Below are 71,307 nucleotides of genomic sequence, written 5' to 3'. Positions count from 1 at the left end.
TTTACTTTTAGTGTAAATTATTATATTGTCTGAATGTTAGACTATTTTAACTGTACATCTAAATGTCTTTAATACCTTGTTCGATTTTGTGCTGCACTCTGATTGAGTAAAGAGGAGGCGGTATAGTTTATCATGATGGATGCGAGGTCTGACAGCAATGAGGAACAGATTGGTGTGTGGAAGAAAACGAGAAGGAAGAGAAAGGTGTAAAAAACAGGGGAGTGAGACATGGAGGGTGGCAAAGGATGGGTGGTTCAGATGAATGAGAGTCATAGTGTGAGAGGACGAAGAGGAGAGAGCAGATTGACCTGGGCTAGGACGTGATACGTGTAAAGCAAGAGGGCTGTAGTTGAGGCTACAGGCACAGCCATAGAGAGGGTTCTAGGTGATTCTCACCCTTTCGGAAGCATCCTGTAGCATCCCCATAGCCTGCTCCAGCCTGTTTCTGAGCTTCAGCAGGCGGTGGTACAGGTGCAGGCTCAGACAGAGCAGGAGGCCTCGGAACCGCGTCCACAACCCAGGCTCATCCTCCCCATCTTCATCCTCATACTGCTGTGTCCTCCTCTCCCACTCTAGGCCTGGGGAGCACACAGAGGCAAATCAAAAGACAAATATAGTGTGGTCAACTCAACAGAAAGATGTAGATGTGTCTTTGTTGCCAAAACCTGCCCTCGTAACTGTAGCGTCCAATATTCGAAGAAGACTGGACATAGCCATATTGACAGAGCGAGGTGTTAGGGACATATACTTCCCACTGGGCACACACTGGTTGAATCAACGTTGTTGAATCAACGTTGTTGAACGAATGTGGAGTAGACGTTGAATTGACGTCTGTGCCCAGTGGGTTACTAGTAGTTGGTTGTATTTGCACGGTAGGCTATGTGTCATTTCTTCCACACAGGCATCACAACTCCTATCACCCCTTCCAAACACCTCTTCCCCCACACACAGAGCATCATCAGTGTGACACACTGTCTGATCAACACCGTCTATGCACTCTACAATTACACACCATCATCTAAAAACATGCTTGATTGTTTACATGTTGATGAACGATGAAAGGAAATAGAATTTACAAGCACACTTTATATTTCAAGTGAGGATATGAGTCACTATGACTTGATAATGTACTGCAATGTTACCAAGACAACAGTGCATCACATCAATCTGGTTGATTTGATCTGATTTCATGTTGATTTGATCTCCTTTACAGACAGCAGGATATCAATTATGCTCTATTTTAATTAGTTATTTATTATAAGTTTTCCTATGATTAAAATATTTACAAAACAACACAATAAAAACATTTGAAAATAAGTTTTTATTCTCAAATCTGATATTATGGATGTCATTGTGTATTAGAACAGCCTCAAAACAAATTAGTAGGGACATTATCAAACACTTGAAGAGCATTAACAACCCCTGTGGTAAAGCTCAGAAAGCAGCAATAGGATGACCATGCAGATTGTGGTGTACACTGTATACTGTTACCTGATTTTAGACCAAAGACCTCATAAAGCATTCATGAATACACTTCAGCGGAAAGACAGCCTCCCGATCCACCATTCGGCAAAGACTGTGTAAAGTGCACTAGCCCCTCCACTACCCTCCACCAAAACTCACGCAGTGTAGCCGTCAGGGGCATGTACTTGGCCATGGCCTCCTCTGAGCGTGTGAGGATGTCGTCCAGGCCCGAGGTGGCTATCTGACCCAGCTGTGACTCCTGCAGAGCCAGGAGGTAGTACCAGGTGGCATCGGTCAGCTTGTCCCAGCGCCCCTGTATCCCGTCCAGCTCATCATTCACACGCAGTTGCACGTCATCCAGGGTCAGAAAGAAGGCATCCTTCAGGTGACCCAATACCTGTGGGGAGGATCGGGGGTGGAGGAGAGGAGGGTTGTAGGGAATAGGGTGATAAAGAAGTAGCAGGGTGTTGAGATAATGAAAGAAGTGAAAGATGGCGCGTGAAGTAAAAGGGGGAGGTGGGAGTGGTAGAATAGTTGTAGATGATAAGGTAGAAAGAAAGGGAGAGAGGCAGTTTGGAATTTAGAAAAAGGGAAAAAATAATCAGTCAGAGCAATAGTAGGATGTTATAAATGAAATCCATCCAACATGACTAATGATCAATAGCAGTAACCTTCCACATAGTCTAACGCCATTAAACTTAATGTCAATGTCAACTATTGAAACTCTGGTAATGCATCTAATAGACTATAAAGTGGTGTGAAAGGTCAGTTAATGCTGGAACAATCAGAATGTGTCTCCGATAACAGACCAGTCAGTCAGCCTCACACACTGCATCATCACCCAGTGGGCCAGGCAGAACAGAAACAGAGAGAGAAGACACCCACCTCCTCTGTAGACTGGTGCAGGACGGGAAAGTTTTTTTCCAGCTGGTCCAAGCCCATACAAGCATAGTTATTGACGACCTCAACTGCAATGTGAGGGATGGAATCCAAAAGTTAGAGTTATTTAATGGTAGCAGTGGCATCCATGTTAAAGTTATTCACATTTTACATTTTCTATTTGATGGCAGATGAGAGTTATAAGGCAATAGGGTATAATCAATCAGTAGAGTATTCAGTATTCAGTGGACTCACTCTGGGGCTCCAGACTAAGTAGGAGGGGGGTGGCACGGAGAATGGCAGCCTGGGACGCATTACGCACCCCAATCTCAGCCACGCCCCCCACCACACCCAGGAGCGGGTAACGGCCCTTTACGTCCATGTAAACTGAAACAACAGTTTTCAGGGCGGAGTTGAAGAGCGGCAGACTAGCCACACGTTGCACGGCGTTGGCCTGGGGATAGAAGGACAATTTACTCCCTTGGAATCAAACGTTTAACCCCTGGTTATTGTTTTCATATATTTTCCAGCTCACCTCAATGTAATGATTATTTGTGTACGACATGTCCTCTTCACCAATCCTGTAAAACAGAATATGTAGAAAGAGTGAATTACCTTAGTGACTGTCAGGCAAACACCTCATAGGGACACAGGGGGCAAAGCAGAATGCCCCGAGCAGTCTTTCTCACATCTGTTTCATAATTACTTCCTTATCTTGAATCTAACACCCTGTTTACATGGTAATGTCAGCTGCTAGGGTGCCACAATGATATCAGTTGTTCTATGCTCCTAGCATGGAAATCTAGTTATCTCTTCAATGGGCGCTGACCATACCCAAGGAGGATGACAGTGAACAATGGGAGTCATGAAAGGGAATGAACTGTTCAGCAGTGCTGCAATGAAGAAACCATTTCAAACAATTCTGTAATTAATTTAAGTAACAGTAAGGAACTCAATAAATATTTACATAAACCAGAGGTCATCCATCCTTACATCCAGGTTTTAGTATGATCAAATATTAAGCCACAGCCTAGTGGTATTGACCAGAAACATAAACACAGAAAGCAATTCTGCTCAGACTATCAAATTTAAAGGAAAATACTGAAAGACAAGACAAATATATGCTTCGAATAAGATCAAGTAAGTAGAGCTTTGGATAGAATTACTGTCAATGATATATATAAAAACTATATGCCAACATAGGCTACCACTAACACATTGTTGTAGCCCAGGCTAATGACTCCATCTGCCTTAAGATTGACCAACTAGGTAGCCTTGCCTAGGAAAACAAGGAAACATTTCTTGAAGGCTGATAAAAACAATGGAATAACATTCTTACCTCAGATAATTGTAGTTTTAAAGATTTGAAATATAATATGAAATTGAACAAACTCTTCTCCAAGTGTTTATGCAGCTTTGGCTTGCACAACTTTCAATTCAGCCTATCAACTCCTGAGCTTCCAGAGCCGTTGAGCACTAAATAAGTATAGCTGCTGAAGAGGCGGGTTTATGACATCTTTGCAATTTGGAAAGGACACGCATGTGATCGAACTGCGAATCACATTTTTGCACTCATCAATTAAAGGAGTATAGCAAATTGACGGATACCTTGCTTCTGCATTGATATTTCATGCATATTATTAAAAGCAGCCTCTCTATGTATTTTTGTTGTTGCTTGTTTATAGCCTTGTACTGTTTGTAAAGTGCAAGCTTGTTATTTTTCTTGTTCTGTGGTGGAATGTCTACAACAGTCACGATAACAGCTGAAAACACCCTCCGGAGGTAGAAGGGTCAGCATTTGAACATCAGGTATTCCAAGTCTAAATTAAAGCCTAGGTCTACTACTTAGCCCTTCAAAAACTGTACTAGAACCTTAATGTTGAAGTAGGGGCTTTTAATGTCCTATCCCTTGCAACAGTCACTGAATAAATAAATGAAACATGCATAAGTGATTTGATTTCCAAAGATTCATGGAAACACCATACACCGATTCAATCAGAAAACATGAATAGGCCTACAGGCACAAGATTGAGTCAACTTTCTGTGACTACTGAAATTATTCAGAGATGAAGTTGCTCACGGTCTTAAGAGGGATTGACCCTGACATAGTAGATGATGTTACAACTTTTGAAAAGATGTTAAAAGTATCTGAAAGCTTACTACAACCCTATTAGTTGTCTAGGTAGACTAATACATTGATTAGTGTCTAGATAAACATGGCCAACTATAGCTTTGCCACTTAACTCCATTACTTAGGGGTCCTGGTTGGTAGACTAACATAACATGGGCTCCTGAGTGGTGTAGTGGTCTAAGGCGCTCCATCTCAGTGCTTGAGGCGTCACTACAGAAACCCTGGTTCGATTCCAACTGGCTGTGATTGGGAGTTGCATAGGGCAGTGCACAATTGTCCCAGCGTTGTCTGGGTTTGGCCGGTGTAGGCTGCTATTGTAAATAAGAATTTGTTCTTAACTGACTTGCCTAGTTAAATAAAAAACAGCACCATCAATGTACACGGAGCCCCACTTGAGGAGGCTATTCAAGTTTGTCAGCTCTAATGACTCAATTATGTGAACCAGTTTAGAAGTGACGTGTGATTATATGGGAAAAACAACCCAAAAAACTTTCAAGTTAACTCATCTGGGCATTTCCAAAATGGAACAGAAGATACATTGTTAAGCTAATTTCAATGAAATGCCACAGATATTGTTAAGCAGAGTTTCACTGACCTTAACAGCTCCTAGCCATAAGACTGCTGAACAGTTCATCAAAAGGGTACCTGGACTATTTGCATTGACACCCTTGTTTTATTCTTATCTATTATTATTTCTTGCAATGATGCAGGATTTTGTCCTCTTGCACAGGATCAATGTACACTCACTGGACACACACATATATATATATATATATACATTCACATTCCTTCACACTCTTCACTCACACTGCTGCTACTCTCTGTTTATTATCTATGCATAGTCATTTTACCCCTATCTACATGTACATATTACCTTAATTACCTTGACTACTCTGTAACCCTGCACATTGACTCGGTGCCGGTACCTCTTCTACATAGCCTTGTTATTGTTATTTTTATTGTGTTACTAATTTTCCTTTAGTTTATTTAACAAGTTTGACTTTTTAAATACTCTGCATTGTTGGTTATTAAGGGCTCGTTCGTAAGTTTCCATTTCAGGGGTAAAATAGAATTCGGGGGATGTGGGGGATGTGACAAATAAAATTGGATTTGATGAGGCCTAACTACTTGACCTGAACAAAGGCCAACTGTGGTAAAACGTTTTTTATTTTCTACACTATTACTTCCATTTTCCCAGTTCCAAACCTTTATAGAGCAAAGGAGACATCTTTATTCAACTTCATTCCCACATTCAAGAACATTTTCATGTTTTCTTTCTAAGAAAACAATCCTTCTATCACAGTTGACGGATGATTCTTAGTTTAGAGGGAAAGATACTAGCTTAAGGTAGAGGTTATTCACATAATACACTTTCTCTAATTTCAAGCCAAATCTGAAATTTAGATAATTTCAGTTTCCAAGGAGTGGAATGCACTTGACATGAATGGACTTCTGTATAGTGAAAGTTCTCAGAAGCCATGCTGAATTTCACAGATGACTCCATGTTAAATCTGACCATAATTCTATCCTCCTGACTCCTGCTTACAAGCAGGAAAGCAGAAAGCACCAGTGACTCGGTCTATAAAAAAGTGGTCAGATGAAGCAGATGCTAAGCTACAGGACTGTTTTGCTAACACAGACTGGAATATGTTCTGGGATTCTTCCAATGGCATTGAGGAGTACACCACATCAGTCACTGGCTTCATCAATAAGTGCATTGATGGCGTCGTCCCCACAGTGACTGTACGTACATACCCCAACCAGAAGCCATGGATTACAGGCAACATCACTGAGCTAAAGGGTAGAGCTGTCGCTTTCAAGGAGCGGGACACTAAACTGGAAGCTTATACGAAATCCCGCTATGCCCTCCGTTGAACCATCAAACAGGCAAAGCGTCAATACAGGACTAGGAAGGAATCGTACTACACCAGCTCTGACGCTCGTCGGACGTGGCAGGGCTTGCAAACTATTACAGACTACAAAGGGAAGCACAGCTAAGAGCTGGCCAGTGACACGAGCCTACCAGATGAGCTAAATTACTTCTATGCTCGGGTTGAGGCAAGTAACACTGAAACATGCCAACATTCACAAGGCCGCAGGGCCAGACGGATTACCAGGATGTGTACTCCAAGCATGCATTGACCACCTGGCAAGTGTCTTCACTGACATTTTCAACCTCTCCCTGTCTGAGTCTGTAATACCAACTTGTTTCAAGCAGACCACCATAGTCCCTGTGCCCAAGAACACTAAGGTAACCTGCCTAAATGACTACCGACCCGTAGCACTCGCGTCTGTAGCCATGACGTGCTTTGAAAGGCTGGTCATGGCTCACATGAACACCATTATCCCAGAAACCCTAGACCCACTTCAATTTGCATACCGCCCCAACAGATCCACAGATGATGCAATCTCTATTGCACTCCACACTGCCCTTTCATACATGGACAAAAGGAACACCTATGTGAGAATGCTATTCATTGACTACAGCTCACCGTTCAACACCATAGTGCCCTCAAAGCTCATCACTAAGCTAAGGACCCTGGGACTAAACACCTCCCTCTGCAACTGGATCCTGTACTTGCTGAAGGGGCCGCCCCCAAGTTGTAAGGGTAGGTAACAACACATCCGCCACGCTGATCCTCAACACGGGGGCTCCCCAGGGGTGCGTGCTCAGTCCTCTCCTGTACTTCCTGTTCACTCATGACTGCACGGCCAGGCACGACTCCAACGCCATCATTAAGTTTGCCGATGACACAACAGTGGTAGTGGCCTGATCACCGACAAAAACGAGACAGCCAATAGGGAGGAGGTCAGAGACCTGACAGTGTGGTGCAAGAACAACAACCTATCCCTCAATGTGATCAGACAAAGGAGATGATTGTGGACTACAGGAAAAGGAGGACCGAGCACACCCCCATTCTCATCGACTGGGGCCAAACTTCCTGCCATCCAGGACCTCTATACCAGAGGAAGGCCCTAAACATTGTTAAGGAGTCCAGCCACCCTAGTCATAGACTGTTCTCTTCGCTACCACACGGCAAGCAGTACCGGAGCACCAAGTCAAGATCCAAGATGCTTCTAAACAGCTTCTACCCCCAAGCCATAAGACTCCTGAAAGCTAATCAAAGGGCTACCCAGATCCTATTTTACACTGCTGCAACTCTGTTATTATCTATGTATAGTCACTTTAATAACTCTACCTACAGTACTGTTCAAAAGTTTGGGGCCACTTAGAAATGTTTCATAGAATATCTACATAGGCATACAGAGGCCCGTTATCAGCAACCATCACTCCTGTGTTCCAATGACACGTTGTGTTAGCTAATCCAAGTTTATAATTTTAAAAGTCTAATTGATCATTAGAAAACCCTTTCGCAATCATGTTAGCACAGCTGAAAACTGTTGTGCTGATTAAAGAAGCAATAAAACTGGCCTTCTTTGGTCTAGTTAAGTATCTGGAGCATCAGCATTTGTGGGTTCGATTACAGGCTCAAAATGGTCAGAAACAAATAACTTTCTTGTTCTGAGAAATGAAGGCTGTTCCATGCGAGAAATTACCAAGAAACTTAAGATCTTGTACAATGCTGTGTACTACTCCCTTCTTCACAGAACAGCACAAACTGGCCCTAACCAGAATAGAAAGAGGAGTGAGAGGCCCCGGTGCACAACTGAGCAAAAGTACATTAGAGTGTCTAGTTTGAGAATAGATAAATAGATAAATAGTACCCGCATAACACCAGTCTCAACTTCAACAGTGAAGAGGCGACTCTCCGTCCAGTGTCTGGGTTCTTTTGTCCATCTTAATCTTTTCTTTTTATTGGCCAGTCTGAGATATGACTTTTTCTTTGCAACTCTGCCTAGAAGTCCACCTGTGACAAATAAAATGTGATTTTATCCCCCCCAAAAGCATGGAAGATGTCCTTGTTGCAGCACATGGGTAACCTCAAGCATATCCACAGGCCACATAATAGCTTCTTCCTTAAAAGTAATGAAGATGAAATAAAGTCCATGTGACATGACTGTAAAAAGTGGTGTAAATGCATTAACACAGAAATTATTGATTTGTGTGCTTTTATGGGATAAATAGAGTCATAAGATCAATGGTCTTTATGAGCTCAAATGAAAAGAGGAACTGTACACTAAAGATTCATATTGGCAGGTGTCTTATCTTAATTTAATTTTCTTCAAACAATACAAAACATACACAGAGGCTACAAAAGACAACATACAGAAGCACACAAACTTCAACTACATCACTCCTGCCCAGACCCACCTGTTCCCACCTAGCTCCAGTGCCTGCACTACTCTCTGCCACATATCCTTGAATAGCACCATTTTGTTCCTCTACGTCGCCTACATTCATTCAATATTCAGATAATGACGCATATGATTTTTCCATTGTCTTAACGATGAAGGATTGGTTGATTTCCAGTTAAGTATATGTTTTTTCAAGACAATTGACGAGAAGAATATCGTCCAACCCATCAGCTATCTCACTGCTCCACTCATATGGCATGTCTTGAAATATGCAGACAGACGGATTAAAAGTAGGCCTACATTTATATTGTAATACTTCTGACAGCTAGCTTTCTAACCCTGACCCTAATTTTGGGATTTCACCATTCCCCAGAAGGCATGGATTATTGAGGCATTGTTAGTTTTACACTTAAGACACGACTGTCGTTGTGCTGTATCATTTGTGAATGTTGCCTCTTGTATAATACATTCTGTACATTATTTTTTTCTGGATTCAGCGTAAATTGTCGTAATTTCGTTTGTTATGTTGCAACAGTCGTGTGCCAATATTGGTTCTTTTTAGGTCTTGGTTACAATAGTTTATATTTTCTAAGAGGTTGACAGTTGGATAGGCTTTCTGCAATATTTTCTATATCTTACCTACCATATGAATATATTTGTTTGACTCAAATAGGATACCCTCAAGATTGTTCTGATGTACAAATGGACATTCCGTGATAATAAACTTTTAAGTTGTATGTATTCGAAAATATCTACATTGGTCAGTCCAAAATGGCTTCTTGTAAGGGGTACATAATCAGTGGCAGGGAAGTCAGACACAGGTGAGCAGAACTTGGTAATAGCCAGAGTAGTTTAATAGCAAAACCCACGGCATAAAGATAACAAGATAAGTTGGGTACAAAAAAACAGTCGCGCACCAAGCAACACGTGCACAAGCACTTACAATAAACAATCCCACACAAAGACATGCGGGGAACAGAGGGTTAAATGGACAACAAATGATTGAGGGAATTGAAACCAGGTGTGAGGAAAAACGAGACAAAACACATGGAAAATGAAAAGTGGATCGATGATGGCTAGAAGACCGGCGACGCTGACGGCCGAGCGCCGCCCGAACAAGGAGAGGACCCGACTTCGGCAGAAGTCGTGACAGGACTCGCACGTTGACGCGCGGATCCAGCAGCGCGCCGACGCTGGCCTCGGGGACGACCCGGAGGGCGAGGCGCAGGGCGATCCGGACAGAGACGGTGGAACTCCCGCAGCATTGAAGGGTCCAAGACGTCCTCCACCGGAACCCAGCACCTCTCCTCCGGACCGTACCCCTCCCACTCCACGAGGTACTGAAGGCCCCTCGCCCGACGTCTCGAATCCAGGATAGAGCGAACGGAGTATGCCTGGGCCACATCGATGTCCAGAGGGGGCGGAGGAATCTCCCGCACCTCAGACTCCTGGAGCGGGCCAACCACCACCGGCCTGAGGAGAGACACATGGAACGAGGGGTTAATACGGTAATCAGGGGGAAGTTGTAACCTATAACGAACCTCATTCATTCTCCTCAGGACTTTAAATGGCCCCACAAACCGCGGACCCAGCTTCCGGCAGGGCAGGCGGAGGGGCAGGTTCCGGGTCGAGAGCCAGACTCGGTCCCCCGTGGTGAACACCGGGGCCTCACTGCAGTGATGGTCTGCGCTGGTTTTCTGGCGCAGCACGGCCCGCTGGAGGTGAACATGGGCGGCGTTCCATGTCTCCTCAGCGCGCCTGAACCAGTCGTCCACCGCTGGAGCCTCGGTCTGACTCTGATGCCAAGGCGCCAGAACTGGCTGGTAACCCAGTACACACTGGAAGGGGGAGAGGTTACTGGAGGAGTGGCGAAGTGAGTGCTGAGCCATCTCGGCCCAGGGCACGAACGCTGCCTACTCCCCCGGCTGATCCTGGCAATACGACCGCAGAAACCTACCCATATCCTGGTTCACTCTCTCCACCTGCCCATTACTCTCGGGATGAAACCCTGAGGTAAGGCTGATCGAGACCCCCAGACCTTCCATGAATGCCCTCCAGACCCTCGAAGTGAACTGGGGACTTCGATCAGACACTATATCCTCAGGCACCCTGTAGTGCCAGAAGGCGTGCGTAAACAAGGCCTCCACAGTCTGTAGGGCCGTAGGGAGACCAGGCAGAGGGAGGAGACGGCAGGACTTAGAGAACTGATCCACAATGACCAGGATCGTTTCCCTGTGAGGGGGGTAGGTCGGTAAGAAAATCCACCGACAGGTGTGACCAAGGCCGCTGTGGACCGGGTAAGGGGTGTAGCTTCCCTCTGGGCAGGTGCCTAGGAGCCTTACACTGGGCACACACCGAGCAGGAGGAAACATAAACCCTCACGTCCTTGGCCAAGGTAGGCCACCAGTACTTCCCAACCAAACAGCGCACCGTCTGACCGATTCCAGGATGACCAGAGGAGGGTGACGTGTGGGCCCAATAGAACATAACTCCCTCCTTCTTCTTCACAAAAAAAGAAACTCGAGGAGGCGGGTGAAGTGGAGGACCGAATGTACCCCTGACGTAGGGATTCGGAGACATATGTTTCCATAGCCTCCGTCGCCGCCTGTGAGAGGGGATACACGTGACTCCTGGGAAGTGCAGAGTCTGCCAGGAGATTTATTGCACAATCGCCCAGTCGATAGGGTGGTAATTGAGTCGCCTTCTTTTTTGAGAAGGCGAGAGCCAAATCGGCACATTCAGGGGGAATGCGCACGGTGGAGACCTGGTCTGGACTTTCTACCGTAGTAGCACCAACGGAATCCCCTCAACACCTCCCCGAGCACTCTCGGGACCATCCTGTGAGAGCCCTCTGTTGCCAAGAAACAGTGGGGTCATGACAAGCTAACCAGGGTAGGCCTAGCACCACGTGGGGGCCACGTCCAGCACCAGAGCCGCCACCGCGGACAGATGCCCACCCAGACCCTCCCCTATAGGTTCAGGTTTTGCGGCCGGAGTCCGCACCTTGGGTACTGTCACACCCTGACCATAGTTTGCTTTGTACGTTTCTATGTTTTGGTTGGTCAGGGTGTGATCTGGTTGGGCATTCTATGTTAATTGTCTAGTTTGTCTAGTTCTATGTTTGGCCTGATATGGTTCTCAATCAGAGGCAGGTGTTCGTCATTGTCTCAGATTGGGAACCATATTTAGGTAGCCTGGGTTTCACTGTGTGTTTGTGGGTGATTGTTCCTGTCTTTGTGTTTGCACCAGATAGGGCTGTTTTGAGTTCTCACGTTTATTGTTTTCGTTAGTTTATTCATGTATAGTTTTTTCTTCATTAAACAAACATGAATCATCATCACGCCGCATATTGGTCCTCTGATCCTTTTCGCCTCTCCTCTTCGGAAGAAGAGGAGGAAATCCTTGACAGAATCACCCACCTACCAAGGACTGTTTAGGTTTTCCATGTTTATTGTTTTGTAGTGTTCATGTGTACATTTACGTATGAAAAGAACCATGGACACTTACCACGCCGCATTTTGGTCCGCCTCTCCTTCAACTAAAGAGAACAGTTACAGATGCACTCTGTTCATTCCCCATAATTTCTTTGTTTTTGTGTGTAATTAAGCATGATACAGGAGAATGATCTCATATGCCATGGCTTTTTGAACCAAGTAAATTGTTGAGTGCATTTTTTTATATTTTTTTGTTACTCAATTCTTGAATAGCTTTTCTTACTATCAGATAAATGGAGTAGTTTTGTAGTTGTGAATAACAATCTCCAGGTGTCCTGTAAATTATTTGAAGCTATGACATATTTTAGCCTCTTTGGAGGCTCCTTGAATTTGCCTTTTTTTATTGCTATGTTGGTTTAAGTGGCCAAATGAGTGATTTAGGTTTCCATATAAAATAATAGCTTCTGTCTGGATTCGATCGAATATAGCTTGAATTCCATCTAACAACACCAGATTTGCCCCGGGGGATGTACAATTAAATCAATGTGTATTATTCACTATGTAAGGTACAATTCAACATTAGAAAACAGCCTTCTTGGTCCGTGTGCTGGGATGTAAGGGAAAAAGGTGTATTCTTATTTCCTAATGGTAGGAAGCAGCATAGGCCTCCACAACACAGCTCCTCATTAAATCTTACATTTCTCCTTATTTTTAAATGTAACTCTTGCAGCAAAACCACATCTGCTGACAATCTCTTTAAATATTCAAGTACTTTGTGCTTTTTTTGCCATCATGGAGAAGGTGCACATTCCATGGAATGAGTTGACTTTTGTTGGTCTTTACTTGTATAGAATCGAAGTTAACCCTGTCTGTTCCATTTATCATTGAAGAATCAGATAACACATTTTAGCAGACATGTCATATAAGGGTGGTGGACATAGTATGAATGAATAGTTATTGTATACTTTACCAATATAGAACATGTGAACATGTATACTGGCCAGACATTAAACAGAGAACACACAAAACAAAAACAAAAAAACAGGAAACAAAGTACTTCTTTGTACTTTGAGCTGCTGTGCCTTTTTAGGGCATTTAAGCTCCAACTCCTCTCCTAATATATCAAAAATCTGTGAATTATGTCATTGGAAATACATTGGAGAATGACCTCCACTTAAATCCTTTGATCAGTTTGTAATACCTTGTGAATTCAATTAAAGTATAGTGGCTGGTGTGCTCTACTTGAGGAGAGTGGGTCCACCAAGAGACCAAATCAAATTTGTCACATACACATGGTTAGCAGATGTTAATGCGGGTGTAGCGAAATGCTTGTGCTTCTAGTTCCGACAATGCAGTAATATCCAACGAGTAATCTAACCTAACAATTTCACAACAATTACCTTATACACACAAGTGTAGAGGAATGAATAAGAATATGTACATAAAAAAATATATGAATGAGTGATGGTATAGAACGGCATAGGCAAGATGCAATGGATGGTATAGAGTACAGTATATACATATGAGATGAGTAATGTAGGGTATGTCAACATATAAATTGGCATTGTTTAAAGTGGCTAGTGATACATTACATCAAGATGCAGTAGATGGTATAGAGTACAGTATATACATATGAGATGAGTAATGTAGGGTATGTCAACATTATATAAAGTGGCATTGTTTAAAGTGGCTAGTGATACATTACATCAAGATGCAGTAGATGGTATAGAGTACAGTATATACATATGAGATGAGTAATGTAGGGTATGTCAACATATAAATTGGCATTGTTTAAAGTGGCTAGTGATACATTACATCAAGATGCAGTAGATGGTATAGAGTACAGTATATACATATGAGATGAGTAATGTAGGGTATGTCAACATATAAATTGGCATTGTTTAAAGTGGCTAGTGATACATTACATCAAGATGTAGTAGATGGTATAGAGAAGGACTTTGTGACCGAAGTGAGATGAGTGAAGGGCGGCAACACACATACTTCAAAGAAGTGTCTGAAGCCCTTCTAGCCACCCCGCCCCAATCTCCACTCAATAACCAATAACCACCATTGAATCTAAGCTATCAAGGCAAACAAGGACTAATAATAATTGGACCAGCATCGTCCGTGTTTGACGTGCCTAGTTAAATAAAGTTTAAATAAAAACTTTTTTTTATTTTTTATGACTTGACATCGTCACCTAATCTGTCCAGAACTATTATTCATTTTACAGCAGGTTTTAAAGTCACAAAAATAAATACAAATACATTGCAGTATAGATAAATCCTTCCTTCCCTCTCTCCCAACCCAAATGTATTCCTCTCCCCCTCTCCCTCCCAGTTTTCCTCCACCTTTACCCCACCCAAACCAAGCTTGTCCCAACCTCCCATATTTTCCCACTCTTGCCCACCCAACCTAAGCTTGTCCCTACCTGCCATCCTTACCCAACCAAGCCAAGCTTGTCCCAACCTCCCATCTTTTCCCACCCTCTCAGACACACCATCTATCCATCTACTAACTAATCCATTCTCATACATTCCCACACAACATATACTCTATGCATCCACACACCCATTCTCTACCACCCTCCTCCACATATTCATATTTACCATCCCTCACACACACACACACACACACACACACACACACACACACACACACACACACACACACACACACACACACACACACACACACACACACACACGCACGCACGCACACATGGAAGAGTTATTGAAATACATGCTATATTTCCAGCCAGGTCATCCATGATACAAGTCAGTATTCGACATCCATCCATGTCTGAGGGAATTAGGAGATGTGGAAACCTGCCACTAGGGTCAACAGTGAGCGTTGTTACCTTCAAGTAGGTTTACGTTTTGCTAGCGTGTTGTCGACGGGGAATTGTTTAGAATATCATTGAATGCTGTAGCGTTAAATTTCTCTACACTGGAACTAAGGGGCCTGGCCCGAACCATGAAAAACAGACCCAGACCATTTTTCCTCCTCCACCAAACTTTTACAGTTGGCACTATGCATTGGGACAGGTAGTATTCTCTTGGCATCCGTCAAACCCAGACTCTTCCGTCAGACTGTCAGATGGTGCTACATGATTCATTACTCCAGATGGTGCAGCGTGATTCATCACTCCAGATGGTGCAGCGTGATTCATCACTCCAGATGGTCCAACGTGATACTCTGGACAGCCCTGACTTTGGCCACCTCATTCTCTTTCACCCTTGTCAGGCAATTGTTGGTCAATTTAGTAATACAATTGTAGGCAGAAGTTGGTACAGAGTCCTGTATATAATACACATTTTGCAGAACCTGGGGAGAGCTAAGACATCCTATAACTCATATAGCCTCCCCAGTCTTCCTTGTGTGACTTTCCCTGGCAACAACATTTTAATAAATCTAACCTCCCCCTGACAGCAGCAACCATCTTGTCAGCAATTAAAAGCTCAGAAGTGGAAACTCAGAAACTTGACCTTTCATCACAAGTTTTGGGTCATAACAAGGTGAATGAGTTTAAGCATCTTCTGACAGGTGGCCGTTTTAAACAGGCCTGCGGGCAGCCTTGTGTTCTCAGAAAACCAGTCGTATTCTCAGAACCTCAGATAGCCAGGTGGGGCCCAGACAGGAGGAGGATGAACTATAAGGGCACAAGGTGAGACCCAGATGCAGACACAGGAGGCAGATGGTTTGAGTCTTTGATATTTATTATAACCAAAAGGGGTAGGCAAAAGAATGGTCGTGGAGAGGCAAAAAGTCAAAACCAGTTCAGAGTCCAGGAGGTACAGTGTGGCAGGCAGGCACGAGGTCAGGGCAGGCAGAATGGTCAGGCAGGTGGGTAAAGTCCAGAAAACAGGCTAGGGTCAAAACCGGGAGGACTAGTAAAAGAGAATAGAAAAGGCAGGACCACAGGAAAAACACTCTGGTTGACTTGGAACATACAAGACAAACTGGCACAGAGACAGGAAACACAGGGATAAAAACACCAGGGATAACAAGCAAAACCTGGAGCGGGTGGAGACAATAACAAGGACAGGTGAAACTGATCAAGGTTTGACAACGAACGTAGGCGGTTTCCACCTTCTGATAGTGTCTGAAGGGCACAACACTCAAAACAGGGGTTAACACACAGAGGTCTCCTGAAGAGGAGACCTTACAGTTTATCATAAAACAATTAACCCTTTAAAAGGTATAAGGCCTTGGTTTAACCCCTTCACATTCCAAAGACACAGCTCCATGATTCCCACCACAATTGCAACTTGTCACATTTTTATCACTTTTAAAACACAACATGATCTTCTCCACAACTTGGACATATTGGTTTCTCCCTTCTACAAATACTTGAAACACGTCCAAAAGCTTTACAGTGATCATTGGTCTTGGGATAAATGCTTTGACTCTGTAGTTTAATTACCCCAACTGCTCTTGAGGAGCGAGAGTCTCCATATCAAAAAACAAAAGAACCGATAGGCTCTTCACTTTTTCATAATTCACCACACAATTTATCCGACGTGCATCAATCACTCCGGGAATATTTTGAATCTGTTCAACATCGACTTCCCTCGAGACGCCAGATATTACCCCCTTGAGGGATGCCCTTTTCCGAAGAGACACACACGACACATCAAACTTCTCAAATCGGGTGAGACGCAACACATATTCCTTCTGATCCTCAGAAGTACAAAAAAATCAAAACAAGCCTGCCTCTCGTGATCCTCACAGACTTTGTAACGACTGTTGTCCGGAGAAGGAGAAGACCAAGGTGCAGCGTGGTAAGTATTCATAATACCTTTTAATCAATACGAATACTTGAACAAAAAATGATAAAATGACAAACGAACAGTTCTGCAAGGTGCAATAAATTAAACAGAAAACAACTACCCACAACCCATATTGGGAAAACAGGCTTCCTAAGTATGGTTCTCAATCAGAGACAACGATTGACAGCTGCCTCTGATTGGGAACCATACCAGGCCAAACACCTAGAAATATAACACACAGAACAAAACATAGAATGCCCAACCCAACTCACGCCCTTACCAAACTAAAATAGAGACATAAAAAAGGAACTAAGGTCAGGACGTGACAGACTTAACTTTACCCAGAACTCTCTCCACCAGTTCGGATATCTCAAATGGATTCTTCAAGATTGGTAATTCAATCAGCTGCTCCTCATTAACTTCAAGCACAATATGCAACATGAAAATATGGAACATATCATGACAAACAACACCCTCTTGTGGTGTAATATAGGCCTGTGGCTGAAGCAGCACTAGTCATCTGTGTAATTTAAGAAGTTGTCACATACATTGATCCTTTTTCATATCCTAAAAAGGTCCATATAGCATAAACAATTGATTTTGTATTTCCACTCATTCAATTTGCAAAGAAAGGAATCTGTGAAAATCTAACCCTAAACGTTGTTTCAACCAGTCAAATCACGTTTGTATGTATTCCTCAGAGATCCTAGAACGTAACCAGACTTCACTATATCATTAGGTTTGTAGTATATCCTATAGGACACCAAATTTGATCAGAGAGCGATGCCTTCATGGCACGCCGATGACGCGGGCGGTCTTCACTTGATCGACTCTAACTTTGTCAAATATTCACTAATCGTGGTCAAACAAAGCTAGCTAGATAGCCAATGAGCTGTGCTTTACGGGAACATCCGGAAACCCTGTATCTGTCGCAAAATGTACCTGCTAACCTTGTGCGACAGCATGCCTTTACCTTTTGGACAAAAATTATAAGAATATTCAGAGTTATGAAGTTGTGAAAACTGGTTGTTTTACAAATGTTGAACTTATAATATGGCTATTAATACTGGAAAAGCTCAATCAAAGTCCAAGTATACAGATTTGACGATATTCTTGTAGAAAAATGTAATATGAATGCAAATGTCTCCTTCACGATTTGCCCAAATGTACCTGGGTGACACACTAAATGTCATGTAGTTCGCTCATACTTTAAGTTATCTGTCTGACACTTTGCATATACACTGCTACCATCTTGTGGACACCATCGGAATTACAAGCAGAGTGATGGCTGGAACTGGGACCTTTCTGTTGCATTTCAAAGATGGTGTATTTTTTTCTAACAGATCTACTGGGTTATGTTCTCCTACATTCAATTCACATTTCCACAAAATTCAAAGTGTTTCCTTTCAAATGGTACCAAGAATATGCATATCCTTTCTTCAGGGCCGAGCTACAGGCAGTTAGATTTGGATATGTCATTTTAGGCGAAAATTGAAAAAAAGGGAGCTATCCCTAAGATTTATTAATGTAGCTCAGTTATGAGTAGTGTGTGAGTGTGTGTACATGCTTACAAGCCTGTGTGCAAGCATGCCTCCATGCATGTATGTCAAGATTCTGGTGATGTAAAGCTGTTTTTAAAAATTAGCTGCAAACACTGAAGTATAACATTTTATTTGCACGTTGAATGACTGTTAATGAAACCAACACACAAGTTAGCATCTGCGTAATATACTCAGCATATAGGAAAATGAAAGTTTTAGACACCGTTCGCATTACTGGCAAGTATTTCTTTACATACTGTAGTTTATCTCCATGTTTATGGACAGAGGATACCTTGAAATAATCATTTGTACCAATCCACGATCAGTCATTATTACAGTTTGTTTTCATTACGTTTCATATTTTTTTCCAAATTAGTTAATAAGGATATATCAACAAAGGAAATAGCTACACTGAAGGTCAAAGTTGGGGAGACGAGGTGATGTAAGCCCCATTTATACCTTGTTCTAACTTGCGTCCTTTGTCCTGATCTTGTCCACATTCTGATTGTGCCCACATTTTTAGACAGGTGTTAACAATCAAAAGACACATTGTGATCTGATTGTGATCTTATTGTGTCTGGACATCTTACAAGTGTAGACAGATCTGGACAGAGAAACCATTTAAATCATCATTATTCCAGCCTCTAATATCAGTGACAGGTGGCTGATTACATCAATATGTGTCATACAGTAAATATATATATAAATATTATAGCTGTGAAATTATTTGCATAAAGGAAGGGACCAGGAACTCTGGTCACAATGCAGACACAGTGGACAGATAAAAGACTAATTGTAATACCATGTGTAGACACACTTTTGGAAATGTGGGCACAATCAGAATGTAGACTAGATCAGGACAAAGGACCCACGTTAGCACCAGGTATAAATGGGGATATAGACAGTCAAAATGTTGGGGGTTCTAATTGCAGGAGTTTGCTGCCAAAAGAAAAAAAGGCAGCTCATGTGTATTGCAACACACATTTCTGCCTTCCCCTTGCCTTGTCGACACAGAGCTGCAGTCTTACTTAAGTATTTTCACCTTGGCTTCACTGTGATTACTGTCCTCCCAGAGTTTCCCACAGTCAATTTTACAGACTGCACTGCAGTAAATGTTACACAGTGTGATGTAAAGCCATTGCTGCTTACAGCTCCCCATGTCTCCACTGAGTAGGCCTACAGCACAGGTGTCAAACTCATTCCACGGAGGGCTGAGTGTCTGTGGGTTTTCGCTCCTCCCTTGTACTTCATTGAATTATGACTATGAATTATGGTCACTAATTAGTAAGGAACTCCCCACAACGTGTTGTCTAGGGAAAAACAAAAACCTGCAGACACTAGGCCCTCCATGGAATGAGTTTGACACCCCTTGCCTACAGGGTACAATGATGACAGAGCATAACAGTCATACAGCCAAATCATCACAGGGTGTGATAGGTGTTATGATGGGTTCACTAATCTGTCAAATACTGTGACATCTCTCATTATGAGGAATGAAGCATTAAAAGGAATTTGAGATATTAGTGATCCAAATAAAATAACAAAGAAAGAAGGTGCAAAGAAAGAGTTAGAAAGAGGAGACAGGGGAGAACGAAGGAGATTGAGGAAATAAGGGACTGTAAAGAGAGAGCTAGAAAGAAAGAAGTGAAGGAGGGTGAAAGAGAGTGAGAGAGCGAGAGAAAAAGAGGAGGAAGAGAGGAAGGAGCTTAGTTAGTGACAGTGGAGGAGTGGGGTTTTGCCCACCTGTGTCTCGTCCTTCTGGTCAAAAGCCTAGCCAAGCCAGAAGCTAACAGTAGCCACCCCACTGCCATGTCCTGCTCTGAACCCCATCACCACTTACATTGTTCCAAACAGTGCACCTGGGCTCTGCAGTCTCCACACACACACACACACACACAGAGTATCACCAACAACATACAGGAGCTTCAACCTGTGAGGCTATTCACTATAGAAAATTGTTGCCTTCAAGATATGAAGTACTGTTCTTTTATACAATATATTCTTGAAATTAGCCAAATGAAAGAGAACAAAAATATACGAAGGGCTCGATTCAATCCGTATCGCTCAAGATCATGGCTATTGAAATGTGAAGGCAATGTTCCAAGTTCGAGAAGACTGAATTCACGGTAAACGCTGCATATGTCAGCTCAATAGACAATTACGTTTCCATTTCAAGCGTTATTCGGATTGAATCGAGCCTTAAAAGATGAGCATGTCGGCATTGGCCAAAATAGTGGAACATACTGTATAAACCTTTTGGAAACCATACAGCAAAACATGACCCTTTACAACTCTTCATGTCAAAACCATTTTTCACAATAATATCAGTGACTTTCAAAGAACATCTTCTGGCACTACAAGCTGCTAACTAGCATGTGTTATTACCTGGTTATTACAGTACTAAGGCTAACCTGCTGCAGTAATATTTCAGTAATTCGCTTATACTGTGGTGAATGCTTTTTCAATGCCACAGTATGAGAAGTTGTCATATTTCTTGTGATAACATGTATCCATGTAATAATGTTGTGGTTGTTTATTACATTCATATCTTCAGTCCGAATTAGTTCTAAAAATGGACTCAAAATAAATATTTTTGCAGTGAAATCACATTTGTCTTTACAACATAGCATTAATTGGTTTTAAACCTTGATGGTTTTAATTTTAGATACAGAGCTTGTCATCAAATATGGTAATGCCACTAAACAACAATAGTTAGGCCCCAAAACATTCAAGAATTTTTTCAACAAATATTTATTGGGAAGAAAATTCTAGCTGTCCTATTTGGTCCTACCTGTAGAGAAACTGCAACAGAGAGTCGGGTTGCATGAGGTTTTCTCAGTTTAAGAGAGAGAGAATTCAAATCTAACTATCAATACAAGCAATACTTCTGTTTCCTTAGTACATTTGATTTGATGATATTTCTGTTTAATTCAGACATGCGATGAATTGAAGTACAATATTGGCAAGGGGAGGATTTTGAAGTCTGGCGATTCGTTTTTTTTATAGCATTTGCATGTATCCTCCCGTCACCTAAACTTCATACAACATGGCCAGACAATAATTCATAACAGCCTTGAATGTGTGATCATGGTCATATTCTGGTTAACAAACAACTTTTTCATTTTCATTACTCTTAACCTAATGCCTAGACTGAGTGTCTCTATAATTCTGTAGTGGTGTGGGTTATATATGTGTATTTTAATCTGTATGCATGTTTGTTACTTTTATTCGATTCTGTAGTTGAACCTTAACCACTGTAAAGTCCACTGTACAAGTCCCACCAGGAATGTTGTTCATTTTTTGTTGGTATTATTCACAAGAGAAAGTATGGCATGAGGAAAAGCCACTCTCTCAGCAAGAAGTCTCTCTCTTCCCCTCCTCCACCTCCCCCTATACACACAAGTAGAACTATAATGCATTAGGCGGTGGGAGGAGCTAATATTCACTGAGGTTGTGCCACTTTGAGATCTGCCGACGGGGGTTTTCACAGACCTCCCGCCAGTGGGTGGCGCCAGAGGGACAGGGGCTGTGCAGGCCGAGGGGCAGACACCCCACCACCTCGTTCTTAGTGGTACGGTCAAAGTCGACCACCACAAACTCCACAGAGATCTCAGGGAGCAGCTCGGGGGGCACGTCGTAGATGAAGGACTCGTTGAAGACGGGGTTGAGTGTGCACCTCTTCACGTGAGTCTTTTTCTTGGCGATGCGCTTGCGTCCGTAGAACACATTGACTTTCACATATGGGTCTAAGGGAGAGACGGAGATTTTGGAATATTGTCATATGTAAAGGGAACATCTACACAAGCTCTGCCTTTTTGAATTGTCCACAGGCACACACAGACAAACTCAGTGGTTGAACTCACTTCCAGACAGGCCAGAGATGTCCATCTTGGGCAGGTGTTTGGCCTTCAGCACCACCACACTGAGGCGGTGGGAGACAGGCTGGTAGGACAGAGACACCAACAGTTCCCCACGGCTCTCGCACTGCAGGAAGAGACAGACACATAGAGGATTTAACTATTGACTCATTCAAAAGGAACAATCATCAAACCCACCTACTCAGCCTTTAAGATACAATGCAACAATCAAATAGCCGTAATCGTATAGTCATATATTAAAAGAGTAATGGGGCACCAATTGCCAAGACAATACAAGCACCTCTGGGGCTTGTGGTATATGGCCAATATACCACAGCTAAGGGCTGTATCCAGGCACTCCACATTGCGTCTTGCTAAGAACAGCCCTTAGCCGTGGTATATTGGCCATATACCACACCCACTCTGTCCTTATTGCTTAAATATACCATACATATCTGTGTGTGGAAACAGACTAGTGTGATTATTTGAGTGTTTCTGTGAGAAACATCACAATGTATACAGTATAGCGGTCTGTATAATCTAGGTGTTCTGCGTAGTAAGAGCAAGGAAATTAAACAATGAATTCGATAAACTGTGGGAAAAAAATCTGTCATATCTGGCCTTTACACTGTATATCCATATAAATGTAAATCAGATATTGGTACTGTATACATTAATACAGATGACAGTAGACATGATGTATGATGCTACAGACCAGCACACACATGCACTTTTTCATATTCACTGACTTGCAATTGATTTCATATTATTCCAACCCATCACTAAAAGGGCATTTTCTAATCTAATGATTATAAAATGAGGATTTGCTGAGAAAAATCCATAGGTGAGTGTCCTGGTGATTTGTATGCTTATAATGGATTATTGTTTTGAAGACATTGACATTGCTTTGATGAAGGTTGTTTGACCAAAAGCTTAGCCACACAAATTTGCCCTGACACCACTACAGTGAGCCAAAGTTCTCTTCTCATTCTAGTGTAGTTTTAATACACCTGCAACTTGGTATCCTAGTCAGGTATGAGGTTGATTCCCATGCATGGTGTATTGACTTCCCCCATGCTACTGCAATAGGTTGCCCTCCACACTGAGTACTGAGGAACACTACCCGTTTTTACGATCAGACGTCTTCTTTCAATGAGGAAGTAATAACCCCTGCAATGCATCCATACAAAACATATCCAGCCCTTCTCATATTGAACAGCAGATGGGTTATACACAATGGCCACACAGTGAGGACTAGTGCCACAGGTACATGTGGGAACAAAAAACCAAACAAGTCCGTGGCGAGTCAGAGTTGGGTACACACTCACATGCACATGTGTGGCTGTGATGATAAAGGGAGCCTGATGGATGGCTGGCTGCATTGAGAGATTACATGGAGGCGTTGTTTCTGTCTCCTCAGTCTGGTTAAGACTTGAATAGGGACCGAATCAAGAGACACATTGACCTTCCTGTCAGACAATCTCCTCTGTGTACTGCACTGCGCTCAATTCCATGTGTGTGTGTGTGTACTGTATGTGTGAGCCAGCCCCTACCTCCAAGAATGATTGTAATGTCAGAATAGTTTGTTCATGCTTTGAAACGTGTATAGGTTGCCCCCCTCACCTGCATGTTCCTCTTGCTGATTTGCTGGGTGATGTGCACCCGCCCCGTGCTGGGTTCCAACTCTGTCAGTGGGACCACCACCTCGCCTATGACATCATCGCGGGCAAAGCGGTCAAAGCTGAGCACCAGGAAGTGCAGCGTGAGCTCGGGCAGCGAGCTGTAGGCCACCCCGTAGAACGTGAACGTCTCGTCAAACACCGGCTCCAGCGTCTTCCTCAGGACCCTGGTCTTCACCCGGTGCTTCTTCTCAGGGAGGATGGTCATCTTCACGTAGGGGTCGGAGCTGTTCCCCTGTTCGTCTACTGCAGGCAGGCCATGGGCTCCAACGATGGTCACCACCAAGGCCTTCTTGGGGAAGTTGTAGTCTAAAGCCAGGCTGAGGGAGCCCAGGCTGGCTTCAGGCTCTGATTCTGGGTCTGAGGACGCGGGGGTGAAAGGTGAAACAGTCTTGCTGCTGTTCTCGCTACTGGTAGCTGAGCTATCCAGGCAGCAGTAGTCGGCCCTGACGGGCAGTGCCCGCTCCATCCTGGGCTGGCCAGCAGGGGGAACCAGGTGGCTCATCTGGAGATGGGTAGGCGCATCCAGGATGTTGTTCTCCGCATCCACCAGGACCATCCCGCGGCCGCCACCCCTCTCTCTGTCTCTCTCCCCCTGCCACCCAGCACGCCTGGCCACCCGTACTATCCTCTTGCTGCTGCTGAGGGACTCTGGGTAGATACTGATGCCCTTCAGCATGTGGATGAACTTGTAGGGCGGGTCTTCAGCCGAGTCACAGTACTGATCACCATGGAGCTTGTATCGGCCCGTCACCCGGAAGTGTCGACGCTGGCAGAAGGACCACAGGAGAACCAGGATCACCACGGCAACCACCAGAGCCGCCGCACCGATAAAACCGGCCAACACCGGTGACATGTCTGAAAGAGAGGGGAACATAGAATGAGTTAACACCTTTGCACAGTCTAGACTGGGATGTGTTTGCAATGTCTGGTGTAGGATATATTCATACTGGAGTCTCTAAATAAAGTAAATAGTCAAACTGTCAGTTGCATTTAGTTCAGCCAGGAACTGGAACTGACTCAGATTAAAGAAATTCAACTCTTTCAGCTGCACCAAGTGATGCAGTACTGAACATCAAATAGGATATCATGTAACTGCCTTTCAGTGGCTCATTATTGTCAGGTAGGCTAAATAATGTAAGTCGTGTGACTACACCACCCAGGGTGACTCCACTCCACTGTGACTCAACACTGTGACTGTGCCATACAGCAGTAGTGACTTCACAGAGCACGAGGCACGGTGTGAGTGGGAAAGACATGAGCAATATGGACGTCATTCAAACAGGTGTCACCAGGTTGCTTAAATGTCAGCCCCCCACACCACACAAACACACACACATACACACACACAGACTAGGGCGTGTATTGTCTGTCTCAATGTGTCTGGGAGGTATAGCCCCATACCCAGTCTCTGTGTGTGTGTCTCTCTGTGTGTGTATGTGCGAAGGGTGGGGGTCTAAGTGTCTGTGCACATGCAGGTACGCATGCATCTATGTGTGACTGTGTGTGCGAGCCCCCACCCACTCATATGTTGCTTTTGGTGAGTGAGAGACTGTGACTATGTGCTGTGCGCACATGGTAAGGCTGACTGTGCTGATCCCAGCTATAATGGGACTCAGTGGACAGAGCCTGCTGCAGTGGGGCGGGCGGGCCGGGAGAGGACCCTTTGTTTGGCCAAGCCCCTGAAAAGAGACGCATTGTTGCCTTTCTCGCCCCCCCCCATGAGCATGAATATGTTAAGCACGCAGGCAAACATGTATGCACACACACATGCGCACACACACACTATCTTTCCCCCTCTTTACCTCAGCTCTCTAACTATATTTATATTATGTCTGTTTTTCTCTATCTCTCTCCCTCTCCCGTTTCCATTTTCATCTGTCTTTGTCTGTCTCTCCTCTCCCTCCTTCAACTGTCTGTCTTTCAACAAAATACCTTGCCCTTCCTTCCTGTTGTTGTTCATTGGCATTCTGGGTAGGGATACCAGGAGGATGATGTCAGATTTTGGAAGGAGCTTAATGCCAGCTGAGCCCGTTGCCCTGGAAACATACCCCAGGGGGATTTCAGTAGTGAGCTCTCAAATCTACCGCTTCAGTGGGTCCAAGCATTGTCCACAAAATGTGTAAAGTAATAGCATAAATTGAGTGTACTCATTAACATAACTAGATACAATGCCAATCTCCTCAGTTCAGTTTTTTTTCTGTGGGTAACTTTAAAGAGCATTTTTTTCTGTGGGTCCCATCTCTATGCCTTCTGCATAACCCATCTTAGATCCTTCATCAAGAAAAAGAGCTCAGATTGATTTGCAAGGAATTATGCAATTATATTTAACCATAGATTACAGGTCAGACCACACTTCTTTATAGGTAGTTTGCCATTCCAAATATGACCAACACACACATGCCAAGTTCAAGACAACCTTGAACTAATATGAGCACAGTACAATTTGTATAAATATGCACAGCTACTGTCAGTGGCATCATGCCTATAGGGGACACAAAGGCATGTGCCCCCTAAGATTTGTCATGTTTTAAAATACATTTTATCATAATTATTTATAATTATTATTAATAATTTTTTCAGCTGTACTTTGCACAGGGGGCACACTGACTAGACCAGGCAAAGTGTACCCCTCCTTACCTATTCTCCCCTAGTAAGTGGTTCCTTCCAAGGTGCACTGAGCAAAGAGATGTCTCTGCAGGATGCTAGATACTCTAGTGCGTGAGGTATCGTGAGTGGAGGAGGAGAGAGTGTAGAGTGACACACACAGCGTTTGATTTGATTTTAGCCATTTCCAGTGCCTGACCCTGCCACTTTGTTTGATAAACTGAGTAATGGGGCTGGGGATGTCACGTTCTGACCATAGTTCTTTTGTGTTTTCCTTGTTTTAGTGTTGGTCAGGACGTAAGCTGGGTGGGCATTCTATGTTGTGTGTCTGGTTTGTCTATTTCTATGTTTGGCCTGATATGGTTCTCAATCAGAGGCAGGTGTTAGTCATTGTCTCTGATTGGGAACCATATTTAGGTAGCCTGTTTTGTGTTGGGTTTTGTGGGTGATTGTTTCTTGTCTTTGTGTCTATGCACAAGATAAGACTGTGTTTGGTTTGCCACGTCTTGTAGTTTGTTCATGTTAAGTGTCTCTTATTAAAGAACCATGAACTTCAACCACACTGCGTTTTGGTCCACCTCTCCTTCCCAGGAAGAAAGTTGTTACAGGGGAAATGTAACCACTGTTCATAGACAGAGCTATGCATGCAAAGATTGACAGACATTTTGATTGTTCTTTTCAAAACTCAAATGACAATAAATAGATGCATAACTGACTGAAATTGCTTTAATGATTGGGTTATTATACTATATACCAGTGTGGCAGTTGTACTAAACTTCTAAGGCAAAAAGGTTTTTAAAGAATCAATGTGCATCCTTAACTAAAATGACAATTGAACAGGTAAAGAGATATGCTTAGATAATGTTTTCAGAAAAAAAATACAGTTTTGACATAGAATTAGTCATAATGATTATGGCTCTGATTGCAGGAAAAAGCTGTTTTGTGTGTTTTAAGAATGCAACATTCTCCATCTTCTGACAAACTTCCTGTCTTTCTTCCTGCCTGGCACCGGTTGGCACAGCATAAACCCCATCATCCACAGAGTGCTGAGTGACCATGGAGCACTGAGAGACAATCTGTCTGCATTGGCTACATGTCTTATTGTATGATGCCTGTGAGCATAAGATTCAGTTGATTTGCAGAACTCAGATTGTGATGTGGACCAGATGTGTCTTAATCCTGATGAGTGACCCAGATTAGATCACTGGCTGTAATCTGGGTTTCTGGAGTCTGTTGGGCTGAATTGCAGATATCCAACTCCAGTACTCTCTTGTTTCTTTGCTACCATGAAATGTTCTGCTGCATCCAGCAGGCTCAGGGCCAACATTATGTTTGCAATAACACATCTCTAACACTCAAGCCTTGATTGCACAACTGTTAATCTTGAGCCTGTTTGAGACAAAAGGCCAACTGCTTGTTGTAATGAGGTTCTTCAAGGTTTAATCCTAAATCAACCAAGAAATGTGAGTGCATTTATTTTAAAAAGCCTCCTCTTCTGCATGGAAATTAATAATCTCCAATAGGTTACAGGCCCCATTCCTGAGACAGTGTTAATATGCGTTTGGTTTATATTTCCTTTGTTTTTAGGGTTTAGAACAATCCGTTTTGTTTCTGCACTTGGGTTGTCCTATTCTTCTATTCCTATTCCTATATAATATCCATAACCCTCCCCATTCCCCATCACCTATTCATGTCACTTGCTGAGAGGGTCTGGCACTTTTTGGGTCACCAACACCCCCTGCCTTCAGAGCACTACACTTCTTATTGTGGCAATGTGGCATTAAACTACTGTTCAGGGATCTTAATTTAAAGCTCGAGGTCTGATCAAATGAAAATATGTCCATTTGGCCAAGCTCCTAGTTCCAGGATGCGTGCTTTCACAAAAACAAAGGAACGGGGGCTGGCGATGCTTATGCTGGAATAGACATCACGTCATCCTACCCACCCCATCGTACGCGCACATTGAAGACCACAGGAGAAGTGACAATGTTGCGAATGGGCCGCAGTACTCAATACATTTTTGATAGAATAGGACTACAATTATTATGTTGTTGACAAAATTATTCACTAATTGAAAACAAATACTTTCATAATAGCAAATACTGTAATAAACTCCCACTGAGCACACACTGGTTGAATCAACCTTTTTCCACGTCATTTCAATTAAATTAAGTTGAACCAACTTGGAATAGACGTTGACGTCTGTGCCTAGTGATGCTACTATCTCTGTTGAATAGGCCTGTGTAATCAGTTTCGTTCAATTTCCAAATTACATTCGACGCTATTTACATTAACATAGGTCATGGTAATGAGTAGAAATTTACATTTGGCAATATTTGATGAATACAATAAACTTAATCATGTTATTTGGGTGTGTTCAGTCTCATATGGCCTTATTTCTAAAACGGCTGGGCATTATTTTAACATTTCACGCAATGTAAATATAAGACATCATATAACGTTAACATCTGACGACACAATAAACAAAATGCCAAATAAATCCGAAAAAGGCCTGCTACTTACCATATGCAGGTCGTAAATCTGTAATCTCAGCCATTTTGAGAATTAACGCAGGATGCTTTACTGGCCGCCCAGATAAAAAGGGTAAATTAACGAATATAAAGCTGATTTGTCCCTATTTTATATCCATAGAGAATGAGTAACGATACTTCAACCAAATATTCCAGAAAATGAGCTCACAGGTTAATAAATAATGATTGTCTTGCTCTTTTCAAATGGTCTATTCGCTCTCTATACACCAAACTCAACGATGCTATTATTTATCGGATGCGGAGGCTGCGTGGGGCTCGAGACTGGTACTCACCGACTCGCAGGAGGTTTTAGACCCGCCCCCGTGTGGCGTCAGAATGTCATTTTTTCATGTATGAAACTGTGTATGTATGTAAATGACCAATTACTGGTGAATGAGTAGCACACTTTCATTCAAATAGTTGCTTGGCAACATTACACAATAGGATTTAGGACCATACAGATTTTATAAAAACAGTTTAATTCTTACTAAACTTTACAATAGTTATAACCTACATACATCATAATTTTACATTAAAAAAACACTAAAACAACCATTATAAAGCTATGTTCAAGACGAATGCAAAAATAGTAGATTTTGGTCAATTCTAACTCAATAATAAATCCTATTTATATCTACCAAAGAGACAGAATCAAGGTGACTACAGACAGCTGAAATAATACTGTAAAAAACAATGACTGCTGCTAATATTATGATTTACAAGAAAAATACATGACAAATCATTTAATATTATAGCTAAGTTCTCATCGTTGACCCTCACATGGCTATCATTAGGAGCTTAAAGAGAAGCAGAGACCCTCATGTGCGTTTTATAAGTGTCTCAAATTAGACATAAATAAACATTTAAAACAATACATTTGTTTTACAAACTAGTATATTCTGGATATATCATTTGGTGAGGTAAACCAGTCACAGGCCCTACATCAACATGGAAGGACTGCAAATGCACGTAGTACCCAGAAAGTTCACTAGGTGTCCTACTGGACAAACGTAATACAGCCAATGAAGTCATACTGTACGACATGTACAGCATGAGGCTATTTGTGTTCTCACTTTACTAAAACACAATCGTAAATTGCAGTAGATACATCACTTTGGCTGACGAGAGGCGCATTGCAGCAGGAATGTACTGAGAAAACCAACAAATGAAGGCCGTTTTTTCTGTGGTGTTTGTAATCTTTTGTCAGTAGTTCAAAATGAAGGCACCAAATTAATCAATTCATGACCTTGTCTTTAATTAGGCCTAGCGGTACTTCAGTTAAAGGCATATTTTGGCATACATCAACACAAATACATGCTTTGGTTGAACAAAGGCAGGACACAAAAAAAAGATAAGCACATTCAGCAAAGGTTTTTTGGCCATAAAATCGCAGTGAAAAATCGTTCTGACAACTTTGGTCTGTTTATCTGAATGAACAAAACGTTACAAATCCTATGTAGAAACTTACATCAATAAATATAATCAATGAGATTCTTGATATTCCATTTCTTGTTTTTGGTAACTATACTGAACACAAATATAAATGCAACATGCAACAATTTAAAAGGTTTTGCTGAGCTACAGTTCATATAAGGAAATCAGTCAATTTAAATAAAATCATTAGACCCTAATCTATGGATTTCACATGACTGGGCAGAGGCGCAGCCATGGGTGGGCCTGGGAGGACATAGCCCCCCCCAGCCCAGAATATCCCACAGGTGAAGAAGCCAGGTGTGGAGGTCCTGGGCTGGCGTTACATGTGGTCTGCGGTTGTGAGGCTGGTTGGATGTACTGCCAAATTCAAGTTTATGGTAGAGAAATTAACATTGAATTATCTGGCAACAGCTTTGGTGGACATTCCTGCAGTTATCATGACATTTGTATGCTCCCTCAAAACCTGAGACATCTGTGGCATTGTGTTGTGTGGCAAAACTGCACTTTTTAGAGTGTCCTTTCATTGTCCCCAGCACAAGGTGCACCTGTGTAATGATTATGCTGTTCAATCAGCTTCTTGATATGCCACACCTTAGGTGGTTGGATTATCTTGACAAAGGCTAAAATGCCCATTAACAAGAATGTAAACAAATGTGTGCACAACATTTGAGAAAAATAAACTTTTTGTGCTTATGGAACATTTCTGGGATCTTTTAATTCAGCTCATGAAACACGAGACCAACACTTTACATGTTGCATTTATATTTTTGTCCAGTATAAATATAACTGAGTCACATGATGCAGGTTGATGAAAAAGACTGATAAGAGAAAAGTTTGATGGAGATTGTGGTGACTATTATTTCAATTTCTCCCTGAAGAACAAACAGACCCTACTGAAGGCAGTTAAAGGACAGCAGCATTCTCCAAATGCAATATACCTGTCTGAGTCTGCTGCCCTGTAATCAAGGCATAATTCCAACACTGCTTAAGTGAGAATCCACTGCAGCACATGTGCTATCATTCTGACTTTCTGAACAATTCCCAAAGTGTTTTATCCAGGCAGGTTACCAGGTCATTGGAGGTACGAGGCCAGTTTCCATTGTTGTGACATAGTCCATCCCTTACAGGCTCTACCACTACTAGAAAACATTGATGCCTTTAGTGCAAGTTCCAGTCTCTGTGAAAAGATTGTCTGTTGAGCAAGTACATTTTGCAGTCTAAACTGCTTCAGGAAAATCAGGCGATTCAAGGAAAATATATAAAAGCATGAAAATACCTTTTCGATAGAAGTTCGATAGAAGTTTCTATTAAAGCCTACAGTCTTTGTTTCAGGTGGTGGGGAAAAAGGTGTCCAATCCAAAACGTACTGTAGTGTTCATGAAGGGCAGTTATCATCCAAACCAAGCAACTGAGACACCGCCACCTCTCTCTCACACACACCCACACACTGCTTAGTTGACATGTCCGTGTCCTCCTAGGTCAGCCAGAGGCATGGTGTGCAGCACCTCATCCAGCAGCTGCAGGGCGCGGTGCAGGTGGACCTCCACCCAGCAGGGGGTGTGCTTGATGCTCTGCCGGGGGTAGTCGGGCCCCCAGCCCTTCACAAAGCTGAGCCGCAGGATACACAGCCGCCGCAGGTCGTCCACACCTATCCCGGCTGCCGCCGACAGACCTGGGAGAATTGAGATTTACCGAATGATTAAGAGAGCGAGAGAGAGAGAAAGAAAGAAAGAGAGAGCGAGAGAGAAGGACAGAAGCACTCACTGACTGCCGGGGCGATTCCCCCCACACTGCCAGGCCCTGGGATGTTGCCTGCCACTGCTGCAGCCTGTGCTGCTGCTGCAGCCTGGGCTGTGGCTGCCTGCTGCTGCATCTGCCTGTGGCACTGACGCAGGTCAAACACCTTCATGTAGGCCCCAGGGTAGATCTTGTGAACTGCGTCTCCCGGGGCTCGCCCCGCCTCCCGGTCCAGGTAGTAGCTCTGTACGAACACTGCATGGTCGCTAAGGCAACGCATCCACACATCCCCCTCACCACGACACTCTAACTGCACCCCCTTCCCAATGTGCAACCTGGGAAATGGAGATAGGAGTTCACACTGGTGAAGAGAAAATCACAGACACTGGGGATTGCATTTACTTCTATATAGGCGATAAAAACATATTTGCCCTGTGTATTCTGCAACCCAACAAAGTTCTCAAATAGCTAGCGGTTAGGCAAGGTGGGTATATTAGGGGCACGCTGATAGACCTGGCTCTCTCGCTAGCGTCGGTGCGGTGCACGTTGCTGAGCTGGCCCAGACAGAAGCGGTCGCCCCCTGAGGGGTCCACGTATCCGTCCACTGTCACCACGGGGCAGTTAGCCAGGACCTTGAACATCTCCCCAACCTGGATGTCCATCTCAAAGTAGGAGATGGAGCACCAGAACTCTGGACCTGGCAACACACAACATGAAATATAATATGAAACACTGCAAAATGGCTGCCATGTGTCCCTCATGTGGGTACTGTACATTGGTGGTGGATGGGGTGAGATGCCTAACATCATGTGTGTGGGTGAGAGTGTGTGAGTGGGTGTACGCTGTGTCTGTACCTGGATGGTTGGAGACTGGCTGAGGAAAGGCGGGTGCGCTGTGATGTTGCTGAGACCCTTTTAAGAGAAATTAATTAGCAAATATGACAACGCTGCCATATACATATAGTAACAGTCCTGCATTTCTGACAGAAAGATTGATTGACAGGTGATTGACATACAGAAGTGGTTGGGGTGGTGCAGTGGTGGTTGCTGGTGGCCACGCCCATTCTGCTGGGCTCCTACAGGGGTATAAGAGGCCGTGCTGGTGCCTGTCCAGGTCGCTGGAAGATTGTGAAGAAAGAGAACAAACAGAGTTGAAACTGACACCACGGAATTGACACCATCTCTGTGACACTGCCAACCTGGTTCGTTATTAACTCACTGTGATAAGAGCTCTGTGTCTGTGTGTGTTTGGAGCTGCTGCTGTAGTCACTCTGGCTGTGAGGGGTAGGGGGCTGGGGGGGTGGTCCGTGTGTGGGGGTGGTGGGTGGCGGTGTCTGGGGCATGCCCTGGCTCTGGGGAGAGGCGATCTGGAGCAGGCCCTCGCCATGGCCCCCAGACATGGGCCCCATCATGGAACTGCTCACTGGAGGAAAAAGATGGGGGAAGTGGAATAAAGATGGAAATTGTAAGGGATAGAGTTAGACATAAAAGCAAGAGAGTCTGGTTCTCCTCAGCTGAATTGCTTGTACGGTAGTACTTCTTATTACCAGGTTCAGGTTTAGTCTGTCTCACCTGGCGGAGAGAGGGGCATGCTGGGGTAGAGGTTGACGGAGGATGGGGCGCGGGGCGGCTCGGGGGGCATCTGCAGAGGGGGAAGGGGCTGGTTGTAGCGCTCGGGCTGGGGGGGCATCCTGGAGGGGAGGTCCATCTCAAAACAGTCATGGATGTACTCCTCTTTGATCAGCCGACCTGGAGGACCTTGTAATGAAGGGAGTGGGGAGAGAGAGAGACAGAGAGTGGGAGGGAGAGAGACAGAAAGAGAGAGAAAGGGAGAGAGACAGGCAGGCGGGCGGGCAGAAATCAGGCATGAGTCATGTCATATTATTATATTTTCGATTCATGAATGGATACATTTGGAATAAATTCCGGAATTTACTGTAATTTAGATCAAATTGATGGATGGCATTTATTGTTGCCTCCAAGTGGGAGTGATTTTTGCCCTGTCATGCAGCCTGTGACACCTTCTTGCAATTTGATTGAGGTGTCCTTCTTGTAGTGTAGACTAGCTCAGACAGGTATGAATCTGGCTGGTTTGGAAGCACTGCATTCCATATTTTTCGTCAGATTGCCAAGAGCACATCTACAGTATATCTGTATCAAAACAGTAGTATTGCCTGTGCACTTTGGGAAATGCGATAAAAACAGATTGGTTAGAATGAGTTGCTATTGCTTATTACCATTTTGATGATGTTTGATGATGCTGAAAATAGTGTTTTCCTCCTCACCTGCATTTTGAATGCTGAGACCAACTTGAGGAGAGGGACAGAAAGGGAAACAAAGTTAGAAACAGCATGGAAGTTCTGAAAAAGCCTGTGACCCAAAGAGCCTGTTAACAACTTCATATTCTCATTCCCCATTTGTGCTTCTGTTTCATTCGTGGAAGTGAAATTGTGAACAGACGCACCAATGCCTGGCGATACCACTCGCTCGTAGTGGTAGGGGTTGACACACACATTGTCATACTTGAGGTCAAAGGCGAACTGGCAGAACTTGACGTGCTTCAGTTCATTCTTGTGGAGGTCTGGCCAGCGCCAGAGCCTAGCGTAGATCACATGGGGGAACCCTTTCCTCCCAGCTACCTGGAGGGACAGAGGAGAGAGAATGGAGAAGGCATGGAGGTATTCCTTTCCAACATCCAGCCGGGGCTTTTAGGGTGATTATTTACAGTAGACGGTGAGTCTCAGGAAGGGAATGGGGGACAGTATGGAGGCCATGATAGGGTTGGAAATTGAGCATGGAGGGAGTGGAACTGTGGGGAATCTAAGTGCAGGGAAAGGGGGAAAGAAACAGAGAGAAAATATGGGAGAGGGAGAATGAGAAGGAGGAGAGCAAGAGGGAGCTGGTAGACAGGGAGTGGTCGAGGAAACGGGTCATGAATGGAAATGTACATCAATGCTAAACACACTCTCTCCAGGCACACACTCTGGGTGGGGAATAGCCTTGGAGCCATTAAAACATATCAGACAGAGCTGAATAGCACAAATAGTGACTGAGTCATCAATGGTGTCTCAGGCTTATTCCCATGTTCTTGAGGAACCAATGTTACTCTGTCCTTGTATTGTGCTGCATGTACTCAAGTGTGTCAGAGTTGGTCTGTGTACTTGCTATTAAGGAAGAGTGTGAGTGTGACAAAAGAGAGAGCTGGTGTAGGGTTAACTCAACAAGCTGAGCTGGAGAGGAATGACATTGTCTCAGCTTTTCTGTGTGTGTGTGTGTGTGTGTCAGAGAAAAAGATCAGTATTTTGGGATCAACATACCCTTTCTCCACTAACATAAAGAGAAAGCCTGAATGGACTCTGTAAACTTTTACCTTTTCTTTTTGATTATTCTTTCTTCCTGAAAACCAAAGTGACCTTCCTCAGACAAAGAGTCAGAGCTGGCAGAGTGCCAGCCCAATTACAGCCAACAGACTGACAAACACACACATAGCCTACAGTCCTGAACAGAGAATAATACAGTACATTCTCATATAGAGTTCTCACACATCACATTAATACGTGTCACTAACATCCGTATATCCACAGGCAATCTCAAATGTAGAAACTGTTGATGTAAGTCAAAGCTTACATTCAATAATAAACACCTCTCTCACACACACACACACAGAAAATACTGTGGTATGTCTGAGATTACAAATATACTTCCACAAACTTTAACACTGGGAATAGTCCAGACACTAACACACACACACTCACACACACACCAGAGACAGACAGGCTTAACTTAACCCTGCCCCTTTCCTGTGTCTCAGACAAAACAACCCGAGCTACCCCTCCAGTACTCCCTCCCTCTCTCTCTCTCTCACAAGAGCTGGGGGAGGGGAACTCCCTCTGTTTCCTTTTCTCTCATTCCCTTGCTCTCTCTCTGTAAGCAACTTGTGGGTTACACTTCTAAGTATTCAATACTATGTTAATTCTCTAGAAGTTAGCCTATAGGGAGACCTAAACCCCTTTACTTTTTTTCTCCTGTTTCACCTCCCTGAAGTGTGTAAGTAACCCATGTGTTGAATGATTCACTTGTTGAGTTCGAATCTCATCACAGACAACTTAGCTAATTAGCAACTTTTCAACTACTTACTACTTTTTTGCTACTTTGCAACTACTTAGCATATTAACTGACCATTCCCCTAACCCTAAACATTTTAGCTAACTCTTCCCATAAACTTAACCCTAACCCCTAGCCAAGCTAACGTTAGGCCAGCTAGCTAATGTTAGCCACGTAGCTAGAATTCGAAACATCAAATTCATAACATTTTGTACGTTTTGCAAATTCGTAACATATAAGAATTGTAATTCGTAACATATCATACGGAATGGGTGATAAACATCCACAAATTAACACATACCATACGAAACGTAACATATTATACTAAATGGAGTGTCTCGGAATTTAGTATACAGAATAATATGAAATGCTCTGACACCAGGTTGCACACACATGGTATGGGCTTAAAGAAAAGTACAACACCTGTACCAAGTCAGATTTAGAGTTGAAATGTATTCAGTTTGGATTTTGCGTCACAATATTACACATCATAGAAGACTGAAATATGACAAAACCGTTTGACATAGAAACACTGGATTTTTGCACAAACAAGCGTGTCTCTGTGAAATGTCAACGGAGCACTGAGCATATACCAAGCTTTTTATTTTCAATGCCTTTTACATTTAATTCATCTTGTGTCATGATAACTTTGCTTTTTGCGACCAGCAGAAACAACTTTGAAGACGACAACCCCAAAATGTAAAATCCTCAAAAGTTGTTACAAGAAACAAGCAACAAAGCAAAACATTGTCAGAAAGTTGCTTTTAGTTGCCTGGCTTGCTAGATTTACATATTCTAAATACATTTTTTAACGAATAGGTTTTTTGGAGCAAAAAATAAGAGCAGGTAACGTTGCTGCATGCAGATTTACGTTTTGTTTATACTTTTTCTTTATGACAAGGACAAGTTTGATGTCTGAGAACAACAATAGAATGTTCATGATTTTATGTGTTCCAAAACCAGTAAAATGGTTAGGGACGTTTACTGAGGGGTTTTCGGGACTTTATAACATACACTATGTATACAAAAGTATGTGAATACCCCTTCAAATTAGTGTTTGGCTATTTCAGCCACACCGTTGCTTACAGGTGTATAAAATCCCACAGCCATAGACAAACATTGGCAGTAGAATGGTCTTACTGAAGGGCTCAGTGACTTTCAACATGGTCAGTTCGTCAAATGTCTTCCCAGGTAGAGCTGCCCCAGTCAACTGTAAGTGCTGTTATTTTGAAGTGGAAACGTCTCGGAGCAACAGGGCTCAGACATTGCATAGTGCCAACTGTAAAGTTTGGTGGAGGAGGAATAATGGTCTGGCGCTGTTTTTCATGATTCGGGCTAGGCCCCTTAGTTCCAGTGAAGGTTAATCTTAATGCTACAGCATACAATGACATTCTAGACAGTTCTATGCTTCCAACTTTGTGGCAACAGTTTGGGGAAGGCCCTTTCCTGTTTCAGCATGACAACTGTGCACAAAGCAAGGTCCATACAGAAATGATTTGCCGAGATCGGTGTGGAAGAACTTCACTGGCCTGCACAGAGCCCTGACCATAAACCCTGTCGAACACCTTTGGGATGAATTGGAACGCTGACTGCGAGCCAGGCCTAATCACCCAACATCAGTGCCTGACCTCACTATTGCTCTTGTGGCTGAATGGAAGCAAGTCCCCGTAGCAATGTTCCAGTGGGAAAGCCTTCCCAGAAGAGTAGAGGCTGTTATAGCACAAAGGGGGAACCAACTCCATTTTAATGTCCATGATTTGGAATGAGATGTTCGACAAGCAGATGTACACCTACTTTTGATCATGTAGTGAGTGTATTACCGCAATCATGACTGGCTGAAATAAAAGTATAGGCTTTGTTGCTGGCAGTACCTGAAAGGTGTATTAGTCAGTCATCAAAAGCAACCAGCTATTGGTCACTGAGTTGACAGAGTCTTTGTGCCATACCACCAATAACAATTCATCAGTGAATAATTTATTAATGAGATTCACTGATTTCATAAACAGTCTCTCTATAGCCCCTCTATAATCAGTGATAACATACCGGCCTAGGCCTCATTCAACCCAACATAACAGTAGCCTACCTGCAGGCGTCCATCAAGCGTCCTCTGGATGGTGACACACTTGCTGGGGTGAACTCCGTTGGTGGTGATGGCGGTGATGAGCGAGTCCAGCTCATCCTTCTTCTCCTTCAGCTTCTTTACCAGGCTCTCTATGGCACGCTTGGCAAAGCCCTCGTTCTCACCGCCCTGTCGGTGGCACATGAGGCTGTGCACGATGCTCAGGCAGGCATCGTTGCTGTTGGGGGGGTTCACTGACATCTCCCTGGGTTGAGGGGGGTTGGAGAGAAGGAGGTGAGAGACCACTATGGTGAAGCAACCACATGCAATTGATTTATTCATTGATTTGATTGTTGTTTGATCACTGACACAACACTGAAGTCTGGACCTGATATGGTACTTTAGGTCAAGGTTCAAGTCATAGGCTATTAGCAACCAAGGTCCCTATAACAATCTAATAACAACTTTACCAGTATTAACAACACACCATGTATGGGGCTTTTACAGAGCAGAAGATACAAAGCAGGCCATGTAAACACACAATTGAGTTGGCCAAAATGACTTTATCCTTAAATAGGTATATACTACTTATCTGAAAATACATTACCCGAAAGAGAATTGACATCCTTATGATGCATGTGAAGTGTAGGGCGACAGGTAGCCTTGCAGTTAATTAAGAGCGTTGGGCTAGTAACCAAACGGTCACTGGATTGAATCCACAAGCTGACCAGGTGAAAAATCTGTCGATGTGCCCTTGAGCATGGCACTTAACCCTAATTGCTCTTGTAAGTGAGCGTCTGCTAAATTTTGTAAATGTCGGTGACTAAGGGTGACCGATGTTGTTTACAAACATCCTTCCATGTGTGTCATGCTAGTGATGAAGTTGAGCTTGTTTTGCTTTGCACAACTAGTCAGAAAAAAAACAATAATGCAGAAAATGTGTGATTTCCTAAAGTAGGGTATATTACAATCCACTTTGATAACAATAATACAACTGTAATAAACTATTAAAAAAAACATACATGCTCCACCAAAGAAATTCTAAGAGCATTTAGGAGGTCAAAAGTAATTTGTTTACATGTTTACAAAAGCATGTAGGCCTACTGAGAGAAAAATATAAATACCTCTACAAGAAAAGCAACGTTATGTGTAGGCTACAGTGTACACAGTACTTTGACAGGTGATAGATAGGGGGGCTCTGTCTGGCTGTCTGTCTCACTACGTTGACCTAACTGTAGGCTATAGGTCTGTCAACAATCCATGTGACTCTGGTTTGGTCAGCTAAAATCCCTATGGGAATAGTCAATACCAAAATGTAGTTTACTTACAAATCAACAGGAGAACTGGACAAATAAGTAGAGGGAGATCTGAAGCAGTATTCCAAATGTATTTCCCCTTTTACCCCTCTCTCTGTGGAGCTGTCTGTCTAGACTGTTATCAGTCTATCGCCCTCTCTCACTCCCTTCGTTCATCCTGCTGCTCCCTCGGCTCTTCTCCAGTTTGCTTGCAATAACAAAAGGGGGAGAGAGAGTGAGTTGTCTAGGGCAAAAAAGTCGAGCCAATCGCTGCGCCCGTTTCATTCCAGAAGGTGGGGCTCTCGGCCAACTATGACGCTGCTCTCTTACAGCTCACAGCCAGCCACTGGGGGCTGATGTCTGTCTGGGTTGCTTGTTGATTGACAGGTCTGTGCGGCTGCTTTTTTTTTTATTAAGGTGGCGCCGGTGAGGTTACCCCGCCCATTCTCGCTCCCCCCTGGTCCCACCAACTCCAGTGAATCTCCTCTCTGTGTAGAAAAAAAACTGAGTGCCTGTGTGACCAAACTCTGGACGCCGTTGCCCGATAGCTAAACAACCGTGCGTATGTAGAATGAAGTTTTTAACAAACACTACGGATTGCAGCACAGAACAAATTAAGTGTTTAACTAAACCACAGATTGCAGCACCAAAATAAAATAAAAACGCAGTTACACTGGACAAACATACGTACAAGGTAAGCATTAACGAATGGACATTTTTTAAGTATCGACTGATTGATTAACTCGATGGTACACTCTGCCAACACTCATCGCAGTTACATAAAATAACGCAAGATTAACATAATTTTATCGGTATATTATGCTATTTATTTTGACTTCCGCTTGAAACCCAACCCCTACAAAAAATGGCTACATGCCACCCTGTATGCCCAACAAGCCCGTATGGTTTTCTTAGGCGCTCACCCGCCGGTCGAAGACTGCCTGGAAACGGCGGGTGACCTCTTCAAAATGGTATTGAGAGAAATAGTCCTATAATAACTACAACCTAAAACGTCTTACCTGGGAATATTGAAGACTCATGTTAAAAGGAACGTCCAGCTTTCATATGTTCTCATGTTCTGAGCAAGGAACTTAAACGTTAGCTTTTTTACACGGCACATATTGCACTTTTACGTTAGCTTTTTTACACGGCACATATTGCACTTTTACTTTCTTCTCCAATACTTTTGTTTTTGCATTATTTTAACCAAATTGATCATGTTTCATTATTTATTGAGACTATATATATTTTATTGATGTATTATATTAAGTTAAAATAAGTGTGTGTGCATGTGTGTATATATATATATAAAAATCGGCTGATTAATCGATATCAGCTTTTTTTGGTCCTCCAATTATCGGTATCGGCATTGAAAAATCATAATCGGTTGACCTCTATTAAGTTTACACCTGCCATTTACTATTGTATTTAATTTCCCCCTTTTCAGAACCACACACACTCTTGGTTAACACAACTGTCAAGCCATGCACTGTGCTGTTCCTGCTCTGTGAATCAGAGTCATTAAACTACCTCAACTGGAATTGTGTGTATTGTTGTGAATTGTTAAATACTACTGCACTGTTGGAGCTAGGAACACAAGCATTTTGCAACACCCGCAATAACATCTGCTAAATATGTGTATGTGACCAATACAATTGGATTTGAATCCTACCTGGCTGTCATCTGTGCCATTACAAGCACCTGGGAGAGAACACATAGTGCTAAGAAAACGCTAAAGAATATGCAGGCCAACAGGTCCACAACTACACAAGTTGATAACGTATTGTCGAAAGCGTGTAGGCAATATCATTTACTGTGTCGATAGGGGAGTAGGCTAGTGTACAATAATAACGTAATTTGATGTGCTAGTATTATTTATTTCATGGATGAATTAAATTGTAAATTAAAATATACACATGGTGCTATAGGATATATACATATTTTACATTTTATTTTGATATACTCCGCTAAACGCGCCGAGCATGTGTCCCTGGTGCGCAAAGTGCTTGGTCGCCTGTTGGAGCATGACCTATGCCTGTTCTTCCAACAGTCCATCTCCTTCCTAGGGTATCGCATTTCCACTTCAGGGGTGGAGATGGAGAGTGACCGCATTGCAGCCGTGAGTAATTGGCCGACTCCCACCACGGTAAAGGATGTCAGCGATTCTTAGGGTTTGCCAACTATTACCGGAGGGGGTTTTGGTCAGGTAGCAGCTCCCATTACTTCACTGCTGAAGGGGAGCCCGGTGCGCTTGCAGTGGACGGCTGAGGCGGACAGGGCTTTCAGACACCTGAGGGCTTTGTTTACCTCTGCTCCCGTGCTAGCTCATCCGAATCCCTCTTTAGCATTCATACTGGAGGTGTACGCGTCCGAGGCTGGGATAGGAGCTGTACTCTCTCACCTAAGCTCCGCCCTTGTGCCTTCTTCTTAAAGAAGCTCAGCCAGGCGGAGCGAAACTATGACGTGGGGGACCGGGAGTTGTTGGCTGTCTCAAGGCCTTGAAGGCGTGGAGACATTGGCTTAAAGGGGCTAAACACCCTTTTCTCATCTGGACTGACCACCACAATCTGGAGTACATCCTCGCCAGGCAAGGTGGGCCATGTTTTTCACCCTTTTTGTGTTTACCCTTTCTTACAGACCAGGCTCCCAGAACGTTAAGGCAGAAACATTGTCCCGGCTGTATGACACAGAGGAGCGGCCCATGGATCCCACTCCCATACTCCCAGCCTCTTGCTTGGTGGCGCCAGTAGTGTGGGAGCTGGACGCGGACATTCAGTGTCCAGCTGGGCGTCTATATGTTCTGTCTGCTGTCCGCGACTGGCTGATCTATTGGGCCCACACGTCAACCTCCTCTGGTCATCCAGGGATCGGTCGGACAGTGCGCTGTCTTAGTGGGAAGTACTGGTGGCCCACTTTCGCTATGGACGTGAGGGTTTATGTTTCCTCCTGCTCGATGTGCGCTCAGTGCAAGGCTCCTAGACACCTGCCCAGAGGTAAGCTACAACCCTTACCCGTTCCACAACGGCCGTGGTAGCACCTGTCGGTGGATTTCCTAACCGATCTTCCACCTTCACAGGGTAACACCACGATCCTGGTCGTTGTGGATAGTTTTTCTAAGTCCTGTCGTCTCCTCCCTTTGCCCGGTTTCCCTACGGACCTACAAACTGTGGAGGCCCTGTTTACACACGTCTTCCGACACTACGGGGTGCCTGAGGATATAGTGTCTGATCGGGGTCCCCAGTTCACGTCAAAGGTCTGGAGGGTGTTCATGGAACGTCTGGGGGTCTCGGTCAGCCTTACGTCAGGTTTTCACCCCGAGAGTAATGGGCAGGTGGAGAGAGTTAACCAGGATGTGGGTAGGTTTCTGAGGTCTTTTTGCCAGGACCGGCCAGGGGAGTGGGCGGCGTTCGTGCCCTGGGCAGAGATGCCCCAGAACTCGCTTTGCCACTCCTCCACTAACCTTTCTCCCTTCCAGTGTGTCTTGGGGTATCAGCCAGTTCTGGCTCCTTGGCATCAGAGTCAGACCGAGGCTCCTGCGCTGGACGACTGGTTCTGGCGTGCGGAGGAAACATGGGACGCCGCAGATGTCCACCTTCTGCGCCATGTACTGCGCCAGAAAAGGGGTGCAGACCGTCACCGAGGCCCTGGTGTTCGCACCGGGGGACAGGGTCTGGTTCTCGACCCGAAACCTGCCCTTCCGCCTGCCCTGTCGGAAGCTGGGTCCGCGGTTTATGGGGCCATTTAAAGTCCTGAGGAGAGTGAACAAGGTATGTTACAGGTTACAGCTTCCCCCCGATTACCACATTAACCCCTCGTTCCATGTGTCTCTCCTCAGGCCGGTGGTGGCTGGCCCGCTCCAGGAGTCTGAGGTGCGGGAGGTTCCTCCACCCCCTCTGGACATCGAGGGGGCCCCGTCGTACTCTGTTCGTTCCACACTGGATTCGAGAGGTCGGGCGAGGGGCCTTCAGTACCTCATGGACTGGGAGGGGTATGGTCCGGAGAAGATGCTGGGTTCCGTTGGAGGACGTATTGGATCTTTATATGCTGCGAGACTTCCACCGTCTCCATCCGGATCGCCCTGCACCTCGCCCTCTGGGTCGTCCCCGAGGTCTGTGTCGACGTGCTGCTGGATACGCGTGTCGGGGGGGTACTGTCACGACTTCTGCCCAAGTCGGTCCCTCTCCTTGTTCGGGCGGTGTTCGGCGGTCGACGTCACCGATCTTCTACCGATCACTGATCCATTTTCCATTGGTTTTGTCTCGTCTTCCTTCACACCTGGTTCCATCAATTACATGTTGTGTATTTAACCCTCTGTTTCCCCTCGTGTCCTTGTTGGAGATTTGTTTGTATGTTAGTGCTATTATGTGTTGGTGCGCAATGGGTTTTGTACCCATTTTATTATTTTTTGTATGTTTTGGAGTTTGTTTGTCTTTCTTATTAAATGACTCCGTTTATACCAAGTTTGTTCTCCTGCACCTGACTTCCCTGCCACCAACACGCACACCTTACACATACACTAAGGTGACTGTGCCTTTAAACAGCTTGGAAAATTCCAGAAAATGATGTCATGGCTTTAGAAGCTTCTGATAGGCTAATTGACATCATTTGAGTCAATTGGAGGTGTACCTGTGGATGTATTTCAAGGCCTACCTTCAAACTCAGTGCCTCTTCGTTTTTCATCATGGGAAAATCAAATTAAATCGGCCAAGACCTCAGAAAAAAATTGTAGACCTCCAAGTCTGGCTCATCCTTGGGAGCAATTTCTAAACACCTGAAGGTACCACATCGATCTGTACAAAAAATAGTATGCAAGTATAAACACCATGGGACCACACAGCGATTATACTGCTCAGGAAGGAGACGCGTTCTGTCTCCTTGAGATGAACGTACTTTGGTGCGAAAAGTGAAAATCAATCCCAGGCCGCTCAGCAAGGAAGAAGCCACTACTCCAAAACCGCATAAAAAAGCTACGGTTTTCAAATGCACATGGGGACAAAGATTGTACTTTTTGGAGAAATGTCCTCTGGTCTGATGAAACAAAAATAGAACTGTTTGGCCATAATGACCATTGTGATGTTTGGAGGAAAAAGGGGGAGGCTTGCAAGCCGAAGAACAATATCCCAACCGTGAAGCACGGGCGTGGCAGCATCACGTTGTGTGGGTGCTTTGCTGAAGGAGGGACAGGTGCACTTCACAAAATAGATGACATGAGGAAAGAAAATGATGTGGATATATTGAAGCAACATCTCAAGACATCAGTCAGGAAGTTAAAGCTTGGTGGCAAATGGGTCTTCCAAATGGACAATGACCCCAAGCATACTTCCAAAGTTGTTGCAAAATGGCTTAAGGACAACAAAGTCAAGGTATTGGAGTGGCCATCACAAAGCCCTGACCTCAATCCTATAGAAATGTTGTGGGCAGAACTGAAAAATCGTGTGTGAGCAAGGAGGCCTACAAACCTGACTCAGTTACACCAGCTCTGTCAGGCGGAATGGGCCAAAATTCACACAACTTATTCTGCGAAGCTTGTGGAAGGCTACCCAAAACGTTTGATCTAAGTTCAACAATTTAAAGGCAATGCTACCAAATACTACTTGAGTGTATAAACTTCTGACCCACTGGGAATGTGATGAAAGAAATAAAATCTGAAAGAAATCATTCTCTCAACTTTTATTCTGACGTTTCACATTCTTAAAATAAAGTGGTGATCCTAACTGACCTAAGACAGGGAATTTTTACTAGGAATAAATGTAAGGAATTGTGAAAAGCTGAGTTTAAATGTATTTGGCTAAGGTATATGTAAACTTCCGATTTCAATTGTGTGTGTGTGTGTGTGTGTGTGTAATAGATATATATATTAATCGGTATCTGCTTTTTTTTGGTCCTCCAATAATCGGTCGACCTCTAATCGAAAGCTTTCCTTAGGTCTAGAAATACAGCCCCAACAACGCCCGTCTGTCCAGCTTGGACTTCACATTTTCCAGAAGAAAGCGGTTGGATGTTTCTGTAGAGTATTTTGCTCTGAAGCCAAACTGCATGGAGTGTAATGTGTAGGGGCTGTTGTTGTGGGCTATCAGTTGCGCTGCTACACACTTTTCAGCAACCTTTGACACCACAGGTAGTATATTAATGGGCCTGTAGTTACTCATGTCAGCAGGGTCACCTGATTTAAAGATGGACATTATTATGGCTGACTTCCAGATCCTTGGAATCACCCTCTGACCAATAAATGTGTTGGTAACTTTAGTAATGGGGCCAATGAGTGAGTCTTGGTAGTTATTAAGAAAGGTAGAGTCCAGCCCAAACACATCTTTGGCTTTAGAGTTTTTTAGTGAGTTAATCACCTTGTTCACCTCTGACTCAGAAACCTCCCTTATGATGAAGACAGGTTGAGTGTCATTCACTAGCACTGAGCCCAATATACCAGTAGAGGGGTTTTGTGTCAGTACCCTGACAGAGTAAACAAAGTAGGAATTGAACGCTATTGCTATTTCGACTGCATCGTGTGTTAGATTGTAATTCACCATGATTTCTAGACTTTTTCCAGTGTTACTATGGTATTTCCCTGTTAACTTTTTTAGATTATCCCAGATCAATTTAGAATTTCCCTTTGCTTCACCAATTATGTTGATAAAGTTTGCCATGGCCTGTCTGATTTCTTTCATCACCTTATTTCTCAACCTGGTAAACCTACGTCCGTCATGCTCTAATTCGGACGTTGGGGCTGTTTTTAGAGCATGATCCCATTTCATCAGTTTCCAGATTTCTCCATTTAGCCAAGGAAGAGTGCTCTTTTGGCCAGGTTTGGATTTGATTTTCTTTAGGAAGCCATTTATTGTAGTCTGGATTGTGGATAGTCAGGTTTTTCTATCAGCTTCCACATCTGTATAGGACAAGGGATCATTCCAGTTAATTCCCATAATTGCGTTTTCAAAATAATTGAATTCACTCCTAGGTATTCTGAGCGGATCAGGCTTTCTAACAGTAGAGTGTAGCCAAACCTGTTCCTGGAAAGCTTTCTGGCTATAAGTGTCAGATTATGATCAGACAGCCCAGTAACCATATTGAATGATTTAGTCTCTCTCTGGTTTATTACTGAACAGCAGATCAATCTGTGTTTTAGAGCAACAAGTCACCCTGGTAGGCCTTTTAACTAGCTGTGTAAGGTCAAAGGTATTAGTGATCCGTTTGAGGGTTTTCCTACAAGACTTGTCTTCATAATTAATGTTAAAATCTCCCATTAAGATGACCTCTTTCCCAAAATCACATTCCCTAAGCATGTTATTAAACTGATCAAAAAACACACTTTTGGTGGAAGGTGATCAATACATTCCAATAAGGGTAAAATACATTTTGGGAGACAGTGTAATGTTTAGGTCAATACATTCTAGTTCATTATCACATGACCACTCAATTTGTTTACATCGGATATGTTCTTTAATGTAAATCATCAGACCCCCTACTCTTCCTTCAATCCTGTCTCTCCTGAAAACATTGTAGCCAGGCATAATCAAAGCAGCAGATGGAGAGTTTTTCTGGAGCCAAGTCTCTGAAAGGCAGAGGAAGTCAAGGTTGGAGTCTGAAAAGATGTTGAATTTGATCACTTTTTGGAATGACACTGCGAATGTTCAAGTGCCCCCCTAGCAGTCCCTTGGCCTTAGCTCGTGGGACCCAGATGACACAAGAGTGAATGACACATTGAAAAAAGTAAAGTTTTCTGATGGCTGGGTTTAGGCTGTTTTGTATCGTTTTGATTAGGGGCGGTAGTGCAATTGACTATCCCTTCTGCTTGCACTGGATGCAGGGAGCTAATTAAAACAGCTTACGTGCCAGAAGCGACTTAGATATGCTTGGAGAGTCAAATTACATCCTGGAGCCGGGTGACTCAAGAGAAACCATGGAACCATAGCACTCATCCACTTCCAAGGGGATGACAATCAGTGGACGAGGCCATCCACTGCTTTCCACTCCAGTGAGTATCTCTGGCTCGTTGATGTTAGGCCCAGGGTTGAGTTGCACATCCCCGGAGAGCAGGAGGGTAGTGAACAGGTAGTTTAGCAGTTTCCAATAAATGTTGGACTTTTTTGTTACTCCTTAGCGGTTCAGTCAAATAGGGAGCCAGGTAGACTTGGCCATTATTCAGAACATTATGGAATGCGGTGTCTGCTCCCGTGGAACTGTAAACCAATGTGTTTGTCTGGGGTGTTGGCATTCTCCAGCAGTAGATTGATTGTGTCATCACAGCAAGGACTCACTGAGACGATCAGTAAAGCAACTACATAACTGACAATCGTGGCAATGTACTGGAGATAAAACACATAATTGCGCTTTAAATCTTTGTATGAGTTACTTATCTGGGGTCGGTGTACACCTGATGTTTTAGATAAAACCCACCCTTCCATCTGCCATTGGAAGTGAGGGGTTGGGTTAAATGCAGAAGACACGTTCCCTTTCCTGCTAGCTAGGAAGATAATCAAAAGTACTTTGAAACATCCCCACTTTTAGCACACATTTGCAAGCAGGCAAAGTAACCTTCTATGTGTGCTGAGTCGTGTGATCACTCAACATCGACAGGACCGACAAAAAAAGACATGATCACATGCATGCAAACAAAAAATAGCGTGTAACTTGCACCGTTATTGAATTATTAAGAGATACAAATAACTCATCCTGGCTATCAATGTTTTAGCATTAATTTATTGAGGCAAGCAGATCAAAGATGTCAAGGTGGTACCCAAGCATATGCCATGTGTATATGTGACATATACAAATATGTATGATCATATTTGTGATGTTTTATTCATTTGTTATTTTATGGAGCCATCCCTTGGTATAATTTTCTAGGCCTCCTAGGTATTTACATGTAAGTAATGTATATGATAACTGTTGCAATGGGGAGCTGTGACATCAATGGAGTGCGTTAGTGAGATCGTGAGGTCTTGGAGGCAGTGTTGCCAACTTAGAAACTTTGTTGCTATATTTAGCTAGTACTCAGACCCCTCTACCGACACATTTTCAAAAAAGTGACTAGCGACAAATCTAGCGACTTTTTCTGGTATTGTTAAAGAGTTTTGGAGACTCTGACGTGAAAGCACGTATCGTTCTTACTCTGCTCAACGAGCAGCGAGTGCTGCCGTGGTCCCCACCCCCGTCCCCAAAGCACTCACAGGCGGCCTAGTCCTCGCAGTCAGAGCAGGAGACGTTCACCCCTCCGCGTTCAGACTGCAAATGAATCGCGCATGCGGGAAGCCGACGCTGGCTGATCCCGCCCTGGCTTACATTAAGGGCGGGATGTAAATGTAAAAAACGAAACTAAAAATAAACTAAGTAACTCCGCAAGAGTGTCTCGTTTGGGTCACTTTTGCCGGTCCCAAGCCCGTATAAAGGAGAGGGATTGGAATTGTGAAATAAATAAAAACAAGTATCGAAAGAAAAAAGTTAATCTGTAGTTCTAAACATATTTAGGGTGTTTTTTACTCACTTTATGTCTCTCTCACGACATTATTCCTCTCTCCTACAGCATCATCACAATTACATGCACATGGCCAATTATGCAAATTAGGTGATGGCGTCATTTAGCGACTTTTAGGACAGCCAATAGCTACTTTCCTTACTGAGGAGTTGGCTACACTGCTTGGGGGTTTCTTCTTCAATTTTGGAGAACAAATACTACTGAAGACTAACGTTTCTCTGTCTCATCATTTTACCCTATTATTTCAGGTGTTTAATGTGCAATATGACTCTCAAAATATTGAGGTAACATGGTTAACTACATACAGTGGGGAGAACAAGTATTTGATATTCTGCCGATTTTGCAGGTTTTCCTACTTACAAAGCATGTAGAGGTCTGTAATTTATATCATAGGTACACTTCAACTGTGAGAGACGGAATCTAAAACAAAAATCCAGAAAATCACATTGTATGATTTTTAAGTAATTAATTTGCATTTTATTGCATGACATAATTATTTGATACATCAGAAAAGCAGAACTTAATATTTGGTACATAAACCTTTGTTTGCAATTACAGAGATCATACGTTTCCTGTAGTTCTTGACCAGGTTTTCACACACTGCAGCAGGGATTTTGGCCCACTCCTCCATACAGACCTTCTCCAGATCCTTCAGGTTTCGGGACTGTCGCTAGGCAATACGGACTTTCAGCTCCCTCCAAAGATTTTCTATTGGGTTCAGGTCTGCAGACTGGTTAGGCCACTCCAGGACCTTGAGATGCTTCTTACGGAGCCACTCCTTAGTTGCCCTGGCTGTGTGTTTCGGGTCGTTGTCATGCTGGAAGACCCAGCCACGACCCATCTTCAATGCTCTTACTGAGGGAAGGAGGTTGTTGGCCAAGATCTCGCGATACATGGCCCCATCCATCCTCCGCTCAATACGGTGCAGTCATCCCGTCCTGTCCCCTTTGCAGAAAAGCATCCCCAAAGTATGATGTTTCCACCTCCATGCTTCACTGTTCGGATGGTGTTCTTGGGGTTGTACTCATCCTTCTTTTTCCTCCAAACACGGCGAGTGGAGTTTAGACCAAAAAGCTCTATTTTTGTCTCATCATCCCATTCCTCCTCTGGATCATCCAGATGGTCATTGGAAAACTTCAGACGGGCCTGGACATGCACTGGCTTGAGCAGGGGGACCTTGCGTGCGCTGCAGGATTTTAATCCATGACGGCGTAGTATGTTACTAATGGTTTTCTTTGAGACTGTGGTCCCAGCTCTCTTCAGGTCATTGACCAGGTCCTGCCGTGTAGTTCTGGGCTGATCCCTCACCTTCCTCATGATCATTGATGCCCCACAAGGTGAGATCTTGCATGGCCAGCCCATCCCATTCTTGTGCAGGTCTACAATTTTATCCCATTGTCCTTACACAGTTCTCTGTCTTGAGAGAGGTTGGAGTCTGTTTGATTGAGTGTGTGGACAGGTGTCTTTTATACAGGTAACGAGTTCAAACAGGTGCATTTAATACAGGTAATGAGTGGAGAACAGGAGGGCTTCTTAAAGAAAAACTAACAGGAATTCTTACTGGTTGGTAGGTGATCAAATACTTATGTCATGCAATAAAATGCAAATGAATTACTTAAAAATCATACAATGTGATTTTCTGGATTTTTGTTTTAGATTCCGTCTCTCACAGTTGAAGTGTACCTATGATAAATATTACAGACCTCTACATGCTTTGTAAGTAGGAAAACCTGCAAAATCGGCAGTGTATCAAATACTTGTTCTCCCCACTGTAGTTCATGAGTTTGGTAATGTTTGAAGGGAGTTTTAACCAAGTGAAAAACTGGTTGGTATTTTCCCCTTTGTAAGTAATGGAGGTTGGCTAGGTTGCTAATGGTTTACATGAGAAGGGATTAAGATAGCGTCCAAACTTTCTGTACTTTTAATTCTACAACGTTTTAGATCCTATTTGTTTTATTTTCTATGAACAAAGGCTCGATTTAAAATGTGTTAGTGTTAATATTTGTAGAAAATATAGCGTTTAACAGTTCGCAAACTTGATGCTAACCAAATTTAGCTTGGCTAAACGCTAATGTTATTTAGCCCTAGACCAGCTGGTTTCAGTCAATGTTAGCTTACATGTTAGTAGTTAATAATGTAATAGCATTGTTTCACATAGGCCTCCAGTCATGTACAGTGGGGCAAAAAAGTATTTAGTCAGCCACCAATTGTGCAAGTTCTCCCACTTAAAAAGATGAGAGAGGCCTGTAATTTTCATCATAGGTACACTTCAACTATGACAGACAAAATGAGAAAATAAATTCCAGAAAATCACATTGTAGGATTTTTTATGAATTTATTTGCAAATTATGGTGGAAAATAAGTATTTGGTCACCTACAAACAAACAAGATTTCTGGCTCTCACAGACCTGTAACTTCTTCTTTAAGAGGCTCCTCTGTTCTCCACTCGTTACCTGTTTTAATGGCACCTGTTTGAACTTGTTATCAGTATAAAAGACACCTGTCCACAACCTCAAAAAGTCACACTCCAAACTCCACTATGGCCAAGACCAAAGAGCTGTCAAAGGACACCAGAAACAAAATTGTAGACCTGCACCAGGCTGGGAAGACTGAATCTGCAATAGGTAAGCAGCTTGGTTTGAAGAAATCAACTGTGGGAGCAATTATTAGGAAATGGAAGACATACAAGACCACTGATATACTCCCTCGATCTGGAGCTCCATGCAAGATCTCACCCCATGGGGTCAAAATGATCACAAGAACGGTGGGCAAAAATCCCAGAACCACACGGGGGGGACCTAGTGAATGACCTGCAGAGAGCTGGGACCAAAGTAACAAAGCCTACCATCAGTAACACACTACGCCGCCAGGGACTCAAATCCTGCAGTGCCAGACGTGTCCCCCTGCTTAAGCCAGTACATGTCCAGGCCCGTCTGAAGTTTGCTAGAGAGCATTTGGATGATCCAGAAGAAGATTGGGAGAATGTCATATGGTCAGATGAAACCAAAATATAACTTTTTGGTAAAAACTCCTTCCATCAGCAATTATTGTCATGTTGTCATTATCTGCTAAGAAAGAGCAAGAAAACTATCATACTGGGCACATAATGTGAGATACACAGATTAGCTAAAAACTTTGCAGTCTCCCTCTTCGAGTCCCCCTTCAAAGACTGTTGAGAACAAGTGACAGGCAGAACCTCCCATCCACATAGCACGCACCTCCTCTCTATTCCACACGCCAGAATTCAGTATTTGTCTTTGATGGCCATGTTAGTGTACAAAACATCTGTGAAAGTCAATTGAAACACATGTACCAAAAAAAATCTAAGTTTATATATTTAAATCTTGAAAATTGCCAGATTGGTTTTCACAGCTGTTTCACAAGGTGTTCATTATTGTAAATTGTAACATATCCCTTGATGATATTTGTTGGTTTAACATTATTCACTGTTGTATCCTAGCACCTACTATCTATATATTCAACCACAAGGGTATACTAATGAGCTATTAATAAAAAATCAATCATAATAGAGGACTAGGAAATATTATTTCAGTGTAGATAAGGGAAGGCCAGTTTTAATAAAAACCTTCCAGTCAGACAAGCCAGTGTACGAATCAAATGTATATGAATGTAGTGGAAATTAGCTGACTTTGTGATCTGTAAGGTAACAATGTGTGTGGGTGGGCATAGAAATTATATATTTTTAACCCAATGCCTGTTTATTTATAGAAAGTGGAAGATGGTAAATAACATTAATCGCAATGGTTAGCCTATGCAAATTAATAGGAAAACATTAAAAGCTTATTAATGGAACTACATTTAGCCTAATTGGGAACGAATATAACGTGGAGAAAAGTCAGGATCCTAGTCAGGCTATTGTTTGTCAAATCCAAATTAAATATAGGTCTTCATGTGTATCAAATCTGTAGGCGGTTGTGGGCTAAATCAATGACAAACAGCTGAAATGTTCAGGCTTTATGATCAAAACAGGCTGGGGTGTTTTCGGTTCCGTTTAGGCTAAGGTTATGCGTAAGAATGCAACTGCACTGAAATTATTAGAGTCTATACATAGACTCATACCAATTCTATCTCTTAGGTCTTTTGTGGTAGGCATAGCCTACCGCTAATATTCTGAATTGTGGAGCTTTTTAATAAAGCAACCACATTTTCCTGTGATGTTGAGGCTGAGCAAGACCTTCGATAGGCTAGTAGACTATGCAGAAATAATCGTGGAGTTAATCATTGTTATAGCCTAGATCGCTTTATATAATCTGGACCGTTGTTTTTCTAAGGCTAAGCAAACAAGTGGTACCATATGCTTTTTGCCCATCTCTATAACAAGGATTAGGCCTATGTCCTCAATTCAAGCCATGCTTTTAACCATAAAACATCTCCACAGAAATGTATAGCCTAAGGATTGCATGGTGACAGTGATTGTGTCTGTTAAATCGGTAAACTGGGAACTCTGGGGAGGAAAACGAGGTTGAATCATTGACATCAGTGATTTTTAGGTCAGAGAAAGATGCCGGCGTTTCTGAATTGGAATTCCGAGTTGGATGACCGTTCAAAACTATTTTTTCCAGAGTTCCCAGTTGTCTTGAACGCACAGACATCAAGTCAGAGATTGACAAATTCTGAGTTGTTTTGAATACATCACTAGAGGTGATATGCATCATTGAGGTGATATGCCTATTTGACCTAAAACGACAAATGAAATAGATTAGATTACTCTGGCAATTAAAAATATTTTTTATAAAATCATGTACATGTAGACGTTTGTAAGGCGTTCATGGTGAGATCTTTTAATAATAAACTAACCAGACACAAACTAACACGTGACGCGTAAGTGTCACGTGTACATGATGAGAAAGCATGATGTAGATGTCATGTAGATGTTTTTAAGGCATTCATGGTGAGATCTTTCATAGTAAACTTATAAGCAAACTGACATGTGTCAGTGCCACGTTACGCGACGTGAACGTGACATGTACGTGTCACGTGACATGAACGCGATGGCAGTTTGACGCCATAGAAAAAAACTTGTCTCCATTGACAATGCATGTTCATTTATGGCAGTATTTTCTGACGCTAGGAAGACGTTAGGTGACTTGGTGAGAGGTATCAGTAGCTTCAAGATGCTTAATTCTGGCACGAATCACCCCCCATAGGTCTAATTCCTGCCCAACTAAATGCGCAGGCATTGCATCAACCCGTCTGCATCAACCATTGTTTGTGTCACGTCATCAACTGTGCAGAGCAGCGCCTAGAAGAAGAACAGGGTTAGAACACTGGTCTTGTTAATCAGGGTTTGGAAGTTCAATTATCACTGGGGCCTTCCTTGAGGGGGTTACATGTTTTGGCCCAGCTGATGTGTGTGAGCCAGGCAACATGGTCAGAGTCTCTGATGTCACCAATCCAATTTGTTTGAATCTTTATTGCTTTTCACCGGTATTACACCAACCAACATGTATGTGTACAAAATGTCTATGTAGTGGACATGAGTCAGGCTCATGGTCTCGTTATGAGGTAGCCCTGCCTGAGACTTCAAAATCAGTGTCACCCTCAGCCCAAAGGGAATCTCCTCTTGGTCTAATGGTCAAGATGTTGGTTTCTCCCATGGGAGACCAGGGTTTATATCCAGCCCGCTACAATGGCACCCAACGTGGGACAGTCACGCGTGGGGGAGGAGGTACAAGGGGGGTGAATGTAGCGGACATGAATCTGTGTTATAGGTTCATGATGAGGATGCCTTGCCCTAGGGGGTCTATTTTTTTAGGACTGATAGCCAAAGTAATAGTATTTAAACCAAAGTTTATTCTGAACAATACTAGATTTAAAAAATAACTGCAGTAGGTGCACAGACAAGACAGTTGTGGTAATTGTGTGGCTGCTTTAACTGACAAGTCGAGCTCTGAACTTTAATTCTGAACACCAAACCATAATGAATCTAACCATTAGATGGCGCCATACCATAATAAGCCCATTTCCTCTACCTCAGCAGTCACTCATCAAACGTTACTTGGTCTGACTAATGCTATGTAGCAGACACGGGTGGTTTCAGAACATTATACATCCATAGAGACCACCACTCTCCAGTAGTCTACTCTCAAAATCCATAGAAAGGGCTGGACCATAGTCAGCCACTTGCTGGTTTTGATTGAATTGGCAGGAATTTGCACAGGTGCCATCCCACTAGGCACAAAGTGGTTAAATCAAAGTTTCCACTCCATTTCAACCCCCAGAAATGTATGCGATGACATTGAATCAACGTGAAACTGATTGCATTTACTTGGGGTCTGCTCAGGAAGGAGACGCGTTCTGTCTCCTAGAGATGAACGTATTTTGCTGCAAAAAGTGCAAATCAATCCCAGAACAACAGCAAAGGACCTTGTGAAGATGCTGAGGAAATGGGTACAAAACTATCTATATCCACAGTAAAACGAGTCCTATATTGACATATCCTGAAAGGCCGCTCAGCAAGGAAGAAGCCACTGCTCCAAAACCGCCATAAAAAGCCAGACTACGGTTTGCAACTCCACAACGGGACAAAGATTGTACTTTTTGGAGAAATGTCCTCTGCTCTGATGGAACAAAAATAGAACTGTTTGGCCATAATGACCATCGTTATGTTTTGAGGAAAAAGGGGGATGCTTGCAAGCCCAAGAACAACATCCCCAACCGTGAAGCACGGGCATGGCAGCATCATGTTGTGGGGGTGCTTTGTTGCAGGAGGGACAGGTACACTTCACAAAATAGATGGCATCATGAGGGGGGATTATGGCTATATCTCAAGACATCAGTCAGGAAGTTAAAGCTTGGTCGCAAATGGGTCTTCCAAATAGACAATGACCCCAAGCATACTTCCAAAGTTGTGGCAAAATGGCTTAAGGACAACAAAGTCAAGGTATTGGAGTGGCCATCACAAAGCCCTGACCTCAATCCTATAGAAAATTTGTAGGCAGAACTGAAAAAGCGTGTGCGAGCAAGGAGGCCTACAAACCTGACTCAGTTACACCAGCTCTGTCTGGAGAAATGGGCCAAAATTCACCCAACTTATTGTGGGAAGCTTGTGGAAGGCTACCTGAAACGTTTAACCCAAGTTAAACAATATAAACGATGTGAAATGGCTAGCTAGTTAGCGGGGTGCGTGCTAATAGCATTTCAATCGGTGACGTCACTCGCTCTGAGACCTTGAAGTAGTTGTTTACCTTGCTCTGCAAGGGCCGCAGTTTTTGTGGAGTGATGGGTAACGATGCATCGAGGGTGGCTGTTCTCAATGTGTGTAGAGGGTCCCTGGTTCGAGCCCAGATAGGGGCAAGGAGAGGGACAGAAGCTAAACTCTTACACTACCAAATACTAATTGAGTGTATGTAAACTTCTGACCCAGTGAGAATGTGATGAAAGAAATAAAATTCAGGGGAAAATGTCGGTAGTCAGAGGCTTACCAACATTTTAGGCAAGGCAGACCGTCATTCAGTGCGATGTGTTTTCTCCTTAAACAAATCTAGGTAGGTGTCTGACTGCCAATATTTTCACCCGGTTTCTAAATATTACAATGGGTTTGTTCTTGGTTTGCAAAATGCAGTCTGCACTCTGTTCAAAAGGTGCCAGCCAGGTAGACAACTCTCTGCCAAATACACTCTGCCGGCAAACGCTACAGGTGTGTCCGTGCATTTGAAGGTTGTTACTTGTTACCTAAGCGCTGTGAAATGGTTATGCCTATGTTTAACCTCTGATCTGTGTTAGTGAAAAAGTCTTTCACTCTTCCAGATAGCAACCAGGATGTATGACCATGCCTTGCAAATGGAACCACAGGAGCTTTATGAATGCGTTAAAATATTTAAATTAGCAACAAGGGTGGTTGTTCGGGGTGGGCATATAACAAGAAAGTCTAGCAACCTAAAGGTTATTTGTTCGAATCTCATCACGGACAATTTGAGCTAATTTGCAACTACTGTCTACTTTTTAGCTACTTTTTTATTTCACCTTTATTTAACCAGGTAGGCTAGTTGAGAACAAGTTCTTTGCAACTATTTAGCATGATAGATAATCTATAACCGTTTTAGCTACCCGAAACACTAGCCTTAACCTAACTCCTAACCCCTAGAACTAGCTAACTTTAGCGTTAGCCAGAACAAATTGGAATTCCTCATTTGTTTAGCAAATTCTTAATATATTGTACATTTTGCAAATGTGTAACATATTGTACAAATTACCATTTGTAGCATATCATAAGAATTGTAATTTGTAACATATAAGAAATGGATGATGGACAACCAGAAAATAATACATACCATACGAAACATAACATATCATAATAAATGGAGTGTCTCAGATAAATTTTACCTGGCTAGATCATAAACGAACAAATGTCCAGACAGGATTGACTACACGAATTCCCGGTTTATTAACCCAACTCAACACAGGCTACTGTTCGGCCGTAGCCCGCGCCAAATAAATCAAGGATCAAAGTATAAAACAACTGTGACCATCTCTTGTTAAAAGACTAAACGTAAGCGAGAGAACAAGACAAGTAGACAATGGACCTGATCGGACAGCTCAGAGCCTCTGCTCTTTTCTGTCCATAAGAAACAATTGGATTAGTGGAAGAGGCAGGGCAGGCCAGGAACAAGGAAGAAGGGTGTGGTCAGCAGGGCATCCCCCGAGGCTGAATGCCCTAAGGTTTTTATCAGAACGGCGAGAGAACAATGGCTAAGCATGATCTTATATTTACGGTGCTCCACCCCCTGCCAAATCCCCCCGGCCGTTCCACCAACCACAAGGATGCCCGCACCGGTACATTCCAGGCATTCCTGTGGTTGGCAGATAGCAGGTTGACTGGCACGCCGGACCCAGAGAACACTAGGTACTGATAAATACAACACAACAAACGAACAGCATAACTCAATACACAGCTGTCCGTGCGGGCGGGTCGCTACAATACGAAATGCTCTCAGACCATGTTGCAACATCCTGTCACAACCCACCAGATCTTCCCGTCAGATTTGGGATTTGAACCTGACTCTACCCTATAGGCTACCTACACTTTTTTGAGTGTTGACAGTCAGCAAGCATAGTCTACCATCAGAGACAGATTTGTCTACCTACCCAAATGTAAGGTGTTGGTTAGAAGTAACAAACTTGTTCATGCTTGCGTTCAATCAACATTTTATTATTAGAGATTTAGAGAACATATTACGTTAACACGTGTATGTTGGGTATAATGATTGGTTGACTCATTTTGGGGATCTAGATGGATCTAACCCCAGAACCACGCCTATACATGCGATATACTCCTCTTCGTTACTTTACCATGAGGTGTCCACGCGGTCTTTCTGTGTGCTGATTGGCAAGGAGGTGCACAAACAAGATATGTTTTACCAATGAGAGGGCTGTACATGCAGCAGTTCAGACAGTGCATTCACCGACAGCATGCACAGTCCGGTAACGGGATAGTGAGTATGCGGCTGGCGAGACTGGGTTGGGATGTCTACTCGCCATCCATATAAAACCAATGCGGAGACTTGCTGTTTACAGTCAGCTCAGAATTGTACGGATGATGACAATAAGTAGCTAACATTGTGACAGTATAGTGATTGGAATGCAATCAAACTGTTGGACATTTGTTCATCAGTGGAATTCAATAGACTTAACTAGCTAATAATAGCGGTCGGCTATTTTCCACTTATATTTTCTTAACCACGGGACACTGAACAAATATTAAAATGGTCATCATTACAAAGAAATTGAAGACCTTTGAGGTCGTTTTCCATGATCCTACTAAGGCTTTCTACTCCAGTGGTGACAAGGTAGCCGGGAATATTGTGGTTGAGGTGTCCGAGGTGACCAAGGTGTCAGCTATGAGAGTGTTTGGAATTGGATGCGCAAAAGTGGAGTACGCGAAAGGAAAGCACAGATGCCGTGAAGACATTGAATATCTGAAATACGAAGATACCGTTTATCTGGACCACCAGCCTAGAGGTAATATTACAAACTAAAATATACAAAAAGTAAATGTCTTTGTCTCGAATGTGAATATAGCCATTCAAAGCAGTCGGCAGGCTACATCCGGTGTCATCCAGCTTTTATGCACTGTCACTAGCTGGCTACTGCAGTCTGTGAGTACAGTGTAGTGCGCAAAAATGGAGAATGAGAAATTGTTCTTTATAGACTAGCTATATGTTTTATTTACATACGTCGATGTTTATGGATTATCAAATGCGCCAGGGGTGGTTGTTATTGGCCCATAAGCACTAGAAGTGGACCACGGGTGTCCTGTGGTCTACAGTGGATTGCACAAATAGACCAAAATATATTAACCTAAGAGAGATTGGCTAAATTCATAGTTTAATGAATGGACCATAATGTATTTCTCTCGTCCTCAGATTCCAATGGCTCGGTCACTCTCAGACCAGGGAACAGATATGAGTACATGTTTGGCTTTGAGTTGCCACATCCTGGGTAAGCATCAAGGACTGTAAAAACCTTGTTGTTTGTTTCCTATAAAGGCATAGCATTATGTGGTAATGACAGCATCCCACAACTAAAATTCCTCCTGCTTTTGTCACAGGCAACTGGTGTCGTCCTACAAGGGGAAGTTTGGCTGTGTCCAGTATTATGTCAGGGCTGTGATGGAGAGGCCTTCCCAGCCTGCCTTGCAGTGCGAGAAACACTTTGAGGTGGAGGAGCCCTTGGACGTCAACACCCCTGACCTCCTGGTACATAACAGCTCATTCACATTATCATAATTATCACCACAAGGAATAATGCCATTTGATAGTTATTACATTATACACATTGCTACTTGACAATGATTGTATTATACACCTTGTTCTCCTGAATGAGCCATGTAATGATGATGCATGGCTTAATAATGTTAATGACAATTGTATAACTTTGCCATAACTAGCTATACAAGAGAGATTATAAGGTGTGGGTGGATGGTGTTAGGCTTTATGGTTGACTTGCAATCAACATGTTTGGTGATTTATGTTTAACTCATGTTAATGTTTCTCATTGTTTCTTGTCCAGGCTCCAGCTGCAGGTACGAAGGAGAAGAAGCTCACCTGCATGTTCATCCCAGATGGACATGTGTCCATCAGTGCCAAGATCGACCGCAAGGGCTTCTGCGAGGGCGAGGACATCTGCATCAATGCAAAGTTTGAAAACACCTGCTCACGTATCGTGGTGCCCAAGGCAGCCATCATGGTCAAGCACACCTACCAGGCCAATGGCAGGACCAAGGTCCTGGGGCAGAAGCTCTCAGTCGTGAGGGGCAACCATATCATCTCGGGCATGTGTGACATGTGGCAGAGCAAGACCATCCGAGTGCCTAGGCTCAAGCCCTCACTCCTGGGGTGCGACATCATTCACGTGGACTATGCCCTCAGGGTGAGTCATAAACTTGAGACAACTTGTTGCTTGATATAGGCTCATACCATAAACCTCACATTGAAAATGATTGAAAGGACTTGTAACTTAGGAATGACATATCTATCTATCCATCAGATCTATGTCCACATTCCCGGCAGTGACAAGGTGGTCCTAGAGTTGCCCCTGGTCATCGGGAACATCCCCTTCAATGGCTTTGGCAGCCGCACCAACAGCATGAGCAGCCAGGCAGAGTCCCTGAACACCCCCTTCAGTAGCTTTGGGTCGCTGTGCCTCCCGTCACAACCCCCCAGCTACAGCAACATCTCCCGCGACTGCCGTATCGACTCCGCCCTCACACCTCTGTTGGTCAACTACGACGCAGATGAGGATGAAGGACTGTTCATGCGCGCCCCCGAGCTTTGGTACCCTCCTCCCCCTGCCTACACTGAGGTAAGGAGATGGAGAATAGAAGATAGACATTTAACCAATATAGTCAGTTACTAGTGAAAGTGAAGCAGATAGCACTGAGTTTGCACTGTTGCAAATGTGGACTAATTGTTTTTTTTTCCAACTGTTTCTTTCTTTCTTTTCAACTTTCTCTCAGGTTGACGAGGATCTCAAACAGCAATAGCCATGTTCTTCGGGTCTGCTGAACCACGAGTAAGAGTTGCAATTAATCCCCGTTGTAGTCTAAGCACAGGTGGTTAGCCTTAGTGAGATCGGGGAACGGACTGGTGACTGGTTAAAGAGCAGCACAGCTGTGAAGCAGAAAGAGTGTGGGACCCTAGCCCTGAAGACTCTTTCAAGGAACAGAACTGAGATGTGGAGTTGAGAGTCAAGTTGAAGTGAAACTATTCAGGTTGAATGAGTATGGATTGTAGATGTTGGTGTCCACTCCACATTCACTATCACCATTGCAGTCTTCAGAAACTGATTGTTCTACAGTTGAAGTCAGAAGTTTACATACACTTAGGTTGGAGTCATTAAAACTAGTTTTTCAAGCACTCCACAAATGTATTATTGACAAACTAGTTTTGGCAAGTCGGTTAGGACATCTACTTTGTGCATGACACAAGTCATTTTCCAACAATTGTTTAGAGACAGATTATTTCACTTATCATTCACTATATCACAATTCCAGTGGGCCAGAGGTTTACATACACTAAGTTGACTGTGCCTTTAAACAGCTTGGGAAATTCCAGAAAATTATATCATGGCTTTAGAAGCTTCTGATAGGCTAATTGACATCATTTGAGTCAATTGGAGGTGTACCTGTGGATGTATTTCAAGCCTACCTTCAAACTCAGTGCCTCTTTGCTTGGCATCATGGGAAAATAAGAAGAAATCATCCAAGATCAAAGAAAAAAAATTGTAGACCTCCACAAGTCTGGTTCATCCTTGGGAGCAATTTCCAAATGCCTGAATGTACCATGTTCATCTGTACAAACAATAGTACGCAAGTATAAACACCATGGGACCACGCAGCCGCCATACCGCTCAGGAAGGAGACACGTTCTGTCTCCTGGAGATGAACATACTTTGGTGCGAAAAGTGCAAATCAATTCCAGAACAACAGCAAAGGACCTTGTGAAGATGCTGGAGGAAACGGGTACAAAAGTATCTATCCACAGTAAAACGAGTCCTATATCGACATAACCTGAAAGGCCTCAGCAAGGAAGAAGCCACTGCTCCAAAACCGCCATAAAAAAGCAAGACTACGGTTTGCAACTGCACATGTTGACAAAGATCATACTATTTGGAGAAATGTCCCCTGGTCTGACAAAAATAGAACTGTTTGGCCATAATGACCATCGTATATGTTTGGAGGAAAAAGGGGGAGGCTTGCAAGCCGAAGAACAACATCACAACCGTGAAGCACGGGGGTGGCAGCATCATGTTGTGGAGGTGCTTTGCTGCAGGAGGGACTGGTACACTTCACAAAATAGATGGCATCATGAGGGGGGGGAATTATGTGGAAATATATGAGGCAACATTTCAAGACATCAGTCAGGAAGTTAAAACTTGGTCACAAATGGGTCTTCCAAATGGACAATGACCCCAAGCATACTTCCAAAGTTGTGGCAAAATGGACAACAAAGTAGAGGTATTGCAGTGACCATCACAAAGACCAGACCTCAATCCTATAGAAAATGTGTGGGCAGAACTGAAAAAGCATGTGCGAGCAAGGAGGCCTACAAATCTGACTCAGTTACACCAGCTCTATCAGTTGGAATGGGCCAAAATTCACCCAACTTTTTGAGGGAAGCTTGTGGAAGGCTACCCGAAACATTTGACCCAAGTTCAACAATTTAAAGGCAATGCTACCAAATACTAATTGAGTGTATTTAAATTTCTGACCCACTGGGAATGTGATGAAAGAAATAAAAGCTTAAATAAATAATTCTCTACTATTATTCTGACATTTCACGTTCTTAAAATAAAGTGGATTAAATGTCAGGAATTGTGAAAAACTGAGTTTAAATGTATTTGGCTGAGGTGTATGTAAATTTCCGACTTCAACTGTATGTCTGTCTGTAAACCCTCTAGTCATTCCACGGTAGTTCTGTACCTCAGTGTGTTCGAGCATTTTGACAGTTGTCATATTCTCTCAGAGGAATGAAACAATGTTAGAATTCACATCCATACATTGAGTGTGCACAGCTATCATTTTAGATCAGACAGATACAATGCTGTGACCATGCAAAAGTAGTGAAGGGATAGAAAGTTTAAATTTTATATTCTGTTGCACTTTATGTTAATATCATTGGCTCTTAATTAGATAATTAAAAATGACATATTTTTGTATTCATAATAGTCTTCCAGATTATACTAGGTCATTTTACAATACTGTTAACTCAGTGGTTTATGGTAGAAGAGAGTGACTTTTCATGGTAATGACCAAGCTTGCCGAATGGGAATGACTAAATGGGAGATCTACATTATGTTTTGAATTTGGGTATGTGAAAATGCGAGAAGTATTTTATATGAGGAGAACCTATGGGTAGGTTTTCTATGCAAAGAAAAAATATTAAATTCTGAATTGTTTCCCTGTCTCTGCCTTTCTTATATTTGCTTATTTTCAAGGTCTGAAAAATATTTGTCTCCAAAGACTCTAGATTTGACCTTAGGTAAATGAACAAATTGGAATGTGGAATGTGTCTATTCCAGCTGTAACGCTTGTCTGTGGTGAGAGGAGGACCAAGGTGCAGCGTGGTAAGTGTTCATATTTTAAATATTTTAATGAACACTGAAAACAAAACAATAAACAACCAACGAACAGTCCTGTAAGGTGCAACACCACACTAAACAGAAAATAACCACCCACAAAACACAATGGAAAACAGGCTACCTAAATATGGCTCTCAATTGAGAACCATACCAGGCCAAACACAGAAATAGAAAATCATAGACAAACTAACATAGACAACCCACCCAACTCACGTCCTGACCATACTAAAACAAAAGACAAAACAAAGGAACTAAGGTCAGAACGTGACAGTACCCCCCCAAAGGTGCAGACTCCGGCCGTAAAATCTGAACCTATAGGGGAGGGTCTGGGTGGGTGTCTGTCCTCGATGGCGGCTCTGGCGCGGGACGTGGATCCCACTCCACCATAGTCTTTCTCCGCCTCCTTAACCTCCTCCATGGCCTCTTAAGAGCGGCAACCCTCGGCGCCGACCTCGGACTGGGGACCCTAGCCACGGGTCCCGAATGGACGGGAGATTCCGGCAGAGCCGGACAGGCGGGAGACTCCAGCAGCGCCGGACAGGCGGGAGACTCCGGCAGCGCTGGAGTGAAGGGCGATTCTGGCATCGCCGGCATGACTGACGGCTCTGACAGCTCCTGGCTGACTGACGACTCTGGCAGCTCCTGGCTGACTGACGGCTCTGGCAGCTCCTGGCTGACTGACGGCTCTGACAGCTCCTGGCTGACTGACGGCTCTGGCAGCTCCTGGCTGACTGACGGCTCTGACAGCTCCTGGCTGACTGACGGCTCTGGCAGCTCCTGGCTGACTGACGGCTCTGGCAGCTCCTGGCTGACTGACGGCTCTGGCAGTTCCTGGCTGACTGACGGCTCAGGACAGACGGGCGGCTCTGGCAGCTCAGGATAGATTGGCGGCTCTGGAAGCTAAGGACAGGAGGAAGGCTCTGGCAGCGCTGGACAGGTGGGAGCACCTGTAGGAAGAAGACGGAGAGACAGCCTGGTGCGGGGGGCTGCCACCGGAGGGCTGGTGCGTGGAGGTGGCACCGGATAGACCAGACCGTGAAGGCGCACAGGAGGTTTCGAGCACCGAGCCTGCCCAACCCTACTTGGCTGAATGCTCCCCGTAGCCAGGCCAGTGCGGCGAGGTGGAATAGCCCGCACTGGGCTGTGCTGGCGAACCGGGGACACCATACGTAAGGCTGGTGCCATGTACACCGGCCCGAGGAGAAGCACTGGAGACCCGATGCGCTGAGCCGGCTTCATGGCACCTGGCTCGGTGCCCACTCTAGCCCGGCCGATACGAGGAGCTGCAATGTACCGCACCGGGCTATGCACACGCAACGGGGACACCGTGCGCCTCACGGCATAACACGGTGCCTGCCCGGTCCCTCTCGCTCTCCAGTAAGCACGGGGAGTTGGCTCAGGTCTCCTACCTGACCTACCCACACTCCCCGTGTGTCCCCCCCAATACATTTTTGGGGCTGCCTCTCGGGCTTCCAGCCGCGCTTCCGTGCTGCCTCCTCATACCGCCGCCTCTCAGCTTTCGCTGCCTCCAGCTCTGCCTTGGGGCGGCGATATTCCCCAGCCTATGCCCAGGGTCCTTTGCCGTCCAGGATCTCCTCCCAAGTCCAGTTCTCCAGGTATCGCTGCCTCTCGTCACCACGCTGCTTGGTCCTTTCTTGGTGGGTGGTTCTGTAACGCTTGTCTGTGGTGGAAGGAGAGGAGGACCAAGGTGCAGCGTGGTAAGTGTTCATATTTTAAATATTTTAATGAACACTGAAAACAAAACAATAAACAACCAACGAACAGTCCTGTAAGGTGCAACACCACACTAAACAGAAAATAACCACCCACAAAACACAATGGAAAACAGGCTACCTAAATATGGTTCTCAATCAGGGAAAACGATTGACAGCTGCCTCTGATTGAGAACCATACCAGGCCAAACACAGAAATAGAAAATCATAGGCTAACTAACATAGACAACCCACCCAACTCACACCCTGACCATACTAAAACAAAAGACAATACAAAGGAACTAAGGTCAGAACGTGACACCAGCAAGTTTGTCAATGCATTTGACCAGAACGTAAGCCTTGTCCAAGCCAGAACAGCAGGAGCTTATCTCCTGTTTCTGTAGCATGAGGCAGCTTGATGTAGAAGTACATCTCGGACAGGACGCTCGTCTGTTACAGGGACATACCCCAAATCCATCTCCTTAACACTGAGTACCAAGCAGGGAGGCATCAGGTCCCATTTTTGGCATCTTTGGTAAGACTCAAACCCCCAACCTTTCAATATCAGGGTTGACACTAAATATAATGCCACTGCAGTTTACCAATGGCCCTTCATAAATTACCTCTCAACAGAGGGGCTGCATATTGACACTGTCATTGTCACGCCCTGATCTGTTTCACCTGTCTTTGTGCTTGTCTCCACCCCCCTCCAGGTGTCACCCATCTCCCCCGTTATCCACTGTATTTTTATACCTGTCTTCTCTGTTTGTCTGTTGCCAGTTAGTTTTGTTTCATCAAGCCTACTAGTGGTTTTCCCTCTGTTCCTGTCGCTTTGTTTTTCCCGGTTTTGACCTTTTCTGCCCACCATGACCCTGAGCCTGCCTGCCTTCTGTCCTGTACCTTTGCCCCACTACTCTGGATTATCGACCCCTGCCTGCCTTGACCTGTCGCTTGCCTGCCCCTGTTGCTTTAATAAAAATTGTTACTTCGATACAGTCTGCATTTGGCTCTTACCTAAAATGTGATAGTACGAACTGGCCATGACTGACCCAACAGACTTGGATCCCCTCTGCAACGCCATCTCCTCCCAAGGAGCCACTATTGGTAGGCACGAGGAGTTGCTTCGTGGTCTGATGGAAGAGTTCCTGGCCGTGGGCCGAACGGCACAACCTAGCATTGGACACACTGTGGGAGCAATTCTGTGGGTTGTCTACTAGGCAGCCTACCACGACGGTAACCTCCCAGCCCCTCAGTAACCCGGCTGATAGCAGCGCCATCACCCTGGTTTCCCGGGAACCTCGCTTGCCTCCCCCGGAGTGCTTCAATGGAGACTCGGACACCTGTCGGCGGTTCTCGCTCAGTGTTCCCTCGTCATGGAGCTGTAGCCTTCCTCCTTCCCCTCGGACCGCTCTAAGATAGCGTACCTCATCATGTCCGTGAGGGCCCTCGCCTGGGATACGGCCATTTGGGAACAACAGTTGGCCGTATGCTTCAGTCTGGGGGGATTTGTGGCGGAGGTGAGAAAATATAATTTTTCTTCTCCGCCTACTCACCACCCCTCTCCATGCCATCCTGCTGTGGGGTGACCAGTCCAAGTCTCTTCAGGTACTCATCGACTTAGGGGCCGATGTGAGTCTTATGGACATTACCCTGGCGTCCGAGCTGGGCATCCCCACTCAACCCCTCTCCATTCCCATGGATGTTAGAGCGCAGGACAGGCCAAATTACGAGTGTCAGGGAACCACAGCGAGACGATCCAATTCCTGCTAGTTGAGTCTCTGCAGGTTCCCGCGGTATTGGGATTCTCTTGGCTCCAGCAACACAATCCCTCTATTGACAGGGCTACTGGTGCCATCGTGGGCTGGGGCCCGCCCTGCCACACTCATTGCCTGAAGTCAGCTCTGCCTGCCCCGGGACGTCTTCCTGGGGGCTTGGAACTTGCCCCAGACCTCTCCACCAGCCCTGCAGAGTCCCAGGACCTCCGGGAGGGATTCAATAAGGTCCAGGCCACTTCATTTCCACAACACCGACCGGTATCCAAGAAGGTCAAGCCAGATGCGCTGGCACGCGGCTATAACCCTGCGGCTATAGCCCTGCGGCTACACCCCCGAAAGCTGAGACCTTTCCCTCCTGCCTCCAAGAACATTAGCCCCTCTGCTGTTTGTCCTCTGTTGCCCCATACTCTCCATACACTTCCCACCTTTCCTGTGTCTAGAATTAATACCATGGCCCACCCCTCTCCCCCGTCTCATCGATGGCCAACCAGTGTACAGGGTGAGAAGTCTCCTGATGGTTCGACCTCGGGCAGGTGATTCCGGTACCTGGTTGACTGGGAAGGTTATGGCTCGGAGGAGAGGTGCTGGGTCTCCGCTAGGGACATCCTGGAACCAGGCCTTATCTCAGAGTTCCAACGCCAGCACCCCGCTCAACCAGGTATGCGCCCAGGTAGGACGCCAGGTGGCATCCCTAGAGAGAGAGGGGGGTTACTGTCACACCATGATCTGTTTCACCTGTCTTTGTGCTTGTCTCCACCCCCCTCCAGGTGTCACTCATCTTTCCCGTTATCCCCTGTGTATTTATACCTGTGTTCTCTGTTTGTCTGTTGCCAATTTGTTTTGTTTCATCAAGCCTACCAGCATTCCCCCTATACCTGTGTTCTATGTTTGTCTGTTGCCAATTTGTTTTGTTTCATCAAGCCTACCAGCATTTCCCCCCTCTGTTCCTGTCTCTTTATTGTTCCTGTTTTGTCCTTTTCATCCCGCCCTGAGTCTGCCTGTCGTCCTGTACCTTTGCCCCACTACTCTGGATTATCGACAATGGGAAGCAGAGAGCAACACTTTAGTAATTAAGTCACTTATTCATCCTTACTAAACAGTAACTCATGAAAAATTATAGAATTATTGAGCTGACAGCAGGGAATCTGATGATACAAACATACCTGCTGTGAATGACTTAGGTGAACCACAGTTCATCAGCAGAATGAAATGTTGACTAGATGTTATTATTGTAGTTCACTGACCATGAACTGTAACTCATGACCAAATTACATACATTGATACAATGAAATGTCATAAATTCAGTCAAGTTCTTCCACACCGATCTCAACAAACCATTTCTGTATGGACGTCGCTTTGTGCACAGGGCCATTGTCATGCTGAAACAGGAACTGGCCTTCTCCAAACTGTTACCACAAAGTTGGAAGCACAGAATTGTCTAGAATGTCATTGTATGCTGTAGCATTAAGATTTCCCTTCACTGGCCCAAACCATGAAAAACAGCCCCAGACCATTTTGGAACTTGGAAGTGAGTGTTGCAACTGAGGACAGACAATGTTTACACGCTGTGCGCTTTAGCACTTGATGGTCCTGTTCTGTGAGCTTGTGTGGCCTACCACTTTGCGGCTGAGCTGTTTTTGCTCCTAGACGTTTCCACTTCACAATAACATCACTTACAGTTGACCAGGGCAGCTCTAGCAGGGCAGAAATTTGACAAACTGGCATCCTATGACTGTGCCACATTGAAAGTCACTGAGCTCTTCAGTAAGACCATTCTACTGCCAATGTTTGTCTATGGAGATTGCATGGCTGTGTGCTCGATTTTATACACCTATCAGCAACGGGTGTGGCTGAAATACTTTTGTATGTATAGTGTTTGAAAATAAAGATATCAAGAAGAATTAGGGGAAAGGTTGATCAGCAGATACTGTATATAAAGGAGAGTGATGGAAATGAACAGATAGGCTGACCAAAATAACCCAGTGCATCAATCTGTCTCTCTCACTCTTACTGTCACACAGACACACAGACACACACACAGACACAGTTTCTGATTAGCTGGAAACAATTTGGGACCAACCCTATGTGGCACAGAAGATCCAGTGTTACTCTTAGGTATTAGCTAGGTTGTGGATGGCATTGAGGTGATGTAACACACTCTAACTGGACAGGACAAATGTGACAGGCTCTGTACACTATAAACCAGGGTTATGATAAGCAGGGAAAACATATGGATACTTATGGGTCATCTGGAAACAACACTCAGTAGTCCTAACATAAGATAACATGTAGTTTATTAGTTCACATGAGATGGACATTTGACTTCTGCTTTTATCCAACCCCCGATACACACACACACATTAGGTTGGAGAGGCTGGAGGAGAGGACAGCCGCAGTGCAGTTCTTAATGAGCAGTTTAGGGGGTTCCTTTCTCAAGGGAATATCAGCATTAGGTTCCCCGCTCACTTCCCCCTCCCATCGAGGCTACTGCTGCTCCCATTACATACAGGATTGTAAAGTGGCATTCATGTAGCACTCTCTATGCATGAGTTAGCCTGCAGAGCAGGGGGCTGGGGTGGTGGTTAATGACAACCACACCAAGTTGGGTAGCTGGCAGCAAGCCACCAGAAACCCTATGCTGTTGTTTACTTACTTCTACAGCTGTTCGAAAAGAGCAACCCCTCTCAAAAAAGCATCTGTCTCACTCTCTCGCTCTCGCTCTCTCTATATTTCCTAGCTGCCCTGCTATCTGTTGAGGGCCCACCAACTCAATGCTATCCCAAAGGATCTTGCCAAGTAGGTCGTTGTCACAACCCCCATCTACCTCTAGAGCATGGCTGATGCCAACCTAAACCCTACCCAACTAGTTTTTTTTAAATTATTTTTTATTTACCCTTTATTTAACTAGGCAAGTCAGTTAAGAACAAATTCTTATTTACAATGACGGCCTACCAAAAGGCCTCCTGCGGGGACGGGGGCCTGGGATAAAATTTTTAAAAAACAATATAAATATAGGACAAAACACACATCACAACAAGTGAGACACAACACTACATAAAGAGAGACCTAAGACGACGACGACACAAGGCAGCAAAACATGACAAAACAGCATGGTAGCAACACAACATGACAACAACATGGTAGCAACACAACATGGTAGCAGCACAAAAACATGGTACAAACATTATTGGGCAAAGTCAACAGCACAAAGAAGGCAAAGACAAAAATACATCATACAAAGCAGCCACAACTGTCAGTAAGAGTGTCCATGATTGAGTCTTTTAATGAAGAGATTGAGATAAAACTGTCCAGTTTGAGTGTTTGTGTTTGAATCTCAACGCATGATTTGGCACCAGTGGCCTTTTGACCAAATATGGAACTACATTATTTTTGGAAACCTGAATGCATCAAAACAATTATATTACACACAGAGAGACACACATACGTACTAAAAAATGTAATTCAATTTCCCTTGAACTGTTAGTATGAATTGCAGCATAATGGCACACTTCTCATATCAACGAGTACATCCCACTGTGATAGAATTATAAGCTGACACCTCTCGATATAGCACAAGCACAGAAGATCAAACTTAGTTGGGGTCTAATAATATCGCACTAACTTTTGCTATCATGGTTAAAAAGTCCTCTGGGGTCCATTGGACAGTGTGTTTATATAACCAGCAAAGCTTCGAACAGCGCCCTAACTTGCCTCATAATTGTGACAGGTCTCCCGGCTCGTCCATGTTGCCCACTTGAACCACTGCTCAATCATAGCCATACTGTGCAACACAATGAAAATCAGTTGCTCTGACAAAGACAATTTGTTGAAACGCTTTAGTTTGTGTGCTTTTAATCTCACTTATATCTTGTTTCAATTGTCATTCAGTACTGTTGCAGTATATATATGGCCGAAAATCAACCTTCCATCCATTTTGCATTTTAAGTGGGTTTGATTTACTCACTCA

General features: G+C 43.9%; 4 protein-coding genes and 1 long non-coding RNA gene across 9 annotated transcripts in view; 2 read left to right on the top strand and 3 right to left on the bottom strand.

The window, feature by feature from the left end:
- The window catches only part of LOC112222613, an 11,280-nt gene extending 7,502 nt beyond the window's left edge, over positions 1–3,778 (bottom strand). Inside the window, exons 1-6 of the mRNA XM_024385344.2 lie at positions 3,683–3,778; positions 2,879–2,924; positions 2,599–2,797; positions 2,350–2,432; positions 1,624–1,861; positions 397–578 (exon numbers count right to left, since the gene is read on the bottom strand). Coding sequence (XP_024241112.2) covers positions 397–578; positions 1,624–1,861; positions 2,350–2,432; positions 2,599–2,797; positions 2,879–2,908 — 732 coding nt within the window. The 5' untranslated portion in view covers positions 2,909–2,924; positions 3,683–3,778. The remainder of the gene's footprint in view (positions 1–396; positions 579–1,623; positions 1,862–2,349; positions 2,433–2,598; positions 2,798–2,878; positions 2,925–3,682) is intronic.
- A 14,814-nt stretch (positions 3,779–18,592) lies between these two features.
- Positions 18,593–29,432, bottom strand: LOC112222844 (synaptotagmin-11-like). The gene is made up of 4 exons (XM_042304674.1): positions 29,145–29,432; positions 23,959–24,872; positions 22,342–22,462; positions 18,593–22,224 (listed from the first exon to the last, which is right to left on the bottom strand). The coding sequence occupies exons 1-4, from the start codon at positions 29,176–29,178 to the stop codon at positions 21,914–21,916; spliced, it is 1,380 nt and encodes a 459-aa protein (XP_042160608.1). The 5' UTR covers positions 29,179–29,432; the 3' UTR covers positions 18,593–21,913.
- A 1,814-nt stretch (positions 29,433–31,246) lies between these two features.
- On the bottom strand, positions 31,247–49,300 carry LOC112222845 (mothers against decapentaplegic homolog 4). Of its 5 annotated transcripts, none has more exons than XM_042304670.1 (11): positions 49,262–49,300; positions 38,510–38,750; positions 34,787–34,961; positions 34,560–34,631; positions 33,895–34,080; positions 33,542–33,745; positions 33,339–33,440; positions 33,178–33,234; positions 32,837–33,020; positions 32,351–32,658; positions 31,247–32,258 (listed from the first exon to the last, which is right to left on the bottom strand). In XM_042304670.1, the coding sequence occupies exons 2-11, from the start codon at positions 38,744–38,746 to the stop codon at positions 32,038–32,040; spliced, it is 1,746 nt and encodes a 581-aa protein (XP_042160604.1). In that variant the 5' UTR covers positions 38,747–38,750; positions 49,262–49,300; the 3' UTR covers positions 31,247–32,037. The 5 variants fall into 5 exon arrangements, with proteins under 5 accessions (XP_042160604.1, XP_042160605.1, XP_042160603.1 ...); XM_042304671.1 differs by lacking the exon at positions 49,262–49,300 and adding an exon at positions 39,814–40,159 and having other exon boundaries at positions 33,895–34,071; XM_042304669.1 differs by lacking the exon at positions 49,262–49,300 and adding an exon at positions 39,814–40,159 and having other exon boundaries at positions 31,248–32,258.
- Positions 40,255–44,240, top strand: LOC121840590. Its single transcript, XR_006079714.1, has 2 exons — positions 40,255–40,474; positions 43,616–44,240. It is a non-coding gene; the product is annotated as an uncharacterized LOC121840590 (long non-coding RNA).
- Positions 49,301–58,707: 9,407 nt separating the features above from the next.
- On the top strand, positions 58,708–61,664 carry LOC112222846 (thioredoxin-interacting protein). Its single transcript, XM_024385676.2, has 6 exons — positions 58,708–59,233; positions 59,638–59,713; positions 59,823–59,970; positions 60,284–60,643; positions 60,761–61,075; positions 61,230–61,664. The coding sequence occupies exons 1-6, from the start codon at positions 58,978–58,980 to the stop codon at positions 61,254–61,256; spliced, it is 1,182 nt and encodes a 393-aa protein (XP_024241444.1). The 5' UTR covers positions 58,708–58,977; the 3' UTR covers positions 61,257–61,664.
- Positions 61,665–71,307: the final 9,643 nt, after the last annotated feature.

Source organism: Oncorhynchus tshawytscha, linkage group LG23, assembly GCF_018296145.1.
Source record: "Oncorhynchus tshawytscha isolate Ot180627B linkage group LG23, Otsh_v2.0, whole genome shotgun sequence".
NCBI classification, from domain to species: domain Eukaryota; kingdom Metazoa; phylum Chordata; class Actinopteri; order Salmoniformes; family Salmonidae; genus Oncorhynchus; species Oncorhynchus tshawytscha.
This window is presented reverse-complemented; position numbering and strand designations above follow the sequence as displayed.

Excerpts from the sequence above, each read along its gene's own strand:
- LOC112222844 (XM_042304674.1), bottom strand. The coding sequence starts at position 29,178 with ATGGCTGAGATTACAGATTTACGACCTGCATATG. Across the intron at positions 22,463-23,958 it reads TCAGCAAGAGGAACATGCAG|TGCGAGAGCCGTGGGGAACT; the intron begins GTGAGGGGGGCA and ends CTCTTCCTGCAG. Across the intron at positions 22,225-22,341 it reads CATCTCTGGCCTGTCTGGAA|ACCCATATGTGAAAGTCAAT; the intron begins GTGAGTTCAACC and ends TCTCTCCCTTAG.
- LOC112222845 (XM_042304670.1), bottom strand. The coding sequence starts at position 38,746 with ATGTCAGTGAACCCCCCCAACAGCAACGATGCCTGCCTGAGCATCGTG. Across the intron at positions 34,081-34,559 it reads CATCAAACATCATCAAAATG|GTCCTCCAGGTCGGCTGATC; the intron begins GTAATAAGCAAT and ends CTTCATTACAAG. Across the intron at positions 33,746-33,894 it reads CATGCCCCTCTCTCCGCCAG|TGAGCAGTTCCATGATGGGG; the intron begins GTGAGACAGACT and ends TTTTTCCTCCAG.
- LOC112222846 (XM_024385676.2), top strand. The coding sequence starts at position 58,978 with ATGGTCATCATTACAAAGAAATTGAAGACCTTTGAGGTCGTTTTCCAT. Across the intron at positions 59,234-59,637 it reads TCTGGACCACCAGCCTAGAG|ATTCCAATGGCTCGGTCACT; the intron begins GTAATATTACAA and ends TCTCGTCCTCAG. Across the intron at positions 59,971-60,283 it reads TCAACACCCCTGACCTCCTG|GCTCCAGCTGCAGGTACGAA; the intron begins GTACATAACAGC and ends TTTCTTGTCCAG.